This window comes from Mustela putorius, unplaced genomic scaffold, assembly GCF_011764305.1.
Source record: "Mustela putorius furo isolate JIRA1106 unplaced genomic scaffold, ASM1176430v1.1 tig00003923_pilon_pilon_pilon, whole genome shotgun sequence".
NCBI lineage: Eukaryota > Metazoa > Chordata > Mammalia > Carnivora > Mustelidae > Mustela > Mustela putorius.
The window spans coordinates 317,147-389,235 of NW_025422068.1; positions in this window are offsets into that span (position 1 = coordinate 317,147).

Sequence of the window (72,089 nt, forward strand, 5' to 3'; positions counted from 1 at the left end):
CTTCTGCCCATTTTTTGATATGATTGCCTATTTTGTGTGTGTTGAGTTGAAGAGTTCATTATAGATCCTGGATATCAATCTTTTGTCTGTACTGTCATTTGCAAATATCTTCTCCCATACCGTGGGTTGCCTCTTTGTTTTGTTGACTATTTCCTTTGCTGTGCAGAAGCTTTTGATTTTGATGAAGTCCCAAAAGTTTATTTTTGCTTTTGTTTCCTTTGCCTTTGGAGACCTATCTTGAAAGATGTTGCTGTGGCTGATATCAAAGAGATTACTGCCTATGTTCTCCTCTAGGATTCTGATGGATTCCTGTCTCACATTGAGGTCTTTTATCCATTTTAAGTTTATTTTTGTGTACGGTGTAAGAGAATCACCAAATTTCATTCTTCTACATATAGCTGTCCAGTTTTCCCAGCACCATTTATTGAAGAGACTGTCTTTCTTCCACTGTATTTTTTTTCCTGTTTTGTCGAAGATTATTTGACCATAGAGTTGAGGGGTCCATATCTGGGCTCTCTACTCTGTTCCACTGGTCTATGTGTCTGTTTTTATGCCAGTACCATGCTGTCTTGGTGATCACAGCTTTGTAATAAAGCTTGAAATCAGGTAACTTGATGCCCCCAGTTTTATTTTTGTTTTTCAACATTTCCTTAGTGATTCAGGGTCTCCTCTGATTCCATACAAATTTTTGGATTATTTGCTCCAGCTCTTTGAAGAATACCGGTGGAATTTTGACCGGAATGGCATTAAAATTATAGATTGCTCTAGGCAGTATAGACATTTTAACAATGTTTATTCTTCTGATCCAAGAGCATGGAATGGTCTTCCATCTTTTTGTGTCTTCTTCAATTTCTTTCATGAGTGTTTTGTAGTTCCTCAAGTACAGATCCTTTATCACTTTGGTTAGGTTTATTCCCAGGTATCTTATGGTTCTTGGTGCTATAGTAAGTGGAATCGATTCTCTAATTTCCCTTTCTGTATTTTCATTGTTAGTGTATAAGAAAGCCACTGATTTCTGCACATTGACTTTGTATCCTGCCATGTTGCTGAATTGCTGTATGAGTTCTAGTAGTTTGGGGGTTGAGTCTTTTGGGTTTTTCACCCTGCAATTGCATTCCTGGGTATTTACCCCAAAGATACAGATGTCATGAAAAGAAGGGCCATCTGTACCCCAATGTTTATAGCAGCAATGGCCACGGTCTCCAAACTGTGGAAAGAAACAAGATGCCCTTCAACAGATGAATGGATAAGGAAGATGTGGTCCATATACACTATGGAGTATTATGCCTCCATCAGAAAGGATGAATATCCAACTTTTGTAGCAACATGGATGGGACTCAAAGAGATTATGCTGAGTGAAATCAGTCAAGCAGAGAAAGTCAATTATCATATGGTTTCACTTATTTGTGGAGCATAACAAATAGCATGGAGGACATGGGGAGTTATAGAGGAGAAGGGAGTTGGGGTAAATTGAAAGGGGAGGTGAATCATGAGAGACTATGGACTCTGAAAAACAATCTGAGGGGTTTGAAGTGGCGGTGGGGTGGGAGGTTGGGGTACCAGGTGGTGTGTATTATAGAGGGCATAGATTGCATGGAACACTGGGTGTGGTGAAAAAATAATGAATACTGTTATGCTGAAAATAAATTAATTTTTAAAAAAAGAGAGAGAGAGCTTAGAAAGGGAGGGGCACCACATTCTCCATATTCCCCATATCCACCAAAACTGTCCCCCAGAAACAGCCACTGTCAATACTGTGGTATTTGTCTTCCTTGTCTCTTCTCTGTACAAATGTATCTATATTAACACAAAGATTCAAAGTATATAATTAGGTTTTTCTCTTTTGGCAATATATTGTTAATGTTTTTCCTTAACAACAAATACTCATTCATAACATTTTTAGTTATTATAAAGGATACATCATAGAAATGTACATTGTCTTTATGTTATATGTAACTGATGAATCACTAAATTACCTCTGAAACTAGTAATACACTATATGGTAATTAAATCAAATTTAAATAAAAATAAGTAGTAAGGGATGCTTTGTGTATTTCAACGTGGGATTTTTCAAAAAGCACGTAATTCTAAGGATTTTAATAAAAAATTGTGATGTATTTCTACCTCAATTAAAACCCTTTGGAAGATCAGTAGTGATGGATGTTAAGTTCAAGCAGAAAAAGGAGAAACATCATATTGAGATTGTAGTTAGTCATCTCAGAAGAGGACAGAGCAGGGTAGACTCTTCAACATAAAATGATACCAGCATGACTGGTGGATTGATTCTATGATGCTGGCTCCAGAAAGCAGGGAGCAGTGTTCTGAGACTATACACTACCTCAAGTATAACTCGCAGAAAGCGTGTCTAGGGTCTCCTGTTCCTAGCCTTAAAGACAAGCAGGTGCTTTTCTAGTGAGCTGTATTCTTGTACTTATAGTAAAAAGCATCAAAGCAGACTTCTTATTATGAATGGATTTTGCCTTACTAGAGGTTGTTCCTGAAGAAACAGTTGCATTCTTCAGTCTTCAAGAACAATAAACAACATAGCATTTTTTTTTTCCTATCGAGCAAGAAAGACATGAAATTATTTGGGGAATGGGTATATTGAATTAGATGGGTGATAAAACAATCTTGCTTCTCTTTCATTTAGAGTGTTATGCAAAGTGTCCTTGAAAATCCTACAAGCAGTCAAATATGAGGGAACACAGTGCTGAACATTAGGAGGTGAATTTACTAGACTATCTACTAAGTGATCTAAATTAGGAATGAAATAGAGATACTTGGGGCAGAGGGGAAGAAAGTAAATTAAAAAGATGAGCATACATTTTATTGATTTACCATTCACTTTGTTAAGACCATGTAATTCCAACTTTAACTTAAATTTCATAAATATAAAAAAATATTTTAAAAAGTAGGGAACTCAAAACTCTTGTAACTTCTGTGTTCTCAAATATGTAAATATTTTTTAAAGCATAGAAGTCTATTACCAGTTGATTTGGCTTCATTATGAGATCGACTTGTACATGCAATTCTGTGAACATTTATATACGACCCACTGTGTGCCAAGTATCAGCCTTGGTTCCAGACAGGGCAACGGCTCCATCTGATTGCACTTGAAGGCCACTTGATAGTTAGCATTTTTTAGCCATAAAGCACTTTTTCATTAAGGTATGTGCACTGTATTTCTAGACATAATGCTATTATAGTTAATTGTCGACAGCATAGGTAAACACAATTTTGTATGCACTGAGAAACTATGGTCACTTTAGCGCACATTTGCTGAAATCATAGGCACTGAGAAGCCAAAAGCTTTGGTTGGCTTTATTGTGATATTTTTTAAATTGTGGTGTCTGGAGCCAAATCCATGGTACCTCCAAGGTACGCATGTACTCTCGTTTCTCTGCATTGTGTATATAGGACCTGTAGGCTTTTTTACTTCTTTTTCCCCTACTGTAATTGAATGATTAGAAATGCTTTATTCTTTGGGCCAGTGATTCATATGTGTGTGTGTATTTTATTTTTCTCTCTTTCTTTTTTTTAAATTAATATATAATGTATTATTTGCTTCAGGGGTATAGGTCTGTAAATCATCAGTCTTACACAATTCACAGCACTTACCATAACACATACCATCCCCAATGTCCATCACCCAGCCAGGTCACTGATTCTTTCTTTTGGATGGTTAAATCTGTTTCTAAAATTCTATAGGGAATTACTAAATTCAGTTATTAAATCTATCTGGTTTCCCTTTTAGTGGTTGCTGTTTTTTTGCCCAAACTTATTTTAGTCATGCCTTGTTTTCCTAACTGTGTAGTGGTCTGTATGTTTTTCTTGTTTGCCAAACTTTCTTCAGAGGATTATCCTGAATTCTTTGTCTGACAGTTCATACATCTTCATTTCTTTAGGGACAGTAGTTGGAGTTTTATTTATTGTGTTTGGTGATGTTGTATTTACCTGATTTTCTTTTTTTTTTTATTTTAATTTTTTATTTTTGATAAACATATATTTTATCCCCAGGGGTACAGGTCTGTGAATCACCAGGTTTACACACTTCACAGCACTCACCAAATCACATACCCTCCCCAATGTCCATAATCCCACCCCCTTCTCCCAAACCCCCTCCCCCCGGCAACCCTCAGTTTGTTTTGTGAGATTACCTGATTTTCTGTTTTCCTTGTTTTCTTATTTGGTATCTAGATGCCCAGATACATCTTCCCAAGTTTGTTCAGTTGGGTGTCTGGGCACATATGCTAATAATGTCCTGGACAAGTGGGTCTGCTCTTGTGTTCTATTTTTGGGTGAGGCATCTGAGCTCTGATGTTGGGGATGGGAGGGTATGCATTTGGCTGAGAACAGTAGGACAGTATTGCTGGCTTGATTCCCTACCCAAGTGAGGCTATAGGATGGGGTCTGGGGTTGTCTGAATTCTCTGGTCAGCCTCACTAAATGGTAAGGACTGGGTACTATATTGAATAATAGAGGGAGCTATGAATCTGCTTCCCTGTCCTCACAAGGCAACAGAACCAGACCCAAAGCTTGTACAGCTCATTGTTTGAAGGTTTAAATCAGTTCAGTGGGTACTGAATTACCCAGTCTGGTGAAGCCACTGGATTCGTACTGCATCTAGGAAAAGCCAGAGATTTTGTTCTCTACTCAAATGCCACCATAAGTAGGGCTGGTGGGTGAGCTACCCAGCTTGTGTGCCCTGCTTGGGTTCTGGGGTTGCGCACACTGAAGGCTGTATTCATCAGTGGGTCAGGCTACAAATTAGTTTCTCTGTCTGGAAGCAGCAGAAGTTATCTATAGAGTCAGTAAAGCTATTGGTTTGTTGCCTTAATCCATCCTGCATCCCAAACTCTTTAGATAAATAGGGCTTTTCTCTGCAGACTATAGGATCCACCTGTCGGACATCTGTGTCAAGAAGTGCTGGTTGGGTTTTTGTAGTTTCCTGATGTCCTTTCCAGCTCTACCAGTCAGATGGAGATGGGAGACATTCTCCAGAGAGGGTAAAGCTATGTCTCTGTTCTCTTGCCTGGATGGGAGGGGGATGGGCCTCTCCAAGTATCTTTAAGTTTCTCCCAAAAGGCCTGGTCCATCAAGAGGGGCCAGAGACTCCATCAGGCTTGACTATGAATTAATCACTCTGCCTGGGCATTCCAGGGGAGTCCTCCAAGCCCTGTACTAGCTTTGCTCCAGGGGCAGTAATCTCCACTTTCCTACCTCTCAGCTCATGCACTCCTGGCTACACAGCTTCCAGGTGTTCTTTTGAGCCCCTCAGGCCAGATGGGGCCCAGAAGCCATAGCAGGTTGGGTCAGGTTTCAGTTCACTCCTCTGGGTGGAATGGAGGGGCCACTGTAGGCAACTCCCTTTTTTTCTAAGTAGACTTTCCCATGAAGAGGGGGTTTGGGAGCTGCCCTTAGTCTTAGGTATGAATTACTCTCCCTGTCTAGAGAGCAGGAGCACACTCTATGCCTGGTACTGGTTTTATTTTAAGTGCAATTAGCTCTACTGACCTGCCTCTCTGCCTGAACAGGGTTTCCAGGTGCTGCTACCAGCCCCTCTGGTCAGATGTGATTAGGAGACGCTCTGCCCAGAGGGTGGGACTGGGACCGCACCTTCCCTGGGCCTGAGCAAACCAGGTTCTAAGACCGGCAGAACCTCTCATTTGAGAATCTGAGTAAGGCAGATTTGCCAAGTTCCCTACCCAGGGTACACCTTTGGCTTGCTTCTGCAGATGAACACAGCAGGTGGTTAGGGTTCTTTCCTGGGCTCTTCAGGTAGAATTTTGTATGCCTAGATGTGAGTGTTGCATGTTATAAGCCCCTCTCTCTTCTCCATGGCAGTGGCACTGGAGAAGTGGTTGAGCCCCACAGATGGTCCTCCAATCCCCCATGAGACCAGAGTACAGTCACTCACCAAATGATGTACAATACTGAAGCAAACTAGTCCCTGTGGGCTGTTCCCCACCAATTTCCTGCCACCCCCACTGGAGGAAAGAGTGTCTCAGGAGAGACGTCTGAGGTGGTGTTGCCCTGGCCTGGGAGAGGGACAGTGCCCTCAGCATGTAGCCACTTCTCCTAACCTCCTAATTCAGTTGGCCTTGGTCTCTGTGGTGCAAAGGAGTGTTTCAGCTTCACCTCCTATGTTCTAGAATTCTCTCAGTGATGTCTTGTTCTTAAAGAGATGACAGTTGTTCTTGTGAGTGGGAATAAAGTCAGGAATGACTGCATTGTCATCTTGGTCATGTTATTTAACCTGAATCATATTAACCCACTATCTCTTTGATAAGCTCAAAATTGTTGAGAATATGGAAAACACTAGAAGATACTGGGTGTATTTAGTCATTTAAGGTCCTCCTGCAGTTACACTTAATGGTAGGAGTTACTCCGAGGGTATTGGTGGACAGGTTGTCAAGTTCCTGAGCAGCATCTCTCCACTTTGAAGAGAAGATCAAGCCCTATCCAGCTTTGGACTCTTATTTTCATCAAAGCCCAAGGCACGTAAATTTTCCTGACTACTGATGAAGGTTATCTTTATCTTGCTAAATCTGTTACTCCTTTTCACCTAGGTAGTTCTACAAGTCTTCCTAACTCTTAAGGTCCTCCTGCAGTTACTTAGGATATTTTACAGTAAAGAAACTTCAAGATGTATTTTAGAGGGAGAGAAAGCACATGCATGTGGGGGGTTGGGAGGGGCAGAGGGAGACCGAGAATCTGAGGCAGAGTCCCTGGTTAGCACAGAGCCCGGGTCCCCTTGATCTCTGGATGCTGAGATAAGGACCTAAGCCAATATCGAGAGCTGGCTGCTTAACAGAGTCACCCAGGCACCCCTTAAAAAAGAAACTTCTATCATGCCACAGATTAATGGCATCCCGATTCTCTAGGACTCCTTTTCCTTTTCTCTCTTTAAATTTGTGTCTTTCTTTTTCATTACATACTATGTCTTTTGTTACCAAGAGAAAAATCTCATTCCTTTTTTCTTTCCGTTGTAACTTCCTAAGAGTTAACCACTCCATTGTAGAAACACAAAGACAGTCAGAAATACCAGGATCCTCTGAGAGTCATACCTGTAGTCATCTACCTTTTCCCTCTCTCACTGCTGCTCTGTCACATTGATCTTACTGGCAATTGTTTGTCTCTTCCATTACAACCCCAAATCAAATATATTTTTCTTGGTTCTGGACCTACAGGGAAAAGTTAACTGACTGTCCAATTTTTTTATTGTACTACAAAAATTATTTCATTTACTTTATTTATTGAAAACATTGGTCCTGGATGAAGGAGTTACCTTCTATTCATGAAGAGTTCGCTCATAAATAAGACTGAATTATATCAAATATATTCCCCAAATCAATTAAAAGGAATACTCTGATTTTTTTCTGTGCATATTTCCTTTTAATCGCTCTCGTCTTTGTAAAATTTGAATTTCTCAGTGTACTTCCACAGTCAACTGCTGAATTCATTCTGAACATGTATTTATAAATGTCATAGTTGTTTGAATGTTCTCATTTTCACTGTCTTCCTTGTTTTACCTGGAATTCATGCTTCATCACTCCAAAAAGATTTTGCCCATACTCAAACTCTACTGCTCTTACATCTTTTCAACTCATTCAGCTTGCCAAATTCTAACATAAATAGGCTCTCCATTCACTCTCTCTTAAAGTCCCACAGAAAAAAGTTGTTTAACAGATAGATTGCTCTTACCCTAAGTAGATAATCTTCAAACCCAACTGAACTCAAGGGACCACGCTTATCCATCATACAAAAGAGTACTAGTCAACTCATATTCCCATACATGGCCATATTGGCTTGAAACTTTCTCCTCTTGTCTGTGAAAGAAAAACTGTACTGGACACTTGTTCAAATGGCAAGAGAATTTATTCAAGACTATCACAATAGGAGTAAGAGATTGAACTCAACTCTGCCGAAACACAAGAAGAGAGATTATAAGGACCAGTGAAATCTAGGGGAAAAGTACTGGAGAACAGTGGAAAAGAAATTAGTCCATATGACTAGGTATCTATGTTTCCATTTAAAATATATATATATAGGGGCACCTATATTGTTTTTTGGGTTAAGCCTCTGCCTTCAGCTCAGGTCATGACCTCAGGGTCCTGGGATTAAGCCCTGAATCTGGCTCTCTACTAGGCAGGGAGCCTGCTTCTCCCTCTCTCTCTGCCTGCCTCTCTGCCTACTTGTGATATCTCTCTGTGACAAATAAATGAATAAAATCTTAAAATATATATCTATATATAATTAGTATATAATTATAAAATAATCATATATAAGAATAAAAGTATATAATTATATGTAAATTGCATAATTATAAAATACATAATAAATAATAAATAGAAATACATTTCTACATAATTATATTTTATATAATTTATATTTATATATAATTTATGATTTTGTTTTATATTAGGTATAAATAATAGCTTTAGAATATATAATATAAATGTATATATTATATAATATGTATTACATTTTTTCCCATGTACCTACACACACCCTCCCCTCCTGTTGGTTTTGTTCCTCTGGAGAACCCAGAGTTGGTTATGCTAATGTATGTATACATACAAATGTAGAGACACAGACAAACTTACACATATCTACTATACTCGGTGCAGCCATTGACATGAGTGAGCTTTACGGCCCACAGTTGGAGTTAAAACCAGCCTGCTGACCAAGTGAACAGAACGGTCATTCAAGAAGATGCCAACTACCCTCCAGCTGTCTCTAGGGTGGAGGTCAAGGATGGAAGAGAGAAGTCAATCATGTTGGTTGAACTTGAGAGTTTCTTTCTTCTCTGTGCAGGAGACAAAAATGGGAGGGTCTCAGTTTCCCTTCCCCCATCCTCCAGGAGACCATTTACATTTGCCTGAAGAATGTGGAGCATGATGCTTTCAGATGTGCTCTTCTTGAGATTGCTTTGGACTTCCAGAATCTTAAATGATTACATACAGATTTTAGGATTTTGGGTTCTATTTCTGTGAGAAAAGACATGGGAAGTTTGATAGGGATTGTTTAGAATTTATAGACTTCTTTGGGTGGTATGGATGTTTCAATCATTTTTATTATTCTAATTTCTTTCCCTGTATTTGTGCCTTATTCAATGTGATCAGTGTCTTACAGCTTTCTTTGTGCAGATCTTTCGCATCTTTATGTTACACATATGTAATTTACTGTCTTGGTGATTCTAGCTCAAGTTTTGTTAGTTTTGTTACTTTTTGAAGAACCAGCTTAGTCTCATTGATCTTTTTGTCTTTTTAGTCATCAGGCACCAATTCTCTACTTAGTTCCACTCTGGCCTTTGTTCTTTCCTTATATCTACTAAATTCAGACTCTGTTTGTTCTTTCTATAGTTCCTTGATGTATAAAGTTAAGTTGCTGGAGGCTCTTCTTGTCATTGGTTGTAGGCATTCATCACGGTGTACTTCCCCGTTAGAACTGCAATTGCTGTATCTGTCAATTTTACTAAGTTGTATTTCCCTTTTCATTCATCTCAGGTATTTTGATTTCTCTTTGGATTTCTTCATTGAGCCACTGGTCATTGCAGCATGTTGTTTTGTGGCCTAACATCAGATCTATCTGGGAGAGTTATTGCATACAGTTGAATATGTGTATCTGTTCCTTTTGAATGGACTTTTCTCTACAGAACTGTAAAGTCCATCTGGTCTCATATGTCCTTTTAAGGCCAATGTTTTCTTATTGACATTGTGTCTGGATGACCTATCCATTGATATAATAGGGGTATTAAAGTCCCCTCCTATTATTATATCGCTGTCCATTTCTCCTCTTACGTATGTAAATATTTGCTATATAAATTTCAGAGCTCCTATGTTCAGCACATAAATACTTACAACTGTGTGTGGTGTATTTAGAAGGAACCTGGAGAGAGCCTGTCATTCATTACCATCAGGCACCAAGTATTACTTAACGAACATTTTTATCTTTGGCTGTTGTCTGTTCACCTTGGAAAAGAGACATTAACTACCTCAAACTGCCCAAGCTCAGGCTAGAACACATTACACATGCAAAAACAGACTAGGATCTCTGTCTCCAGAATAGAAGTCAAGGAACTTCATGGGATTAGGTCTCAGTGGCTCAGATCAAAGTTTTTAGGCAGGTAAAGTTATTTTTGGCCTTAAAGGAGGACTCCTAAATCAGGAGGGAGGAGATTGAGCTGGGAATTTAGACTCTAGAAAGCAGACTGTGAGTCTGGTTTTCTTCTGGCTCAGTATGTGAATGAACCTTCCAAGGTGTTGGGCTTGGACACCCTGATACAGACCATGGCTTGATGGAGAGTGGTTGAGCCTGTGAGTCTAAGATAAGGAAAGGGTGTGGATCGTATTACCTGTGCAAGAGTCTAAACCAGGAGAGCATCCCAAGAACAGTTGCCCATAGGCCTCTGAATATGTGAAAGCTACAGTATGTGACAGTGAAGCCTGCACCACAGTAATGAAAAACATATTGGCCATATTGTGAATCAACAGCTTGAAGTTTACAGCTGTCTTTTTTGACGTTGGTAGCTTTTGAAGTAAGATTCTAAAAGTGACTAAAAGTCCCGTGTTTCTGTCATTCAGTCAAAGCAGAGTTACTAAACCACATTCCAGTTAGGGACAACAGCCATTAATAATGAGGTAAGAAAAAAAAAAAACATTTTTTTATTAACATATAATGTATTATTTGCTTCAGGGGTACAGGTCTGTGATTCATCAGTCTTACACAATTCACAGCACTCCGCATAGCACATGCCCTCCTCAGTGTCCATCACCCAGCCACCCCATCCCTCCCATCCCCCTCCCCTTCAGAAACCCTCAGTTTGTTTCCTGAGATCAAGAGCCTCTTATGGTTTGTCTCCCTCCCTGGTCCCATCTTCACTTTTCCCCCCCTTCCCCCCAAGAACCCCCACACTGCCTTTCAGATTCCTCATATCAGAGAGATCATATGATAACTGTCTTTCTCTGATTGACTTATTTCACTCAGCATAATACCCTCTAGTTCCATCTACAACATTGCAAATGATGAGGTTTAATTTTTGATGGCTGCATAGTATTCATATTCATATTTATAGTATTCATATATTCATATATATAGTGTAATATATACATTACACTATATATAATATATATATATATATACACACATATATATAATGTCACATCTTCTTTATCCATCCATCTGTTGATGGAAATCTAGCTTCTCTCCATAGTTTGGCTATTGTGGACATTGCTGCTATAGACATTAAAAAAACTCTATTTTTGTTCCCAAGTTTATGAAATATATCTTTGTAAATATCTATACTGAAAATATTAGGTCTCTTCTACAGGTTTCTTACCATTTATTACTTTTCATTCCTCTGTATATCAAAATATTTTTGTTTGACTTTTGATTATACTTCAGAATCTGATACCATGTTTAAACTTCCTCACATTTTAAAATTAGTTATTTTTTTAAAATAACTTACTTAAGTGGGAGGGGAGGAGAGAGAGGGAGAAAGTCTCCTTAGCAAGGAGACTCCATGCTGAATATGGAGTCCCATATGGGTCTTGATCTCATGCCCCTTCAATCACAATCTGAGTCAAAATCAACAGTTAGATGCTTAACCAACTGTGCCACCGCTTCACCCTATCAATTGTCTTTTTTTTTTTTTTTTTACTAAATAATCTTTATTTAGTAAAGTCATGTTCTCTTAACATGACCTTTCTGTAGAATTGCATAATGTTGGGTTTCTTAAATCTTACTGGAAATAACAATTACTTTAATGTTCCTCTTGTTCCTTACTATATCTATGTCAAAGAAGGAAAAAAATGTTATTCCTCTAATTCATCTATATTAAATACATTGTGGATGTGCTGTCTGTAATTGTTTCAGATGGATTCTCAAAGATCATGGTATCCCTACCTAAGTCTTTCAGATACAAACAAATGGAGAACAGTTTAGAGTAATTTTACTTTCTTATCTCAGATGCCAATACAAGGGGGAGGAATTAAGAGGGGACAGTAGACAGGGCAAGAACCTTTCTTGCGCTGTCACGACATTTCTTCCCTGAAGCAGCTTCAGATGGTTTCAGTCAGCACCACTCTGTACCCTGCATAGTGAGCCCAGGATTGGTAGCTGTGTCCAGGCTACACCTTCTGATTCTCCAAAATCTGAAATAAACCCCAGATGCATGAAGGAGACAGTACCTCCAACATAGTAACCCAGGGCTGCTTTCATTCTCTGGCCACAAACCCTGAGTGGAGAACTCAGGGTTTCTGCTGACAGTTTTATATTTTCCACGCCTAGGAAAGAAGGCCTTTTCCCTCACAGGAGGGGAGGCACATTTCCCAAGCCTTCATTTATGCTCCTCACGTACTCCTTCTTACTTATGTTATCTTCTGAGGTAATCTTTGAAGTGTCTTAAAAGTAAATAACATTTTTCCTTCACAGAAGTGCTTCACATTTTCCCCTATGTCGATGATTCTTATGTTATTTCTCCGAGAAACTGAGTTAGTCACCATGAAAACACATATGCTTAAGAAAGTAACTTTATCAAGAGCTATTCACAGAATAGTGAATGAGAAATAAGAATGAGAAAAACTTGGTTCTGTAATCTAAGGATAATGTAAAAATTTTGAATTTATGATTTGGGGGAGGGGGATGTTAAAGGATAAATACAGCGAAGATATAAGATATAGGATAAGATGTGAAATATCAAAATATGTACAAACCCCAGATCCATGAACAATGAAAAATTAAAATGTTGTCCTCAGTTCTTCAGGAGTAGAATGGACATACCTTTTCCACTGAGGGCATCTAAACACTGTCTTGTGTCGTATGTCAGTATTTACAGCACAGTGATTATTACTTTGTATCAATTTTTTATTAAGAATTTGGTGTTTGTGTTTTAAATCAGCTCTAAATACAAGAAAAAAAAATCAGTTCAGACAGAAGCTTGAAAAGATCTTTCCTATCCTCATGTATTTCTCTCTTGGTAGTTGACAAGCATGAACATACTTGATTAGTTGCCAGGGATATTGAATTAGACTTTAACACTCCTACCTTTCTCATTCTCTAGTTACTACATTTTTTCCCCCAAATTTCCAACTCTCTGCTTACATTACCCATCTGTTAAGGCACACTGTCTCATTTTTTCCCATAGAGTCCTCAGCATATTAATAATGGTGGCTTTAAAATCACATACTGGTGCACCTGGGTGGCTCAGTCAGTAGAGCATCCGACTCTGGGTTTTGGTCTCAGGATAGTGAGATCAAGTCCTGCTTTGGATTCTGTTCTCAGTGGGGACTGCTGTCAATCTCACAGGCATCACACACTAAGCCTCCAGAAATTTGTCCATTAGAGTTCAGGTTTTCCTACCCTCTGTACTGGTTGCCACAGACATTTAGGTTTATACTTAGGTAGGGTGTGATGGTCTGTATTCCCCTTCCTGTCCCACTAATTTGGAGAGAAATTTGTTTCTTACTCCTTTGACGGAACTAAGAAGAGCTATTACTTTTTTAGTTCCTTCAAATTTTTCCTTGTTAGGACAGAGTGGAAACCAAATGTCCCTTCTTTATTACCATAACTACATCCAGTTTGTGAAAGTTGGCCCTGACACACCAGTGCTACACTGAATTGATATGTAAATGTTATGGAAAGCCTGCCTGGAAACGCTACCCTGATAGTAAGTACAAATTTATAACATGAATGAAAATAGAGAACATGAATTTGGTTCATAATTAGACATATGAATGATAGTTAAAAATAGGACATTGTACTGACTGTGAAAGCCAAACAATGTATTTATTCTTTTCATTTCATCCTAAAGGTATCTATGTAACCGAAACCAAGGAAATGACTAATGATTTTTTGGAGTGATTTTAAGAAAAAAATCACTTTGCACATTATAATTTTCTCATATGTCCTTATTTTTATAATGCAGAGATTTATGCTTTTCTAGATGCTTATGCCAATGCAAGAACCGTGTTTTAAATCTGACAGTTTAGTGTAGACAGCTTTCAAAACTGTTTTTTTATTATTTATTTATTTATTTATTTGACAGAGAGAGATTACAAGTAGACAGAGAGGCAGGCAGAGAGAGAGAGAGAGAGGGAAGCAGGCTCCCCGCCGAGCAGAGAGCCCGATGCAGGACTCGATCCCAGGACCCTGAGATCATGACCTGAGCCGAAGGCAGAGGCTTTAACCCACTGAGCCACCCAGGTGCCCCTCAAAACTGTTTTTAACTTACATCGAATTAACATGTAACATTACGCTATACACTGAAAGCTCATATGATTGAATATTTGTATATTTAGAGAAATGATGACCATAATAATTCTAGTTATGAGGTAGGTTCTAGAATCTACCTGATTCTCCATGTATTTAATTTTTTTCCTCTAATGAAAACTTTTAAAATCCACTCTCCAAGGAACTTTCAAATATTCAATATAGTGTTAACTACACTCCCCCTGAAGTATATTCCATTTCCATCATTTATTTGATAACTCCAATTCTGTGTATTTTAACCCTATTATTCCATTTCCCTCACCCCCACCTCTGGCAACTACCAGTCTGTTCTGTGTATGTTTTAAGATTTTATTTATTTACTTGAAAGAGAGCACAAGAAGGGAGAGGGTCAGAGGGAGAAGCAGGCTCCCCACTGAGCAGGGAGCCCAATGCGGGACTTGATCCCAGGACTCCAGGATCACGACCGGAGCCGAAGGCGGTCACTTAACCATCTGAGTCACCCAGGTCCCCTAGCTTGGGTATTTTGTTGGATTCTACAGATAAGTGTTATCATTCAGTATTTATCTTTTTTTGTCTGACTTACCTCATTTAGCAAGATGCCCTCAGAGTTCATCCTTGTGGTCACTAATGGCAAAATATTCAGTTTTTCTGGCTGAATAGTAGTCCATTTTATATATTATACCTATATCTTTACAATGTATATGTCTATATATAGATATATACATATATGGTATGCACACATATGTATATATCTATATGTACACACACACACACACAGATACATAGCTAAACAAATTGTGAAACATATTTATACTATTTTTCCAGTGCTGGAAATTTAGGCTGTTTCTAGATCATGGTTATTATATAAAATGCTGTGATAGGGGTGCCTGGGTGGCTCCGTGGGTTAAGCTTCTGCCTTTGGCTCAGGTCATAATCTCTGGGGCCTGGGATCAAGTCCCACATCAGGCTCTCTGCTCGGCAGGGAGCCTGCTTCCCTTCTCTCTCTGCCTGCCTCTCTGCCTACTTGTGATCTCTGCCTGTCAAATAAATAAATAAAATATTTTTTTAAAATGCTGTGATAAACATGGGGGTGCATATTGTTTTTACAGTAATAGTTTTTGGTGTGTGTGTTTTACCACCCATGTGGCATTTATTGATCAATTCCTATATATCAGGCATACAACTGTAAGATATTGACCCTGCTTACAAAAGCTCTGGGACACGTAAACCATCAAATGAATTGGGGTGTTTGCTATAGCTGCCAGGCAGAAGAACCAAGGGGTACAGTGGACAAAACAGGCAATGTCTAAGCTGACTGCAGACCTCAGAGGATGCCCAGAGGTCAGGGTGGGCAGACATCTTGGGCAGGGATGCCAAGGGGGCAGAGGCCCTACTCTGGGGCCAGCACATGCCCAGGGAATAGAGGGCATGGCCCAGGGGGCACAGCTGCAAAGCAGGGTGGCCCTGTGGCCCTCCCCACAGGTACCTCTCCTGCTCTACCAGCCTGACCTCTCTGCCCAGATGTCTGTGCTCCCACCTGAGGCTCCAAGCTGCAGCTGTGAGAGAATCCTCTGCTTTCATTTTCTAGAGGCAAGTCCACAGAAGTGGAATTCCTGGATCGTAGAGTAGGTTCCATTTTTAATTGTTGGAGGAACCTCCATTCTTTATTTCACACTGGCTGCACCAGTTTGCATTCCCACCGACAATGCACTAGTTTCCTTTTCTGCTCAGCCTTGCTATTTCTTGTCTTTTCGGTAACACCTTTCCTCAGAGGTACGAGGTGGTAACATTGCAGTTAAGATTTGCCATTCTCAGGTGCCTAGGTGGCTCAGCCTCTGAGCCTAAGCCTCTGCCTTTGGGTCAGGTCATGATCTCAGGGTCCTGGGATTGAGCCCTGCATCGGGCTCTCTGCTTGGCGGGGAGCCTGCTTCCCCCCTCTCTGTCTGTATGGCTCTATGCCTACTTGTGATCTCTACTTGTCAAATAAATAACTAAAATCTTTGAATTAAAAAAAAAAAAAGATTTGCGATTCTCCCCTGATGATTAGTGATGTAGATCACCCTTTAGGTACTTGCTGACCATCTCTGTCTGCCCGGAAAAAGGATCAGCTCAGATCCTTTGCTCATTTTTCATTCAAAGGCCCCTTGTTTGCTACAGTCTTATAGGATTTCTTTATATATTTGGGGTATTAACCCTTCATCTTATGAAACGTAGTTCACAAGACTTCTCCCCAGCTGGTAGGCTGCTTTGTTTCGTGAAGTATTTGCTTTGCCGTACAGAACTTTCTAGTTTGATGTAGTCGCACTTGTTTAAGTCTGCTACTTTTGCCTTTCCTTTTGGTGTCCTGTCCAAAATATTGTTGCTGACAACAGCTGCCAGCCTACATTGTCTTCTAGGAGTATTATTTCAGGTCTTACCTTCGAGCCTTCATCCACTTTTAATTCTGTGGCAGGTAACCGGCCAGTTTCCCCAACACCATTTGTTGAACAGACTCTCCTTTCCCCAGTGTGTCTTCTTGCCTTTGGCATAAATGAATTGACCATAAAGGTGTGGGTTTCTTTGTAAGCTCTCCATTCTGTTCCTTGGATCTGTGTGTCTCTTTCCATGCCGCTTCCGTACTATTTGATTAGCACAGCTTTCTGCTATAGTTTGAAATCAAGGCATATGAGGCCTCCAGCTTTGTTCTTTTTCTAGATTGCCAACTTGATGCCTTCTCTAATTCCTTCCAGGGCTTAGGACTGCTTATTTCTATAAGAAATGTCACTTGAATCTTTGCATTGCTTTGGGAACTATGTACATTTTAACCATATTAAGTCTTCTAATCGATGAGCACAAAACATCTTTCCATTTATTTGTGTCATCTTCAGTTCTTTCGCTGGTGTCTTAAAGCTTCGTTGTATATGTTTTCTACCTCCTTGATTAAATGTGTTCCTTGACATTTTATTCTTCTTGAGAGAGTAGAAAATGGGATTATTTTCTTAACTTTTTTCCCTCTGGTAGTGCTTTATGAGTGTACAGAAATGCAACAGATTTTTGTGCCTTGATTTTATATCCTTTGAACTATTTGTCTTGTTATTTTTAACAGTTTTGGTGGAGTATTTAAGGTTTCATATGTGGTATTACATCGTATTCAAGAAGTAATAGTTTTACTTATTCCTTTCCAATTTGGGGTATCTTTTATTTCTTCATTGCCTAAATGCTGCTGTTAAGAATTAGAAAACAGGCCTATCTCAGAGATATTGTGAGTTTAGTTTTAGACCATCACAATAACCAAGTATCACATCAAAGCAAGTCAAATGAAGTGTGGTTTCCTAGACATGTAAAAGTTAAGTTTAGAGGTCCCTGGGAGGCTCAGTCTATCAAATGGCTGTTTCTAATATCAGGGTCCTGGCACCAAGCCCTGCATTAGGCTCCGTGCTCAGTGGGTAGTCTGCCTGAGGATTCTTTCTCTCTGAGGCTCCCCCTGCTCACACACTCTGTCTCTCTCAAATAAATCTTTTTTTTTCAAAGTTAGATTGACAATATACTGATGCCTATTAAATGTGTAGTAGCATTATGCATAAAAAGTATACATGGTGATTTGAAAAAAAAGCACTTTATGCTAAATAATGCTAATAATTTTAATCTGAGTTTCCAGCAAGTTAGTCACTGATCACCATGACAAAAATAATGAAAAAGTTTGAAATATTGCGAAGATTACCAAAATGTGACACAGAAACACAAAGCGAGCACATGCTGTTGGAAAATGGCACCAATAGACTTGTTCAGTGCAGGGTTAAAAGAAAATTTTAATTTGTAAAAATTGCATTTTATCTGCAAAGCGAACATCAGGTGTGCCTGGTCACATCAAAGTGGCAAGAGTGGACATCATTTTATCTTTTCCCTATTGAGTATCATGTTAATTGTGTGTGTGCTGCACATGGCTTTTGTTATGTTGAGATACATATTATCTACATATAATATTTAAACTTCTTTCGTGAACAGATGTTCCACATTGTCAAGTACTTGGTCTGTTGAGAGATCATACACTTCTTTCATTCTTTTAATGTGATGTAGCATAGTGATGTGCAAATGCTAAGCCATCCTTGTATTTGAGATGATTGTTCCTTTTAATGTGCTTCTGAATTCTGTCAGCATTTTGTTTCTTTTTTTATTTTTTCTATTTTGCATCTATACTCATCAAGGAGACTGGCCTACAGTTTTCATTTCCAGTAGTGTGCTTCCCTGGATTTGATACCAAAGCAATGCTGGCTTTGTAAAATGAGTTCAGAGTATTGCCTTCTCCTCAGTTTTTTTTTTTTTTTTAAAGAGTTTCAGAAATGCTAGTGTTAATTCTTGAAATGTTTGGTAAAATTTCACCTGAGAGGCCATTTTTCCTTTGGGAGGGTTTTGTTTGCAGATTCATTTTCTTTACCAATAACTTGTATATTTAGATTTTCTTTTCCTTTTTATTCATTCTTGGTATTTTGTATGTTTGAAAGAATTATTTTCATTTGTTCTTGGCTGTCCAGTTTGTTGGCTGATAGTTGTTCATAGTAGTTCATTATAATCATTTGTATTTTCATGGTATCAGTTGTCTTACATATAATTTAGTTGATTTGGATATGCTAACTTTTCCTTGGAAGTCTAGCTAAAGGTATGTTCATTTTGTTTAATTCTCAGTTCCATTCATCTTTGCTGCTTTCATGTTCTCTATTTCATTTATATCTGCTTTAGTTTTCTTTCCTCCCTTACTTGTGCTTCCTTTGGGTTGGATTTGGGCCTCCTCTTCTGTATCCTTAAGGCATAAGAGTTAGGCTCTGCAGGGGTCTTCCTTCCTAATGTAGGCATTTGTTGCTGTAAACTTCCATCTTAGGAAAGCCTTTGCTGCTTGTTCTAAGTTGATGTATGTTATGTGGCTGCAGATACATCCTATCCTAGAAAACGTTTCTTATGGGTACAGATTTCATCCACTATCCAGAAGTTTGCTTCATGCCACTGCACTTTTTTGAGAGACCTGCTTTAGTACCTGTTGGCACTATTACTATCTCATAAAAGTGGTAATTCTGTTTGCACTAACCACAAGAAATCCAAACAGAATTACCACTTTTATGAAATAGTAATGAACTCTCCCGCTTTTGCCATTTCTGACTTCAGGACAGGGGGACAGTATTTGTTGGGTCTCTGTGGTCCACAGTGTTACTCACATCTCTTTCATTTACTCATTCTCCATCTGGATGGTCTCTCTGTGGCTGAGAGGGGGCTGTGAAGCAGCAATATGGTCACAGTAGGGGACTTTAGCTCTCCTTTTAGCTCTGTTAGTTTTTGCTGTATAGATTTAGGCTGTTCCCATTTGGGGAGCACAGACATTTACAATTGTTACATCTTTGTGGGCAGAAACCTTTATCATTGTATAATGATATTCTTTGTCTCTCATTCTTAGTTGGTATTCTACTTTGTGTCAGTGTAGCTACCCCTGCTCTGCTGTTTTTTCCCAACTTGCAGTAGTTCTTTAAAATTTTTTTATTTATTTATTTATTTATTTATTTATAAATAAATGAGAGGGGAGAAGGTCAGAGCTTCTGAGCAGGGAGCTGCAGGACTCTGGAATCATGATCTGAGCTGAAGGCAGTCGCCCAACCAGCTGAGCCATCCAGGCACCCCCCAATTTGCAGTAGTTTTGTTGTTCCCATTTGCTTGAAATACCTTTTTCTGTCTCTTTACTCTGTCCTTGTGTATCTTTAAGGCTACACTGAGTTTCTTTAGGCAGAGTATCATTGCATGTTGTTTTCTTATCCATTCAATCATTCTGTCTTTTGACTGAAAATTTCATCTGTGTAGTAATTATTGTTTTGTACATCCATTAAGGCAGTGGATAAAAAGGAACATCTTGTGTTTTGATGTCTTTTCACATCAGCATACTTTCAATACTTTACCATGTTCTTTCGTGAATTGCCATCAGATTTTCCCTTGTGTTTATCAGGAGGCTTACATAAAATAAAATCATACTGCTCTACTTTAAAGTGATAACTTCAATACAGTTCTTAAACTTTGACTCCTTTAGCCACATATTTTAGGTGACTGTTGTCACAATTTCCCTATTTGTTGTTGGTTGCACAACTAACAACAAATTACCATACGGCTTTTTTTTTTTTTAAACGATTTCTTTATATTAGCATGAGAGAAGCAAGTGAGGGGAGGGGTAGAGGGAGAGAATCCTCAGACTCCCCACTGAGAGCAGAGTCCAACACAATCCCAAGACCCATAACATTAGGACCTGTGCAAAAACTGAAAGTCATGTAACACATATGTTTTCTTTAAATATCTGAATTTGCTGTTCCATTCTCTCGCTGGCCTGAAAAATCCACCAATTCTTGTGGGCTGTTACCTTGTTTGTTACTTCTCTCTTTCGTTACTTTTTAAATTATTTCTTGTTCTTTGATTTTTTTGGTGATGTAATAAAATGTGTCTCACTATAGCCCTGTTGATGGCAACTTTTCAGCTACTTCAGACCCTCTGATCTGTGTTTATTTCTCCCCTTAGGTCTGCCAAGTTTTAAGCTATTATTTTTTCTATATACCGTCTATCCTTTCCCCTGCATTATGCTTCATATTTCCCTCAGGCTTCCTTCATATTATTGTTCTTCTGGATTAGATCATTTCAAATGTCCTACCTTCTAGTCGCTGCTTCTTCTGCATGGCTGTGTCTACCTGAGGTTTTTATTGAACTCTACAGTTCTATCACTGCCTATTTTGACTCTAAGATTTCTGTTTTCTTGTTGTTGCTTAGGGTTTCTCTGATCCTGTTGTGGTTGTTGTGGTCATGCAATTTTCCTAATTTCATTTTAGTTGTCTATGTGCTCTTGGAGCTAGACAAGCCCTGGGTATGTGGTCCTAACTTGGGCTAACCCACAACCCCGGTACTGTTTGCACCACAGATTATCAGTGCTGCCTGCTCAGGTCTTGGCCTGAGTGTTGCTAGGGGATACAGCTTCCAGGTGGTGTTGTTTGCCCTCTGCTCCGATGGAGCCCGAAGCCAGGCTGTGCTGCATGGGGCTGTGTTTTAATTCCCTTTTGGACAAGACAGGGAGGGGCCGCTCAAGGGAACTCCCAGGTTTTCTAAGTAGGCTTTACATTAATTAGGATGACCAGTAGCCACTCTTCTTGTTAGGCCATGGATTAATGCCCTTCCCTAAACCTAGCATAGGAACACTCCTCTACTGGTATTGGGAACGATCAGCTCTGCCCAGCTCTCAGTATGCATCCTCCTTGAGTTCTTGCCAATCCTTCTGGACAGATGGGGCCGGGAGCTACTCTCCTTATGAGTAAGGGCTTTGATTTGCCTCTTGCCTGGGCAAATAAGGTCTCAACATAGAAAAATTACTTGTTTGAAAGCCCAAATCAAGTCAACCTACACCTGCTCTTGCTCCCTTGTCAGAATATGCCACCCATTGGTTCTGTAGATAAACAAAACTGCTGGTTAAGACTGCTTCTTTGGGGGCACCTGGGTGGCTCAGTTGGTTAAGCCGCTGCCTTCGGCTTGGGTCATGATCTCAGAGTCCTGGGATCGAGCCCTGCATCAGGCTCTCTGCTCGGCAGGGAGCCTGCTTCCCCCTCTCTCTCTGCCTGCCTCTCTGCCTGCTTGTGATCTCTCTCTGTCAAATAAATAAATAAATAAAATCTTTAAACAAAAAAACAAAAACGCCAATGGCATCCTTTACAGAAAAAGAAATAAAACCCTAAAATTTATACAAAAGACCCTGAATAGCCAAAGAAATCTTGAGATGAAAGAATGAAGTTGAAGGTTTCACACTTGCCAGTTTTAAACTATATTGAAAAGCTGTAATAATCAAAGCAGACAAAGAATAATGGAACAGAATAGAGTCCAGAAATAAAACCTATGAACTTATAGTCAATTCATTTATGACAAAGGAGGTAAGAATATACAATGCTAAAATGACAGTCTCTTCCTCAAATGATGGTTAAAAAATACTTGACAGCCACATGCAAAAGAATGAAAGTGGAACACTGTCTTGGACCTTATGTAAAAATCAACTCAAAAAGGATAAGCAATAATATTCCTAAAAGACAATATATGTAGCCTGCTCTTTGACACAGTTCTTGGTGTTGGCTCTGACATGAAAAGTCAACCAACCCTATGAAAGCACAATAAATGACTACATCAAACTGAAACCCTTCTACACTGCCACAGGAATAAATGTAGATTAATATCAAAAGCAGCAGAGGGAGACATGTAATGTATCTATATAAGGTTTTCAAGAAACACATATAACTCAACCATGTGTTCTTTAGGTTAAATGCATATACGTGAAATGTGCCAGGTACAACAAGCACAGTTTCTGAAATATTAGAGTTACAGGCAAGAATACACATAAGGTTAAATAGGAGAGAGACTCAGATTTCTAATAGTATTGAGGAAGTTAGAATTTTCTCATTTTTTCATTTTTAGATGTTACACATATTTTAAAGATCTTCTACATTTAACTATAATATGTATATTTTTTAAATTTAGCTTTTGGGGGACGCCTGGGTGGCTCAGTTGGTTAAGCAGCTGCCTTCGGCTCGGGTCATGATCCCAGTGTCCTGGGATCGAGTCCCACATCAGGCTCCTTACTCTGCAGGGAGCCTGCTTCTCCCTCTGACTCTGCCTTCCACTCTGTCTGCCTGTGCTTGCTCTCGCTCTCTCTCTGACAAATAAATAAATAAAATCTTTAAAAAAAAAATTTTAGCTTTTGGTTTCATTAAATACTTCTGAAATAATATATCTGTATATTCACACAGGAAAATCAAGCACCTACATAATTGTACTCAAAACCTAACAAACCCAAACTTTTAGTATCCAGTATTTACTTTCTGTTTTCCTAATCCATGTCATTTCTATGTCCCACTACACACACATTATTTTACATCCAGGCTGAACATCTACTTGTCTCAGGAGTGCACCATAACACCTTTTGTATTTGGATTGTTAGAAATGGAATTTCCATCCTGAAAACTCTTTCCTATCTCCATGTCACCCTCAACTCTTCTGTTGCTCCCCTTCATCATGGACCTTCATACAATGCTGGTAGGTATTCTTCCAAATACACTGACACTACTTCATAATTATTTATATCATTGTACACTTGACTATTCCCTCACTGTCCGATAACCTTGAGTAGCAAAAGGAGACAAAGACACAATAAGGAAGGAAAACTGCAGGCCAACACTCCTCATGAAGACAGCTGCAGTATCAGTAACAAACTATTAGCAAAGACGTGCCACAATAATTCACCAAGATCAAGGAGGGTGTTTTCCTAGGGATGCAAGGAAATCTCATTATTTGCAAGTCAATGTGATGCATCACATTAACAAAATAAAAGCTATTAAGCAAAAACAAACTTGAGGACCCAGGCTGGGCTTACTGTGACAGATGAAACCTTGCATTCCATCCACAAGTACTATGTGGTTCATGTATATTGGTAATTAACCTATGTATATAGATTCTTAATATTTTTTCTTAGCTCTTGAATTTTTATTTTTTTTCTCTTTTTTTATTACACAGTAAGATCATTTACTTCATCTTTTTGGGGAGTTTTGAGAATCCCATTATGTTTTCAAGGAGGCATTTCTCCAGAAATACATACAGCATTATAGCTATATTGTGTTCTTCATTTTTATTACATGAAATGTATAAAATCACCCCATAATGAAATTAAACTGAAGCCCCAGCAAATGAAAGTAAAAATAGTAACTAATGTAAGCCTAACAGAGTAACAGATTTTCCACTGATGAATTTTCTAGATTTCCACATTGCTGATGAGTCAGGTACTATGGCATTCACACTGCGGCCAGATGGAATCCGTAGCTGTCTATTTCAATAGAGATTCATTGACGGGAGCAGTAGGAAAATCCTCCTGATGTTAGTTCCCTTTTAAAGATCTTCTCAATTTGTTTCTATCATTTTTCACTACATTGTTCAGCATTTTAAGCCCTTCTGTCTTTATGCCTTAGATTAGTGTGGGAAAGCTGTTATCTTGTTACTCTTTTTGTCCTTTGACAGACTGTACATAAATAAAGAACACTCTCATTTTGCCACATAAATCATTTTTCAAGGTTCTTTAATCATTTCTAAATCTTCATTCAGCTTTCTCCATTTAGCTCATGAGTTTTTGATTATACAGTGCTCAAATTAAATGCAGAATTGAAAACATCGTTTTATAAGAGTACTGGAGACTATAGTTTCTTGGCATGGGTATATATCAAACATTTTCAAAGTTTCTTTAATATATGAGGACTTAGGGAAGGCAAATTAAAGAAAAAATTAAATTGTACCTCTCACTTCTCTTTCTACTGAATGCAATTTAAAGGCATGCTTTGTCACACAAGTTGTGTCTTCAAAAAATGAAACAGACAATAAAGGAAATCTGTTGACCTATCATCAACCCACCACTCAATTACAGTAAATGAGGTTCGATATCTAGAAAGCAATGCTTAAAAATTTGAAGAAGTATTAAAAAGTAATACCAATGGAGAGCTCCAGGGTCACACACTGCAAGGAATACAGAATCTACAGGATTATTCCTAAAAGTATGCTAAACAACTAAGCAGCAATTAAATAACAGAAGAAAGAGAAAGAAAAACTAGCCATAACCAACTTGGGAATGGACAGATGTAATAACAACTTGTTACAATATCTAAAATGTCTAGTTTTACCACCCACCAAAAAATACATGCAAAATAACCATAAGTGTGCCATTCCACACATAGCCAAAGACATTTGATATAAATGTTGAAGGGAACCAGATTTTGCATTTAGTGAATAAGTATTTTTAAGCTATTTTAGACATTTTCAAGGAGCTACAGGACAGAGTTTACAGTGATGTCTCAAATAGAGCCTATCAATAATGAAATTTTAATTATAAAAAAGAAATTCTGCATATGACACATTAAGTGATTGGAATCAAAAAGTCACTAGAGAGATTCAAATAGATTTGGGCTGGCACAAGAGACAATCTGTGAATGTGAAAAGAAGTAAGTAAGATTATCCTGTCTAAAGAACAGAGGGGGAAACGGGAAAGCAAAAAACAAACAGGGACTCAAGCCTAATGGAATACCATGGGATTTACCAAGAAATGTCTAATTGAAGTCCCAAAAGAAGAGAGGAAGGGAAAAAAAACAGAAACAAAACCCCATTTTAAAAATTAATGGCATAGGGGCGCCTGGGTGGCTCAGTGGGTTAAAGCCTCTGCCTTCAGCTCAGGTCATGATCCCAGGCATAGGGCTCTCTGGTCAGCAGGGACCCTGCTTCCTCCTCTCTCTGCCTGCCTCTCTGCCTACTTGTGATCTCTGTCTGTCAAATAAATAAATAAAGTCTTTTTAAAAAATGGCATAAACCTTCCTAGTTTCATGAAAAATATCAACCTGTATGCAAAAACCTAATTTATTCTAGATAAAAAAAAAATTAAAATGATTTAAGAAAAGTTCAAGAGCAAGTAAAAAAGATTTATTAAATACAAGTGGTCCTCCATCGGATTAACAGCTGACTTCTCATCAAAAACAATAGAAGCCAGAAGACAGTGTGAAGACCTCTCTGAAGAGCAAATAAAAAAGCTGTCAATGAAGAACTCTCCCTCAGCTTAACTATCCTTTAAACACCATGTAGACATTAAGATAGCTCTGATAAAAAAAAAAATATCACTAGCAGACGTGCCTTACAAAAACACCAAAGGAAATTCTTAACGCTGAAAGAAAAGAATACCAGATAGCAACTTGAATCCACATGAAGAAATAAAGAGCACCAACAAACCTAACACATATTATGATAGAGTATAAGTAAATATGTTTGTAACACTTCACCTTTGTATTTTTTAAGAGGCATCTGCATAAAGTGGTAATTATAAAACTGAGTTGAGTGGCAACAACATATAAAGTTGTAATTCATAGGGCAATAACATTACAGAGGAGGGGTAAGACAGCAGAGGCTTTTTCTCAAGCAATGTTTTTATATAATGTTGGCATCGATTAGAATTAATTTGAATTTAGATTGTTTCAAATTAAGATGCTAATTGTAATTTCCAGGAACAGCAATAGGAAAACAAGCCGAACGTGTAGTATCATTGCCATCAACATGATGACAGTGTCAGTCATTCTTTTCCGTCCCCTTTTATTTACAACTAAGTAGCCATTTATAACCAAACAAAAGTGCCTCTGCAAAAAGTACCCTAGAGCACTGAGGAGATTTCTTCCCTTCCTGTGGATAGTACCTTGATGGCACTGCAGATTCAAGGGAGTCACTAAGCCTGTCCAGCTCCCAATTATTGCAGCTGGAGAAAAAGCCAAACTGCCAAGTGCAACACAGCGTGAGCTCACAAGTCAAAAGGAATTTGTGGATGCCCATCTGGCCTGATGTGAGACCCATAGGTTACTGGAATGCAATGACTAGAAAGATCTCAAGGAGTCTGTCCCCCTCCCAAGGTGACACTGCAGTGTGCTGGGCTTTCCCATGGGGGTGAGCATGGTAACCATGGTAACCGACGGTAACAGAGGGGGAGAAAGCTCTAGTGGAGAAGGACTGATTGGAGATTTGCACACTGATTGGAGATTGGAGCATGATTTTCTAGGGAAGGATCTCGTGACTGGTGGGGGGATGGAGAAGAAAGGAAAGACAAGACATAAGAATAACAAAGGGCGGGCATCTGGGTGGCTCAGTGGGTTAAGCCGCTGCCTTCAGCTCAGCTCGTGATCTCAGGGTCCTGGGATCATGCCCCACATCGGGCACTCTGCTCAGCAGGGAGCTTGCTTCCTCATCTCTCTCTCTCTGCCTGCTTCTCTGCCTACTTGTGATCTCTCTCTCTGTCAAATAAATAAATAAAATCTTAAAAAAAAAAAGAATAACAAAGGGCTAAGAAGGAACATGTTCCCTACTGCCTGCTTCCCACAGGAGTTCTGCCTGTGGAAATCTGGGAGTACTCCCACTTAAGGGTCCTCATTCCATGGAGGGGTATTCACAAAAGTTTAGATATTACATCCATACCTTCCCTGCTAATCACCTTTTTTTTTTATTATTGTTACGTTCACTTAGCCAACATATAGTACATCATTAGTTTGTGATGTAGTGTGTTCAGTGATTCATTAGTTGCTTACAGCAACCAGTGCTCATCACCACACAGGTCCTCCTTAATGCCCATCTCCTAGTCCCTTCTGTAAGCCTCAGTTTGGTTCCCAGAGTCTCTCATGGTTTGTCTCCCTCTCTGATTTCTTCCCATTCAGTTTTCCCTCCTTTCCCCTATGGTCCTCTGTGCAATTATGTTCTACCTATGAGTGAAACCATATGATTGTTGTCTTTCTCTGCCTGACTTGCTTCACTGAGCATAGTTCCATACATGTCGATGCAAATGGTAGGTATTCATCCTTTCTGATGTCTCAGTAATATTCCGTTGTATATATGGACCACATCCTCTTTATCCATTTAACTGTTGAAGGACACCTGGGCTCCTTCCACAGATCGGGGGTACATATGCTCCTCCTTTTCATTTATCTGTATTTTGGGGTTAAATACCTCCTAGTGCAATTTCTGGGTCATAGGGTAGCTCTATTTTTAACACCTTAGGGAACCTCCATCCTGTTTTCCAGAGTGGCTGTACCACCTTGCATTCCCATCAACAGTGTGAAAGCGTTCCCTTTCTCTATATCCTCACCAACATTTGTTGTTTTCTGTCTTGTTAATTTTTATCATTCTAACTGGTGTAAGATGTTATCTCAGTGTGGTTTTGATTTGTATTTCCCTGATGGCTAGTGATGTTGAACATTTTTTCATGTGACTGTTAGCCATTTGTATGTCTTCTTTAGAGAAGTGTCTATAAGTGTCTGTTCATGCCCTCTGCCCATTTCTTGCCTGGATTATTTGTTTTTTGGGTGTTGATTTTGGGAAGTTCTTTTTAGATCTTGGATACCAGCCCTTTATCCCTAATGTCATTTGCAACCATCTTTAACTACCTTTAAACCTCCTTTAAACACTTCAGAGCCCAGAACCAACTCGGGTAAAGAGAAACCATCAATGTGAGTTATGATGCCATCTTGTGGAAAATGGAAGAAGGGTTTTTTGTTTTTTTGTTTTTTGGGTTTTTTTTTTTTTTTTGTTTTTTTTTTTTTTTTTTTTTTCTTTTGCTAGTCAGTGGAACTATAATGAAATAACTAATAAAGGTTTCTACACTTATAAAGTAATGGCAGAAAAACATTTCATCAAATAATATAATGTCACAGTAATATGATGTCATAATTCTCCAGCAACCAAAACCAAAGGCATGGAATATTGTGATCTGATGGAGATTTCAAAATAATTGTCATATAGACATTCAGTGAGCTCCAAGAATACTCAGAAAGGAACTTTGGTGAATCCACTAATGTAATGAACAGAAGGAGTTCTCTAACAAAGAAATTAATCATTTTTTTAAAAAAATGGAACCAGAGAAAATCTGGAGCTTATGGATTTAATTAATTAGATGAAGAATGCATTAGCGAGCTTAAGAAATTAAGCAGATCAGATTAAAGAAAGAATTACCAATCTGGAAGGTAAGAATTCAGAAATGAGAACATGAACTTAGATTTCAAAGAAGTCAAGAAACTCTACAACAGTTAGCAACATTGATGAGAAAAATATGTATTTAAGAATTACTGTTATGGGGGAATTTGGGTGGCTCATTGGGTTAAAGCCTCTGCCTTTGGTTCAGGTCATGATCCCAGGGTCCTGGGATCAAGCCCCGCATTGGGCTCTCTGCTCTGCAGGGAGCCTGCTTCCTCCTCTCTCTCTGTCTGCCTCTCTGCCTACTTGTGATCTCTGTCTGTCCAATAAAAAAATAAAATCTCTTTAAAAAATTACTGTTCTGCCAGGAAAAGAGAAGAAGAATGGAGAAGAGAGTTTATTTAGAAAAATAAACACTGGGAACTTCCCAAGCCTGGGATAGTGGTAGACATACAAGTTCATGAAACTAACACAGCACCCTATTAGTTCAATGCAAAAAGACCTTCTCCAGGACATGCTATAATCAAACTGCCATCTGTGATAAAGACTTTTAAAGCAATAAAGACAGCTAACAAGAGACTAACTTACAAAAGAACCTCCATTAGACTACAAGCAGATTTCTTGGCAGAAATGCAGTAGGAGGGGAGGGAGACAAGATGGTGGAGAAGTAGCAGGCTGAGACTACTTCAGCTAGCAGGAGAGCAGCTAGATAGCTTATCTAAAGATTGCCAACACCTACAAATTCAACGGCAGATCGAAGAGAAGAAGAAAAGCAATTCTAGAAACAGAAAATCAACCACTTTCTGAAAGGTAGAACTGGCAGAAAAGTGAATCCAAAGCGACAGGAAGATAGAATGTGGGGGGAGGGGCCAGCTCCCGGCAAGCGGCGGAGCAACAGAGCACAAAATCAGGACCTTTAAAAGTCTGTTCTGCGGAGGGACATCGCTCAAGAGGCTAAACTGGGGTGAAGCCCACGCAGGGTGAATGTGGCCTCAGGTCCCTCAGGGTCACAGAAGGATCGGGAGTGTCTGAGTGTCGCAGAGCTTACAGGTATTAAAACAGGGAAGCCAGCTACAGAGACAGACCTGAGGAGTGAGCTCCCAGCTCGGGGTTACCTTGAACTGGTCGCAGGCTCGGTGACCTCAGAGCGTGGCCAGAAGCCACAGAGACAGAGTAATTGGGCGCTGTTCTCTGAGGGCACACTCAGGAGTGGGGCCCCAGGCTCTCAACTCTTCCTGGCTGGAGACGGGGAGGCTGCCATTTTCATTCCCATCCTCTGGAACTCTACGGAAAGCGCTCAGGGAACAGAACCTCCTGAAAGCAAACCCAAGCGGATCACTTAGCCCAAGACCTATTAAGAGTGGTGCAATTCCGCCTGGGGCAAAGACACTCCAGAATCACTACAACAGGCCCCTCCCCCAGAAGATCAACAAGAAACCCTGACAGGACCAAGTTCACCTACCAAGGAGTGCAGTTTCAATACCAAGGAGCGCAGCGGAATTCCAGAGGAGGAGAAAGCAAAGAAAGGAACTCATGGCTTTCTCCCCATGATTCTTTAGTCTTATAATTTAATTTTTTTTTCAATTTTTTTTCCATTCTTCTGCTAATTTTTTTTTAACTTTTGCCCTTTTCTTTTTGAATGTTTTTAACTAGTTTATCTAATATATTTTTTCTTTTTTATACTTTTTCTTTATTTGTTTTCTTTTTTAATTGCTTTTTCTCTTTCCTTTTTTTATTTTTTTCTTTCTGAACCTCTTTTTGTCCCCTTTCTTTCCCCTCACAATTTGGGATCTCTTCTAATTTGGTTAAGCATATTTTCCTGGAGCTGTTGCCACCCTTTTAGTATTTTACTTGCTCCTTCATATACTCTTATCTGGACAAAAGGACAAGGTGGAAAAATTCACCACAAAAAAGCAAGAGACAGTACCGAAGGTTAGGGACCTAATCAATACAGACGTTGGTAAAATGTCAGATCTAGAGTTCAGAATGATGATTCTCACGGTTCTAGACAGGCTCAAAAAAGGCTTGGAAGATATTAGAGAAACCCTCTCGGGAGATATAAAAGCCCCTTCTGGAAAAGTAAAAGAACTAAAATCTAACCAACTTGAAATCAAAAAAGCTATTAATGAGGTGCAATCAAAAATGGAAGCTCTTACTGCTAGGATGAATGAGGCAGAGGAAGAAATAGCGATACAGAAGACCAAATGACAGCTAATAAAGAAGCTGAGCAAAAGAGGGACAAACAGCTACTGGACCATGAGGGGAGAATTTGAGAGATAAGTGACAACATCAGATGAAACAACATTAGAATAATTGGGATTCCAGAAGAAGAAGAAAGAGAGAGGGGAGCAGAAGGTATACTGCAGAGAATTATTGGAGAGAATTTCCCAAATATGGCAAAGGGAACAAACATCAAAATCCAGGAGATGCAGAGAATGCCCCTCAAAATCAATAAGAATACGTCCACACCCTGTCAACTAATAGTAAAATTTACAAGTCTTAGTGACAAAGAGAAAATTCTGAAAGCAGCCCGGGAAAAGAAGTCTGTAATATACACTGGTAAAAATAATAGATTGGCAGCAGACTTATCCGCAGAGACCTGGCAGGCCAGAAAGAGCTGGCATGATATATTCAGAGCACTAAATGAGAAAAATATACAGCCAAGAATACTATATCCAGCTAGACTATCATTCAAAATAGAAGGAGAGATTAAAAGCTTCCAGGACAAACAAAAACTGAAAGAATTTGCAAACACCAAACCAGCCCTACAGGAAATATTGAAAGGGGTCCTCTAAACAAAGAGAGACCCTAAAAGTAGTAGATCAGAAAGAAACAGAGACAATATACAGTAACAGTCACCTTATAGGAAATACAATGGCACTAAATTCATATCTCTCAATAGTTACCCTGAATGTTAATGGGCTAAATGCCCCAATAAAAAGACACAGGTTATCAGAATGGATAAAACAAAAAACCCATCTATATGTTGCCTACAAGAAACTCATTTTAGATTTGAAGATACCTCCATTTGAAGTGAGGAAGGGGAAAACATTTTACCATGCTAATGGACATCAGAAGAAAGCAGGAGTGGCAATCCTTATATCAGATCAATTAGATTTTTAGCCAAAGATTATAATAAGAGATGAGGAAAGACACTATATCATACTCAAAAGGTCTGTCCAACAAGAAGATCTAACAATTTAAATATTTATGCCCCCAACGTGGGAGCAGCCAGCTATAAAAACCAATTAATAATAAAATCAAAGAAACACATCAACAATAATACAATAATAGTGGGGGATTTTAAAACTCCTTCTCACCGAAATGGACAGATCATCCAATCAAAAGATCAACAAGGAAATAAAGGCCTTAAATGACACACTGGACCAGATGGACATCAGATATATTCAGAACATTTCATCACAAAGCAACTGAATCACATTCTTCTCTAGTGCACATGGAACATTCTCCAGAATAGATCACATTCTGGGTCCTAAATCAGGTCTCAACCAGTATCAAAAGATTGGGATCATTCCCTGCATATTTTCATACCACAATGCTCTGAAGCTAGAAGTCAGCCACAAGAGGAAATTTGGAAAGAACCCAAATACATGGAGACTAAACAGCACCCTTCTAAAGAATGAACGGGTCAACCAGGAAATTAAAGAAGAATTGAAAAAATTCATGGAAACAAATGATAATGAAAACACAACGGTTCAAAATCTGTGGGAAACAACAAAGGCAGTCCTGAGAGGAAAATATATAGTGGTTCAAGCCATTCTCAAGAAACAAGAAAGGTCTCAGGTACATAACCTAACCCTACACCTAAAGGAGCTGGAGAAAGAACAAGAAAGAAACCCTAAACCCAGCAGAAGAATAGAAATCATAAAGAACAGAGCAGAAATCAGTGAAATAGTAACCAAAAAAACAATAGAGCAAATCAACGAAACTAGGAGCTGGTTCTTTGAAAGAATTAATAAGATTGATAAACCCCTGGCCAGACTTATCAAAAAGAAAAGAGAAAGGACCCCAATAAATAAAATCATGAATGAAAGAGGAGAGATCACAACTAACACCAAAGAAATACAAACAATTATAAGAACATACAATGAGCAACTCTATGCCAACAAATTTGACAATCTGGAAGAAATGGATGCATTCTGAGAGACATATAAACTACCACAACTGAACCACTAAGAAATAGAAGCCTGAACAGACCCATAACCAGTAAGGACATTGAAAAAGTCATCAAAAATTTCCAAGCAAACAAAAGCCCAGGGCCAGATGGCTTCCCGGGGGGAATTCTACCAAACATTTAAAGAAGAACTAATTCCTATTCTCCTGAAACTGTTCCAAAATATAGAAATGGAATTAAAACTTCCAAACTCATTTTATGAGGCCAGCATCACCTTGACCCCCAAACCAGACAAGGATCCCATCAAAAAAGAGAACTACAGACCAGTATCCTTGATGAACACAGATGGGAAAATTCTCACCAAAATACTAGCCAATAGGATTCAACAATACATTAAAAGGATCATTCACCATGACCTAGTGGGATTTATTCCAGGGCTCCAAGGTTGGTTCAACATCCACAAATCAATCATTGTGATACAACACATCAATAAAAGAAAGAACAAGAGCCATATGATACTCACAATAGATGCTGGAAAAGTATTCAACAAAGTACAGCATCCCTTCCTGATCAAAACCCTTCAAAGTGTAAGGATAGAGGGCACATACCTCAATATTCTCAAATCCATCTATGAAAAACCCTACCCGAATATCATTCTCAATGGAGAAAAACTTAAAGCTTTTCCGCTAATGTCAGGAACATGGCAGGGATGTCCATTATCAGCACTCCTTTCAACATAGTATTGGAAGTCCTAGCCTCAGCAATCAGACAACAAAAGGAAATTAAAGACATCCAAATTGGCAAAGAAGACGTCAAACTATCACTCTTTGCAGATGATATGATACTATATGTGGAAAACCCAAAAGACTCCACTCCAAAACTGCTAGAACTTGTACAGGAATTCAGTAAAGTGTCAGGATATAAAATCAATGCACAGAAATCAGTTGCATTTCTCTACACCAACAACAAGACAGAAGAAAGAGTTATTAAGGTGTCCATCCCATTTACAATCGCACCCCAATCCATAAGATACCTAGGAATAAACCTAACCAAAGAGGCAAAGAATCTATACTAGAAAACTATAAAGTACTCATGAAAGAAATTAAGGAAGACACAAAGAAATAGAAAAATGTTCCATGCTCCTGGATTGGAAGAATAAATATTGTGAAAATGTCTATGCTACCTAAAGCAATCAACACATTTAATGCAATTCCTATCAAAGTACCATCCATCTTTTTCAAAGAAATGGAACAAATAATCTTAAAATTTATATGGAACCAGAAAAGACCTCGAATAGCCAAAGGAATATTGAAAAAGAAAGCCAAAGTTGGTGGCATCACAATTCCAGACTTCAAGCTCTATTACAAAGCTGTCATCATCAAGACAGCATGGTACTGGCACAAAAACAGACCCATAGTTCAATGGAACAGAATAGAGAACCCAGAAATAGACCCTCAACTCTGTGGTCAACTAATCTTCGACAAAGCAGGAAAGAACGTCCAATGGTAAGAAGACTGCCTCTTCAATAAGTGGTTTGGGGAAAATTGGACAGCCTCATGAAGAAAATGAAATTGGACCATTTCCTTACACCACACAGGAAAATAGACTCAAAATGGATGAAGGACCTCAATGTGAGAAAGGAATCCAACAAAATCCTTGAGGAGAACACAGGCAGCAACCTCTTCGACCTCAGCTGGCGCAACATCTTCCTAGGAACATCAGAAAGGCAAGGGAAGCAAAGACAAAAATGAACTATTGGGATTTTATCAAGATCAAAAGCTTCTGCACAGCAAAGGAAACAGTTAACAAAACCAAAAGACAACTGACAGAATGAGAGAAGATATTTGCAAACGACATATCAGATAAAGGTCTAGTGCCCCAAATCTATAAAGAACTTAGTAAACTCAACACCCAAAAAAGAAATAATCCAATCAAGAAATGGGCAGAAGACATGAACAGACATTTCTGCAAAGAAGACATCCAGATGGCCAACAGACACATGAAAAAGTGCTCCATATCACTCAGCATCAGGAAAATACAAATCAAAACCACAATGAGATAGCACCCCACACCAGTCAGAATGGCTAAAATTAACAAGTCAGGAATTGACAGATGCTGGCGAGGATGTGGAGAAAGGGGAACCCTCCTACACTGTTTACCCTAAAGATATAAATGTAGTGATCCAAAGGGGCACGTGCACCCGAATGTTTATAGCATCAATGTCCACAATAGCCAAACTATGGAAAGAACCTAGATGTCCATCAACAGATGAATGGATAAAGAAGAGGTGGTATATATGCACAATGGAATACTATGCAGCCATCAAAAGAAATGAAATCTTGCTATTTGTGACAACGTGGATTGAACTAGAGCGTATCATACTTAGCGAAATAAGTCAAGCGGGGAAAGACAACTATCATATGATCTCCCTGATATGAGGAAATGGTGATGTAACATGGGGGCTTAAGGGGGTCGGAGAAGAATAAATGAAACAAGATGGGATTGGGAGGGAGACAAACCATAAGTGCCTCTTAATCTCACAAACAAACTGAGGGTTGCTGGGGTGAGAGGGAATGGGAGAAGGGGGGTGGGGTTATGGACTTTGGGGAGGGTATGTGCTTTGGTGAGTGCTGTGAAGTGTGTAAACCTGGTGATTCACAGACCTGTACTCCTGGGGATAAAAATATATTATATATTTATAAAAAATAAAAAATCAAAAATTAAAAAAAAAGAAAACATAAGTAGACCCAGAATTTCTGATTTCCTTCCAATTTAGCTAATAGATAAAATTTTTTAATCTGATTTTGTGCTAAGGTTGAACTCTTTCTCTTTAAGATTGTAGCCACACCACTTTCTAAAAATTCTGGTACCAATATGTGATTGTGGTGCCTGGGTGGCTTAATTGGTTGGGCATCTGACTTCAGCTCAGGTCATGATCCTGGGGTCCTGGGATTGAGCCCCACATTGGGTGCCCTGCTCAGTGGTGAGCCTGCTTCTCACTCTTCCTCTGCCCCTCCCCCTATTCTTACTCTCTCTCTCTGTGATAGATAAATAAATGGAATCTTTTTTTTAAAAAAAGGAAATATGTAATCAGATCTCTCTTATTATGAAGAGAAACAAGCACACTGAGTTTAATGGGTACTGAATAAATCCAAGTTGACAGTCATGTGCAAATGTAGGAGCTTCTTTGAAGGGACACTGCATACAGTAAAGGAATGCTTTCTTTTCTTTTTTTTTTTTAAGATTTTATTTATTTATTTGACAGAGAGAGATCACAAGGGCAGAAAGGCAGGCTGGGTGGGGTGTAGGCTCCCCACTGAGCAGAGAGCCCAATGTGGGCCACAATCCCAGGACCCCAGGATCATGACCTGAGCTGAAGGCAGAGGCTTTAACCCACTGAGCCACCCAGGCACTGCAAGAAATGTTTTCTTAATCACCTAACTAAAAGGACAAGGAAAAGATTACTGGGATTGATTGAAAAGCTTCATTTGTGCTTGAATTTGTGGATTTATTTTACTTCAAAAATTGGCCTAGTTTTTAAATTGTTTGGAGGATTATGAAATAAAAAATATCTATAATACAGCCACATTGGTGAATTACATTGGCAGCCTACCAAACCAAGAAATTTCAAGGAACAGGTGGTTATGACATATTAAAATGAATAGAATTTCTTGCTCTCACTAACAAAGGAAATAGGGTTTATAAAAGGAGGGTACTTAAATTTCAAATAAGATTTCATTTGTAATAGAAGATGAGTTTATTAGTGAGAGGGAGACAAACCATGAGACACTGTAGACTCTGAGAACCAAACTGAGGGTTTTGGAGGGGAAGAGGGTTGGGGGATGGATGAGCTGGGTGATGGGTATTAAGGAGGGCACATATTGCATAGAGCACTGGGTGTGGTGCATAAACAATGAATCTTGGAACACTGAAAAAAATAAAGAAATTACGAAACAAGGTCTCTGAGAGGGTCAAGTAAATCTGTATTTGACATACAATTTTAAAAATATAATCAGTCCCTTGAGAGGAAATAAAGCACAAAAACTGGCTTGTTGGAGAAAAGAATATAATACAGTAAATGACAGATATTTCTTATTTTGATACCAGGCAAAAATGTTTTTCTGTAAGTCATATTAGTGTACCTAATATGACAGAAGCAATTCCTTGGATTTCTACAACAAACCAGAAAATAATTTCACAAAGACATGGACAACCACATTTTCAGGTCCTAAAATTTATCTTTCTGGACAATCAGGTATTTGAGGATTTTTTTTAAAAAGGTTTTTTTGATAAATTAAAATAAATGACCACAATTGTTACCATCAAATTTGAAATGAGGTTAGAAATTTGAGCGTGTTACCTACCTCCCTCATCCCTGTCAGATGGAGAAAATGCATTCATTCCTTCTATACCTTATCTCAGTCGGGAGATCACAAACCACTGAATGACCAGCCCAGTCCATGGTCCCCATTTAAGATTGTCCCATAAAGCAAGCCCCCTCTGAATGTCCCACTGGCAGATTCTAGCCATTTACTTGTTTACTGTCCTGCATGTGAGAATAGAATTATGGCCATTTCATAGAAAGACTCCCTCAGTGACTGAGGAGAGAGGGAATCAACAGGGGATGGGGAATAAAAAAGCAATGGAGAAGGAAGCCAGTTCCCCCCCCTTTTTTTTTAAGATTTTATTCATTTATTTGAGAGAGAGTGAAAGAGAGAGAGCACGAGAAGGGGGAGGGTCAGAAGGAGAAGCAGACTCCCTGCTGAGCTGGAAGCCTGACACAGGACTGGATCCTGGGACTCTGGGATCATGACCTGAGTGGAAGGAACACTCTTAACCAGCTGAGCCACTGCAGGGGCAGACACTTTGCGGCACTACAGCCCCCAGTGCTTGCCTGAGAAAGACAGAATCAATCTCAACAGAACATCAACATCCCATGCCATCTATTCATAAACCCTAACCCCTTCCATCAGACTTGGACCAGAGGGCAAGGGAACATTTTGCTACATCTGACCACTTTGTCTTTTCACAGGAGGCAAGAAATAGAACCCTATTCCTCTTGGAAAATTCCCCTGACCCAGGCTAAGGAAAGGATGTGCATTTTCCCATAGGACCTGATTCAACTTCTCCATCTGAGCACACTTCTCTCCATTCAGTTTCTCTCCCCATCCCCAATCCCACCTTTCCAACCCTTCTCCCTCCCTCCTGATCTCCCTTCTCTTCTCCCTTCTTAAAGAAATGATCTGCCTTCAGCTCCATAGCAAACAGAAACAATATTTTCTTTGCTTAATAAAGAGGAAGCAGGCAATTGGCTCCCCACTCATTTACCTTAACGGGTCCTCTTGTAAAGTTCAGAGGCCCAACTTGCCCAAAAATTTGTAGGGAAAGATCCAGAGCCCGCTGGCTCCTAGGACTATAAACCCATCTCTCCTCAGAGAGGCACCATGTCTCTCACAAGATACACAGGAGATATGACAATCACAAAATGAGTCTTCTTGTATACTGAGCAGATACGTGTAAATTCTGTTCTACATTACTGCAGAAGTCTGTGAGAAATCCTGGCCAGATTCGGTCCTCTATTTTCTACTACTAGCATCCATGTAGATCTGCTAATGCCTACTTGATAATAAGATGTGCTCCTTCTTGGGGTGCCTGGGTAGCTCAGAGAGTTAAGACTCTGCCTTGGGTTCAGGTCATGATCTCGGGGTCCTGAGATTGAGCCCCACATTGGGCTCTCTGCTCAATAGGGAGCCTGCTTCTCCCTCTCTCTGCCTACTTGTGATTTCTGTCAAATAAATAAATAAATTATTTAAAAAAGAGAGAAGATGTGTTCTTTCTCTCTCCTACATTGGTGTGGACATCATTGCATTTCCCTAATCCTTCCTTCTTTTTGCCTTCTTTCTTAATATTTTTCTTTCTTTTCACAAATATTGAGAAAGGACAGAGAGCACTAGAGTAAATGCAAAAAGACATTGGGAGCATGACAGCCTGAACTAAAAGGTAAAAAGGAGACAGTCTTATTTGTTCCAGAATCTTTAACTTCTGCTTCAAGATTTTAAAATATAGGCTTTATTTTTCTTGCTTTCTTGATTAGCTTTTAATAACTTTTTTTTTTTGTGACTACATGTTTATTATTTATTCAGGATGTGTGTGAGTGTGTGTGTGTTGGCCGCCTACATTATTTCTAGTTCTGGTTGCCAAAATCCTGACAAAGTATCTGTTGATTCCGTTGTTTTTGCATGATTCATGGTGTGTGGTCCAACATTAATGATGCATGAAGCTTCTAAACACCTGAGCTTGAAAGGGGGAGGATTCAATGTTCTTTAAGAAGTTGACCCTTTAACTGCCATTAATCAACTAAGTCTATGTGCTTCCCTTGAGTGCAAGCTTCATTAGTCTTCCTCCTTTCTTCTTTTTAAATGATAAGCAAAACTAAATCTTTCTGGAGAACAAGATAATAGAAATAAATTTAAATGTTTACAGCTTTATTACAAAAATTCGAATATTCACTGCATTCAACTCCTGTTTGAAGTTAACCAACTCACTCTGGAGTTAACCAAGACTATCACCTATATGTCGACCAAGATGACCTTAATGTTCCCCTCCACTTAAACTTTGGATAAGTTCCTTCTTAATTTAAGGCCCTGATCTCTGTTTTTTAGTGGATTTACTTTAGAAAACTTACAAGTAAAGTCTTTCCTCTGTCCTTTAAGATGTAAATCTTGCTCCAGCTTTTTTTTTTTTTTTCCCCTCAGGAGTCCCTTTCTCAGGAACCTGGGAGCCATCGCTTTGAAAGGCAGTCATCAAGAAAAATAGAGCCCCTGTCTTCCACCTCTGTGAGAGAACAGGATGCTAACTTTCACAGGCGCCCTTGGCAAGTACAGACAGTCTAATCACTAACCAACCTGATAAAGTCCTTCATTACTTTTTTTCACTAGCTTAACCCAGGGCTTAAAAATTCTTCTGCCTTTGTTTCAGTATAGTTTTATATTACATTTTAAGTATAAAATGGAGTTTACATATATTTTATATATATGAGGTTTATATATCATGCATAGTTATACACACATACATATGTATACACATATACTTTATATAAAGTATATGTATACACATATACATTTATACACACATACATATGTATACACATATACTTTATGCATATATAAACATATAGTGTACATATTTATGTGCACACACACAGATCTAAATTCAATAACACCAGAGTCACATCCTATGGTGGAAGCAGATAGAGCAGATGCAAACTATTTTATTTGTGAAATAACACTATTGTTTTATTCTGCACTCTTCACTGGTCCCTTCTTATCCCAATATGTGAATACACACACACACACACACACACACACACACCCCAAATGTGAGAGCCTGTGACGTTTTGGAGCAGAGTTATCCCCGGTCTTTCCTGTCATCTGTGAGCAAGGAGAAGTTGATCTCTCCGGAGAAGGGTGGTGAGGCTCACCCATTTCCAAGCTCCAGGGAAGATTCTTGCTGGATTGCATCCAGGTCAGAACTCTCAGTCCCCTCATATGGACTGACACTGTTGTCACTGTTCTAGGAACTGAGGGCTAGCTTGTGTGGTTTCTGCACTTCAATATTTTCCGTTTCCTTCATTACAGGTTGGAATATGGAGAAACTTCATTTCTGCCTTGGCCACCTTCCAAGGATCCTTATTCCCTGATGAACCTGGAGGTAGGCATAGGACCCCACTTCTTACAACTGCATGCTGGGGGACCATGGTGAGTGGACTACTACTAATTTAGACCATAACCCAGCAGGTGACAAGAAATTGTCCTTCTTTGAATTTCTCCTGTAACTATATCTTTTCTGTCAATCTGACTGTTCAACCTTACGCTCTACACCCATACTCGCTTCATTAAAATTTACATGGACTTTCTGATATAGTTCATGGAAAAAACAATGAAAAGCTTCTCTGCCTTATGTCACTCAAGTTGCTGGTAAGATAGCTTGCTTGAGGTATAACACAAAAATATGAAGAATATAAATACATATGGATGAAAATCTGTGTATGTATTACATGCCTATTATATAGTGGCACTGCATAATCATCGTCTCATACAATAGCAGTCATCCAACTTGGGTGTTATTATTATTTTGCAGGTTGATAATCTGAGCTAGAGATTCAGAAGCAAATTGGTCAGTTAAGGAGCCATAGCCTGTAAACGTACAAGCTGAAATTCAAACACGGGCCTAGTCTGGGCACAGATTTTAAGCTCTTTCTTAAGTATCAAGAGATTCAGATATTCATTGCTAAGAATTAGTACATGGTGACAGGAGGAAAAAACTCCAATCCCCAAAGTGGCAGTTGTAATAAAAAAGGAAAACCCTAGAATCAGAATGCCTTCCAAGTTAGTTGTGTGACCTTGAGCAAGTTCTCTAGTTATTTAGATTAGCGACTTCCTTCTCCATGAATAAGGAATTACGGAAGCTGGTGATCTTACAGATCCAGAAATTAAAAATTATATGGTTCTTCCCAATGTTAATCACTCTAAGATACTTCCTGGAAACACACATTTGAAAAGAAGGCTTACAACTATTTCCTCTGGCAATTTCTAAAGATCTACAACCCAGTGTTGTATAAGAATAAAGTTAGGAAACTTGTAAAAAGAATATCTCTCCATGTGATCTTTAAAAAAAAAACAAAAAACAAACAAACAAACAAACAAACAAAAACAAAAAAACTTCAAAGTCCTTAAGCCTCACTTCATTCATCCATGTTGTGGAGATGAAAATAACAAACGCTATTCACCTCAAGTTTTGCTGCAGAAAGCCTGTCTCTTTCTTCTCCCTGCCACACACTCTGAGTGCTTAGGCATGAATTGGAGAAGTGATTTTTCTTGCTCTCCAGCCAACCTGATGTACAACAGGAGAGAGAAAAATCCATAAATCCTAATATCTAGCTCACAATTTGCCTTCTATGTGCAAGGTTGAAAAGTTTTTTCAAGGCTGAAAAGTTTTAGTGTCCACATTCCCCAGGGCTCTAAGAAGCCAATAACCCTGACAAGGACAGCTGGAAATGGAGGCAATGAATAGGGTCAGTGGAAGTTAGGCTGGCAAAGTAAAACTCCCTAAGCTTACACATATTAAGCTGCTTCCAAAGCAGATCTGCTTTGGGGAGAGGAAGATGAAAGGAAGTTGGCCAAAGCCAGTAGGCTACCATTGTTATTCAGATACACCAGCGATCACATCGAAACCATTCCTCCAGCTCCAATTAAACCGATGCTTACTGAATGTCAGCCAAATGTACAATGATTTTTGCAGTTGCCTATAGAACTTAAGTAAAAAAAAGCAAAGAGGCTCAGATTTACTTTTCATTACCCATTAATGTCACCCCCCAAAAAATCACACCATCCATTGACTCCATTACAAAATTAAGAGAAACTTTACCTTTTATCTTTACTAATCGTTGAATTTATCTCTACCTATGAACTTAAATATTAAGGTGGTTCATAATTTTTCCACACCTTTTACAAATCAGTCAAAAACATCCTAAAGGAGAGAGATGAGATCACTAAACATCTCAAACAGCTTTTCTTATATTACAAATATGTTCTCTTTCCAATATACATAATTTATTATATACACATATTATGTACATATAACATATGTAAGCAACAAGGAAAGACATAATATGAAAAAGAAAGAGAGTTGTTGTGCACAAGCCAATTACAATATAATCTGCAGTCCAGTGGTTTGAATGTCATATAAAAATATATTCTTGGGGCACCTGTGTGGCTCAGTGTGTTAAGCCTCTGCCTTCGGCTCAGGTCATGATCCCAGAGTCCTGGGATCAAGCCCCGCATCTGGCTCTCTGCTCAGCAGGGAGCCTGCTTCCCCCTCTCTGCCTGTCTCTCTGTCTACTTGTGATCTCTCTGTCAAATAAATAAATAAATAAATAAATATTTAAACACACACACACACATACATATATATTCTTATCCTGGTATGCAAGAGATGAGACAGCAGTCACAAGTTTGAAATTCTCATTAGATCAATTTACTTGGCCTTTGGCAAGGAGTAGTTAATTTGTAAGGAAAACGGTCTTTTCTGCTGCAGGACTTAAGGACAGTTTTACTGACAACAGCCTCTTTCAAACTGCAGTTATGAATTTTAGCTGAACTTCAACAAATCTAAAGGTCATTCCATTAACATAATCTATGGGCTGGCCTTGACCGCTAGGTTTTTAATTTCAGCTGAACCATACTTGAACTGTTCTGACATACTTATTACAAAATACACTTCAGTCTCTATCAAAAAAGGGAAACTCCTGCAATTCAATCTAGGCAAGTAATATTAAAAGAAATACAAAAAGCCTCTACCAATTCTCAAGTTTAAAAGTACAAACCTATAAAAAACAAATCTAGGGATACAGCACATCCTTAAGTAGCTAATGCAATAGGAGTTTATGATGACAATATTTCATAACTAGGACTTATTGTGGTGATCATTTGACAATGCATCTAAATGTCGAATCACCATGTTGTACAATTGAAACTAATATGACAGTGTATCTTGGGGTATTTCAATTAAAAAAATCAATAAAATACAATGGTAATCTTCCTACCTTGGGTTTGGCTAAGGCCCCAAAGGCTGAGAACAACAGTGCAGGTGCCAAGTACCTGTATATTGTACAGTGGGATATTAATTCACCAATGCCAGAGCTAGAGCATAAGAAATATATTTCTTGGATCCTACAAGATCAGCCTCTTCACCAAGAGAGAGGAGGAAGGAAGGAAGGGAGGGAGGAAGGAAGAAAACAAGGGAATGAGGAAGATAGGAAGGGAGAAAGAAAGAAAGAAAGAAAGAGAAAGAAAAAAGAAAAAGAAAGTGAAGACTAAACAGTCAGAGAGGATTTCCTTTGAGAACCTTGTCAGTGAGCTAGAACTTTCCCATGGAAGCAGAAAGACAAATCTTCCTCTTGCAACAATCTAAATTAAGGGCGCCCTCTCAAAGACTCTATATACATCTTCAATAATTTAATTGACACAGAGGACCAATATTTGATACACACTCAAGAAGTTTAAATCTAGGGACACCTGGGTGGCTCAGTGGTTTAAAGTCTCTGTGTTCGGCTCGGTCATGATCCCAGCGTCCTAGGATCAAGCCCCACATCCAGCTATCTGCTCAGTGGGGAGCCTGAATCCAAACCCCCGCCTACTTGTGATCTCTGTCTGTCAAGTAAATAAATAAAATCTTTAAAAAAAAAGAAGTTTAAATTTAAGAAGCTCTGCCTTTCAGGCAGAACAATAAAGTTGGAGGAGAGGAGGTTTGATGGTGGAATTTATTTCAAATGTATCAGTAAAAAATCAGTAATTGAATTAAATGTGGTTTCAGTTGGTATCCCAGTAAAAAAGAAAATCAAAGATTGTCAGAGTGTATAAAAATGCTTTTTGATACATGTAAAACATAGAGAAAAACTAAAAAAGAGTAAGATATGCCATGTAAATATTTACCAAACTTATTAATTTCAAACAAATATACTTTAAGGCAATAAAATTTGTTTGAAATAAAAAGATTCAACTCACAGTAATGATATCATAATTTAAAACTCTTCCCATTGAATAACACAGTCTCAAAACATATAAAGGAAAAACTGAAAAAAAACTACAAAAAATACGGAGATACAAATGCAATAAAAAGATACATCTCATTCAGTAATTGATAGAACAAAAAGACAAGAAGGATCTTGAGTTCTCACCCTGAGGACAATGGCTGACATTAGAACCACTCACTATTCTGAATAACAATTTTTTTTAAAGATTTTATTTATTCGATAGAGAGAGATCACAAGTAGGCAGAGAAGCAGGCAGAGAGAGAGAGAGGAGGAAGCAGGCTCCCTGCTGAGCACAGAGCCCGATGCAGGATTCGATCCCAGGACCCTGAGATCATGACTTGAGCCGAAGGCAGCGGCCCAACCCACTGAGCCACCCAGGTGCCCCTGAATAACAATTTTTTAAAGGGGTGTTTTTATGATCTTAATACCTCAAACAGACAACAGGCTAGAATCTATACCCCAGCAGCTTTCCAAAGGCTTGTGTACACCATCACATCCCAAAATAAATCTAAGACCCTACACATGCTCATTATGTCTTAAAAAGATAATTATTTAGATAAGATGAACATATATATAATCTTATTTTGCCAACCAGAGAAATAATCTTTTCCCAATATTTCCCCCATGCATGACAGAGTTAGAAGCAGTCTGGCAAGCCAAACAAATGAGCATGGGGGGAACAATTTATCAGAGGAAACACTAAAAAGAAGAGGGGTATTTGCCTTGGTTAGTTGCATTTACAAGAGGTTACAGAGTATGTGGAGAAAGGCAGTATTTTACCAACTTTTGATACCCTATCAGTATCTGTAGTGAGTGTCTAGGGAAACAGTACTCTCAACCATGGTTAGGAATACAGCCTGCTTGGAGGAGCTGTGGCTATTTCAGACCCTTTCTTGGTAGATGCATTACTATTTATCACCATCCACTTCTTTTTCCTGGAGGAAAATTATTCTTCCTTTTGCCCTTGAGGTCAGTAACAGCCATGGGCCTTGCTTTGCACCATGAAACATGAGCAGAGATGACTTGTGTCATTTCTGAGCTTTAAGAGCAAATGCAAACTCTAGTCAGTTCTCATGATTCAAATTAGTTACATTCTGTAAAGCCTACAAACAACTAAGTAGCAAATACTAACTTATGGTTCCTAAGAGAAATAAAGGGTTATGTTCCTTTGAGCCTCAGGTCACATTTTTGTCAACCTGTCAGTACAACTGTTGGTCATATCTCATGAACCCGCAAATGTAACAATACTTTCCATAACTTTGGAGACGGCTGTATGGCTTGGATATTTACACTATAGCTGTTACTGGAACCCTTTTTGGAGTAGCAACGGGTACAGATGGGCAAATTTCCCCTTCCCCTCCCCAGATGTACTCTATTATTGGCTTATGACTGAACTCACAGCCAACAGCCTCACCATTCATGCCTGAATAAAGCTTCTCTAACATAAATTATTTTCTCTATAATGCACATCACAGACTCCTTGTACTTTAGAAGAGGAGAAAGCACTTCAGCACCATGCTTGGGGAGATTTTAAGCAGAAAAATAACTAACAAAATAGGGGAAAATATGGAAAAAAGCCACTAAAGTTGCCACAACAAAATCCACTCATTTATAATTTGCGACCTGAAACGAGAAGGCAGAGGGTTACCTTGTTTGACCTCAGCTGGAAAAATGTACATTGGATAGCTGAAATGTTTCCCTGTTCTGTGCATGTCTGAGACATGTCTGAGACCACAGCAGCTCCGTGAGCACTGGCTTGGGAACTCCAGGTACACTTTAGCAAGAAGATGAATTTTAAAATAAAGAATCCAGATGTGAGAATCAACTCTATACCTTAATCTTGACTGGTGATGTTCCAATACTGGCTGTTCCACTACTCTGGGCAGTATATGGACCTCCAGTGACTATAGATGAACATGTTTCATGAGTCAGAGTTAAACTCTTATGCTTTAAGTCTTCTTTGGGACTGATGGTTACTATAACCTAGACATCCCTGACATAAACATTCCTTGACCCAGAAATTTCACTGCAGGGTGCCTGGGTGGCTCAGTGGGTTGAGCCTTTGCCTTCAGCTCAGGTCATGGTCTCAGGGTCCTGGGATCAAGCCCCGCATCGGGCTCTCTGCTTAGCAGGGAGACTGCTTTCTCCTCTCTCTCTGCCTGCCTTTCTGCCTACTTGTGATCTCTGTCAAATAAATAAAATCTTTTTTTGAAAAAAAAAAGGAAATTTCACTGCAATATTTATCTAATACCCTTAGGCAGCTGTTTTAAGGGTATAATTTATATGTAAGTATAAAGAGAATGATTATATAAGTAAGCATAAATATATGTATATATAATTTATATGGTGACAATAGGTAGTCAGTGAAAGAATATATGAAGTGATTTCTTTTTTTTTTTTACATTGTGTGGGGAAAAAAACCTTCTTTAGCAGTATTGTTAAAAAAGTTTGAGGCAATGTTTCCAATATTTACATATATAAATTGATTTGAAAAGTCAAATTGAATTTGAATGTTAAGCATGCTGCAAATCACTCTTTTTGAGCTGCTACCAACAGTTATGCCCTCTGATGCAGGGCTGTTGTGGAACACAAACCAAACTTGGTGACACTGAATGTTAACTCAATCAAGGAATGAAACAGTCTGTGTGTTTTGCTATGAGCATAAAATCACCATTAATCACTCAAATTGCCACTATGTACACAGGAAATGTCAATCTGATACTGTATTCAAACCACAAAATTTTTTATCATTTTCAGATTATTTCCACTTATTCTGTTGAATTATGAAGTTTCATTTCTAACACAGGAGGAGGATAGTAACAGATGACTAATAAATAAGAAGTCTGGCTCCAATTTCTTTAAATATATACATGTTTGAAAATTATTCCTCATAAGGAAGAAGCATAAAATTAAATCTCTATTTAATTAAATTGCCTTCCATTGAACATATTGGAAAACAAGGCATTTAGAGGCTCAAGTAACTGAAAAATTAAAGATGTAGTTGCCCCATGTTAATAAGCTGATTTCATTCCGAATCTCCACTCTTTTCCAGCATGAGAATTTTACCTAAATCCCCAAATCTTTTTGCTCTCAAATCTCAAATTGGCTTCAACCAGAGTTATATGCTTCTTTATCCTTAGTATAGGGGGGCAGGAATATGTTCTCTTCCTGCACTAAGTCTCTGGCTTCCTTTTCTTTGAACCAACCAATTCCCTTGTTAACCTTTGAATGTGCACATTAGGAGAAAGTGAACCCATCCCCTGATTTGCTTAGGTGTTGGAGTAGAGTTAATCCCATTGATATCACGTGGTTGAAAGATACGATTAGGAAAAGAGAATAGATAAGGAGTTTCCAGAAAAATGAACACACTATCTTTATCTCAACTGATACATGATGTTAACTATGGTAGAAGTAAAATGGTGAAATCTGCTAAGATTCAAGTCACTGTCGTAAAGAACAGCCACGGGATTTGCCACGTCTACCCAATGGTAGACTCTTTAACGGGATTATAGAAAGTAAGGATATCTCAAAAATTTTAGACTCAGCAACAGGGCGTATATAAGAACCATTTAGAGAACTACAGACAAGAGGTAGAGGAACAGGGTTGTAAGGGAACATGGAGAGTTCTGTTTTAAATATTACTTTGATCCCTCTTTTAGACACTCAAAAGGAGATACAGAGCTTACACTCTTAAATATATCAGTGTGAAGTTCAGGGCAGAGGATCAAAGCCAGAGGCAAAAACGTGCTACCTTCAAAAAAAGATGATATTGAGGGGCACCTGGCTGGCTCAGTTGGTCAAGTGTCTGCTTTCCACTCAGGTCATGATCCCAGGGTCTTGGGATTGGCTCCTGGTTGCACCAGCCTTCCTGCTGAGGGAGGAGCCTGCTTCTCCCTCTCCCTCTACCCTTCCGCATTGCTCGTGCTCACTCTCTCACACGCTCTCTGTGTGTGTCTCTCTTTCAAATAAATAAATAAAATCTTTTTAAAAATATAGATGGTAGTGAAAGCCACTTTCTCCCTTGATTTAGGTAGATCTGTTACCATAGAACACAACTTGGAGTACATGAAGACAATGTAATCACTGCAGAAATAAAACAGTTTTACCCCTTCCATGGGCTTACATAACTTTTTCTTCTAAAAAAGTAAAATGTGTATTTATTAAGAAGATGAGTATAATGAGATACAAACATTGTATAATGAACTTATTATTAATCAGTTAACCCAGTATTTGAAGCTTCAATTTTCATCTCATTTTTTTTTTTTTTTTTTTTTTTGAGAGAGAGAGCATGTACACACCATACACAGCGGTTGGGAGAGAGGTAAAAAGAGAGGTAGAGACAGAATTTTAAGCAGGCTCCATTCCCAGCACAGAGCCTGATGGGGGTGTGATCTCACAACCCTGAGATCACGACATGAGTCAAAATCAAAAGTTGGTCACTTAACCAACGAGGCCACCCAGGTGCCCCTGAAGTTTCAGTCTTCATAAACTGGACACAAAAGTGTTGTTTCAAATTTCTTTACTTTTGTTACAAGTCATTTCAGTCAGCCTGGAAACTTCTTTTTGAAAAGAATATTGTATGGCAGAGAGGAATCACTATTTGATATTATAAATGGCTTAATAAAGAAGGTAACTGAATTACCATCTCTGTGAATTAGGCCCTAAGGGACCTCTTCCAGGAGATGGAATGACTCTTAATCACTCGCTCTCCTCCTCATGAGAGAAGAGCAGTTAGAGCCTGGGTTGTGTCAGATAACAGATAACTCTGAAAGTATATCCCAAAACATGGTTTGCCTGCCGAAGTCATTTATTCTGGCAATGTGTATTTATTTAGAAATGGTGTGTGAATGGTAATCCTTTACAGCTGAACATCTGTTTTCTATCTACCCTATTTTCTAAAATGCCAGTTGTGGGGGAGGTGATCCAACATGGTGGAGTAGGAAGACCCCGAACTCCCTTCCTCCCATGGACATACTGAATCTACACCTACATATAAACAAGTTCCAAGAAGAACTAAGGGCCAGTGCTTCTCACAGTAAATTATACAAGGACCACAAAGAGAAGGGTAGAGACATGAATACACGGTGAGGACAGGAATCCCATGCCTCATGTTACAACCCACCATAGAAAGGAATACCACTGAAGGACCCACACACAGACTTGTGTGTGCACAAGTCCATGTGCACAGCAAAAAACCAGTTGTTTGAAGGGAAACTACACTCTAAAGAAATACAGTTTCTAATGCAAATAACTCCCCAAATAGATGAAGGAACTACTAGAACTATCTCTGGAGTCAGAGATGCTGGCAAATGTCATTTTTTAAATCCCACTTCCACCTTAATAACATATACAGAAGCAGGGTCCAGGGGCTCTAGCCAGACTTCTAAGGCTGCCTCAACATACTCCAGGCCCCTGGTCAGGCCAGCTGCAGCTGTCTCCTCAAGGCTGATGCCCGCCATGTTTTTTGCTCCAGCTCCAGCTGCCCCTCAAGGTGGCACAGTGCAGTGCACACTGGGACATTTTAGTCCATGCTTGATCCAGCTGTCTCTGCTGCCGTGGCCCCCACCAGCTCCAGCTCTGGGCATTCTGCCAAACCAGCCCCAGAATGGTGCACTCCAGGACTCCCTCGCCAGTACCCCTCCTCCAGTACCAGCCAGCCAGCATTGGTGAGGATATGGAGAAAAGGTGACTGTCACATACTGTTGGTGTGAATGTAAATTTGTGCAGTCACTGTGGAAAACAGCATGGTGTTTTCTCAAAAAAATTAAAAATAGAACTACCATATGATCCAGCCATTCCACTTTTTGGTATTTATCTGAAGAAAACACAAACACCAATTCAAAGAGAAAGATGTACTCTTATGTTCATCGCAACGTTATTTTCCATAGCGAAGATATGGAAGCAACTTATGTGTCTACTGCTAGCAAAATGGATAAAAAAGATATGGCATATAGTATAGAAATAAAATGCCCATTGTGTCATCAGCCTATTTATTCATAGCTAATGAAGTTGTCCTATCCACTGTATACCTTTGAATCTCCAATTCTTATCAATCATGCATAATAATTGTAGCATCTTAGATCATTATAACTACAGTAAGTACTTAAATAAATCTTTTATGGAGCCAAAACAGTAGGCACATGATGGGTACATAAGTCAGTGACTACTGACAATTGAGTTAAGCGACCTTCTTTCTAACTGGAATTTATTTTAAAAGATTTTATTTTTATTTATTTATTTGATAAAAAGAGAGCACACAAGCAAGGGGGGAGGGAAGGGCAGAGGAAGAAGGGCAAGCAGACTCCCCACTGAGCAGGGAGCCTGACACCGGTCTCCATCCCAGGACACTAAGATCCTGACCTGAGCCGATGGCAGATGCTTAACCTACTGAGTCACCCACGGGTGCCCCTAATCACTGAAATTTTAATTCCAGTTCTAAAATAGAGAAACTAGTTTCATGAGTATTTCTTTTAAGTCTTCCTCCATAATCTGAGTGGCTATGTTGATATATTTATTCTCTATTCAATTCAGTATAGATTAGTCACTGGCTGCTTTTAAGCTAAAACTCAAAATTTATAAAACTGAATTTGTTATCATTCTCCAGATCAGCTAACCTCAAAAGCAAATCTATTTGCCAGTATTATTTTCCATCACCCAGACTTGAAAATCTGGAATTACTTGACTTACCTCTCTCATATGCTCCCAACACACCCAGTCAATAATCAAGATTTTACATTTGAGAAGTTAAGCATTTATTGTACTCTGTGTGTGTAGAGGACAAAGATGACTATGATCATACTTGTACTTCATGAACTCAAAACGCTTGCATTTACTCCTTTTTCCATATCTTTACTGTTCCTAAACCAAGCTCAACCAGCTTTCTTGACTCCATTCTCTCTCCTATCCAATTGATCCTAAAAATTGCTGCCAGATTAATCTCAGCAAAAACACTTTGCATATGTTATGCTCCTTCTCAAAAATTTTTAATCATGCCACTTTTTCTGCACGAATATATCCTTTCGGGTATTCAAGGCATGCAGCAATATGTTCCCCATCCTACTTTGAAGCTCTCCGTCCACTCCCCCAAACCTTCTGCTCCATCCACGCTAGTCTACACAATACTCCCACACAAAGCATATATATCTCTACTACCAAGCCTCAGCTCTCATCATTTCCCTTGCCTGCAATGTATACTTCCCTGAACTAAATGTATCTAAATAGATTAATACATGTTTGAGAATATACAATATTTACACCATTTTAGATATGTTTTTTAAAGAACATTAGCCATTTATTGAATAAAACTATCTATATATAGCTTTTAAGTATACATTCCATTTTCCACTTAGGTTATACATACTTTGAGCTTCCTAATTTTGAGACATACACAACATACATAACTAAGGAAATAGAATACAGACTTAAAAATTAAGTAGATATATGCTTGAACAACCTCCCTCCCCTGTGCACATGTGGAAGTTGAATTTAAATACTCAGTAGAGAATGTCTTTATATATTTTTAAAGACTTTATTTATTTATTTGACAGACAGAGATCACCAGTAGGCAGAGAGGCAGGCAGAGAGAGAAAGGAGGAAGCAGAATTCCCAGCGAGCAGAGAGCCCGATGCAGGGCTCGATCCCAGGACCCGGGGATCATCACCTGAGCCGAAGGTAGAGGCTTTAACCCACTGAGCCATCCTGGTGCACCTAAAAATTTATATACTATAGATTTTTATCATAAATAAAATTCCCTATATTATAAATCTTATTTTTCTTTGTATAATTGAAGGCTTTATGCTTTTTTATTGAGTTTGGCTTGGAGGTAATTATACAATGTTAATTTATTACTGTGAGTTAGAGTCCATATAATAAGGCCCCTTTATTTGTTTATTTATTTAGAGATGGAAAGGAGAGGAGGGACAAAGAGACAGGAGAGAACCTCAATCAGGTTCCATACCCAATGCAGAGCCCAACGTGGGGCTCAATCTCACAACCCTGACATCACAACCCGAGCTGAAATCAATAGTCAGACACTTAAAAGACTGAGCCACCCAGGTGTCCCAATAACTCCATTATTTTACTCAGAATTATAGAATTAGGGACCAGAGGGACATGATAAGTACTCAAATAGATTTTTAAAAAAAACCACTTAGAGCCAGTGTGTTTCTGAAAGACATAGGAAATAAAATTAAGCAATATTAATTTCTAGCTTCTCTCATAACCCAAGACATGTAACAATATACCACCAATTCAAATAATGTAAGAATAAGGCATATTTATCCAAAATTACTATTGGTTATTAGATTTTTAGTGTTGGATTATTTGGACGATGAGAAGCAGCCTCTGGTCTGTTACAACCTCATCTCACTTTTTTGCCCTGCTATTTTAGAACAAACAACTAAGAACTGAATCCTAAAGTAAGCCTTGAATAGATGAAAACTAGTTTCTAAAAGTTCAAAAATATCCTTTATATGGAATAACAATAATATTAACAATAATGATTATATTAATTGGCAGGATGCTTCCTATGAGACAACTTTTTCTAAGGCTTTTGCATTGATGAATTCATTAATATCAGACAAAATCCCTGTAAGGTGCATTCTATTATCAAATCCATTTTACAAACAAGTAATGTGAAGCTCAAAGGCTAATATACTTGCTTAAGGGCACACAGTATTTTCTAACCATAAATGTCTGACTCAAAGTCTTGTTTTTATTGAGCATGCCTTTCTATCCATTACTTTCTCAGAAATGGAGTCTTATTTCTATGGGGACATCTGGCTCATATCTCTAAAAGTGGAAAACAGAGAAAAACAGTTTATCATTATTTAGTCATCAAATATTCACTGAAAAGTTGCAAATCTTGGAGCTAAGTGGTCTAAAAAACCCTTTTCAACAATAAGAGATGAAGGCAGATTTGTAATATTCACACAACCTCCATTTTGAAGGATTTATGATTTTAGTAACATAAAATATGCTAGTACTTTTTCTGGAATGTTTGAACAAATGGGGTCTTCTCATTTGACTCCTTCATCAGGTGTCCTTATTAATTCCTGAGGTTTCATTCTTTTGCTATGCTGTGATTCATCAAGGTTGAAGATGACATTCAATCTACCGCATGCTCTTCTCTTTGTAGTATTTAATCTGATAAACAGAAGTCATGCCAACACAACACAACAACAAAATCTCCAATCAGGAAATTGTTTCTGTGTCTCGCATCAAAAGCTTTGATAGAAGTGATAGAGTGTACAATTCATGGCATAATTGACTATCCACCAGCTTTTAATTAAAAGAGAAAAAATGAATACATAGAATTGATAACTCTAAGTCAGTGTAGAGTCACATTTTGATGGTCTCTAAGGTAGCCTTAAATGTTTACACTTGTTCATGATTAACGTTTTGAGAAAGTGGGAATTTCATTAAAAATAACTGAGTTCCATGGGGCTTCTGAATATACGAAAGTGTAATGATAGTTACAAGCTTTCATTATGGTGTGCATTAGTATGTAAGACAGAGGATTCCCCGAAGATGACCACAGATTATATTTGTCCATCAACTGCCTACTGTCAGTACACTGCATACTGTCCAACTCGCTTTATAACCCTGTCCACCTATGGAAGTACCCAGAAGGAGCTCAGAGAAGATGTGACGGTGAGCAGAGATAGTCTTTTTCTTCAATAGCACTAACCAGCATTTTTAGTAATTATCACATGCAAGGAACTGGCTCACCACTTCCCATTTAATCTTCACTCAACCTCATAGCAGCCCTCTAAGTTAAGTGCTATTTTAATTTCATTTTCATAGGGAAATAAACAAAAAGAAGCTAAGAAAGGGGGCCCCTGGGTGGCTCAGTGGGTTAAAGCCTCTGCCTTTGGCTCAGGTCATGATCCCAGGATCCTGGGATGGAGCCTCTGCTCAGCAGGGAGCCTGCTTCCTTCTCTCTCTTCCTCTCTGCCTGCCTCTCTGCCTACTTGTGATCTCTGTCTGTCAAATAAATAAATAAAATCTTAAAAAAAAAGTTAAGAAAGTTACCTTCCTAACTAGAAAGTACTGGAGCACATGTTCAAACCAAATCATTGTGTGATTCTAGAATCCATGCTTTCTCAACCAAGCGATAGCGCCTATCTACCCTCTGGCCTTTAGCCAGAGACAAGTGAACAAAACCAATATGTGGTCAATCTTGAATTGGGTCACCATATTGTACACATCTGTGTCCTCAATGCCGAGAAGTGAAAATAAAGGTATTGGAGTGGGAAGCCAGAGGCCCAAGTGGACTTGGAGATGTAAGAATTCTGTGATGGGGGAGAAATAGAGACAAGACTGGCAGCCAGGGAGTCTCTACTGAAATTCCAGAGAGATGGTTCTAGAATTTCTGACTTTTGCTTTGGCCTCATCAGGCTGAGAAGTAAATTAAGAAGTCTGATAAGTTGTCCCCTCAGCCTTCATCTGATTCTTGGAGTCAGAGAGTATTTAACTCTTCATTGTTGCCCAAAAGTTTTAAGGAGGAAAACATCTTTGTGAATGTGCTTCCATGACCTCAGAGAGGTATGGTCAATAAAGAAAGAATTTCTCCCACTTGTAAAGGATAAAAATTTATCTTCTCAGCAACTCTATCCCAAATTAAAATGCAGCACCCTGAGGGGAAGACTCTTCCCAAAGAATACTCCAGCTTGACTGCATTCTCCTTAACACAATGAGTCACTTGCATTCAATTACTTTATCCCTCTAGAGATAACCAGAATAGGTAATTGACATCATTCTTAGAGTAATTACCTAGGAACTGGTTAAGACAACAAAATATTAACACACCCAAATTGATTCTACTAAAGCTGTATCTGAAAAGAGTATATTTAAATAAACTTAAAATTGTACAAACACACAAATTACTGTTGTAGTTATTTTCTGTGGTTGTGAAGTACATTTCTGAGAAGCTACGAAACCAGTGGCTTATTTTCTATTTCAGAAAACCATATATTATGTATAAATGAACTCAGAGGGCTGACACTTGACAATGGTGCCAAGATGAAAAGCAAATACAAGAGAGCTCAGTTAAGCATTTTGAAGCAAAAGATTGTATTTGATTTCACCCTTATGTGGGGCACAGCCATAGCTTTTATTATGTACAACCACTAGATCAATTTTAGAATGCAGAACTGCCTGACACAACTCACAAACTAAATTCACTATTTCTAGATCAAATACAAATTTTATTTTCAGATACAATTAAATTTATACAAATACTAATCAGTTGTCTGAAATGGGCTGGTGTCTAACAACCTCCGCACCCCTCTGCACACAGCTCAGGGCCACTGATGCCCTATTAAAGACACCATCGGCCTCTGGTCCCACAAGCTCAAGAGATTTTCCAGCCCTGTCTGCTACCCTTGTTTACCTTTGGTCCAGTGTAGCTCCCATAGTTCCCAACAGCTACAACCTCTGCAGAATCTGTCACTCCTTTTACTAACAGCACAGTTGGGCTGTCTGCTGGGCTTTGGTTTCAGCCTCCCCTAGCAGAACGCCCAGACTGCCTTGCTTCACACATTGCCTCTCGCAGGCAATCCCTGCCAGCCCACCAACTTCTCTGGTGGTCGTCCCCAGGCTGGGTCCCTGCTCCCGAGGATGGAAAGGAAACTGACAGTGAAAAGCCAATGTTAGTGCAATACAAGTTACAGTTTCCCAACTTCCTTCAGAGATTTTAGAGTAAATAACGTAAATAAGTACAAATTCGGTTGAAGATTCAGAAGAATGATTTTTATATCAAAAGAATTAAAGAAACATTAACTCTCTGACCAAGATACAAACAGTAGACTATAGCCATTCACAAGATTAGGTCATATGACTGATGACTGACATGTTTCAAAAACCCTTAAAGGTGCCTGGCTGGCTCTGTTGGTAGAGCACGTGTCTCTTGATCTCAGGGTCATGAGTTTGAGCTCCCTGGTATAATTACTTAAAAAAAAAAATACTATATATATAGATAGATATAGATATATCTATCTATATATATACATATCTACATAGATAGATATAGATATATCTATATATTTAAATAAATATCCTTAGAGAAGAAAAAAAAATTCTACCATGTGCATTAACCTATAGTATAGACTAATTACGGTACACAATGACATAAACATATGCACTAACTTTGTCAGTGGTGCATGGGCTGAAGCCCCTTTATCTCAGATTTGTTCAGGACCCCATGCACACAAAACAAATAAAATTAACCCATTTAGAGCAAAGATCTCTGATAAAAATATAAGGTGAGACACATATGTAATTTCAAATTTTCTAGTATCTACACTTAAAAAATAAAAATGTAGAGGTGGGATTAAATTAAAGATTTTATTTTTTTATTGTTTACTTTAATTTTTTATTATTTATCCCGAGAGAAAGAAAGAGCATGAGCAGGGGGAAGAGAGGGAGGGAGGGGGAGAAGCAGGCTCCCCGCTGAGCTGGAAGCCCTACATGAGGCTCTCTCTATCCCAGGACCCCGGGATCATGACTTGAGCTGAAGACAGATGCTTAACCCACTGAGCTAAGGTGCCCCAAGGTGAAATTAATTTTAATAAGAGATTTCTTTTGATCCAAGATATCCAAAACACTATGTCATAAACATATCAGTTATATGTAAAATATAATTAAATATAAAATATATTAAGATATGTTAAGAATTATAATAATTTACATTTTTTAACAAAGTCTTTGAAATTGTATGCTTAGAGTGCATCTCTGTTTGGACTAGCCCCTTTTCAAGCACTCAGTAGCCTCATGACATTACCAAATGACATACTGATAGGAATGGATATTTATTATCAATTTCCTACAGAAAGAATTATTTCTATAATGTGAAGGTACCCCTAAAGAAAATGAGACAAAATTTCATGCTTATTAAAATATTCTGAAATAAATTAAAAGGATTTTAATCTCCTCAAAAACAAGTCCTCAGTAGTCCAGTAATCACGAGCTATAGCTCCGAATTCTTATGGCTGCCCAGTGAAAATTTGAGTTCTCTCTTTCTAGGCATCCATCTGGCTGGGTGTGTCACATAAAGCTGTCTCGGGTTTCTCCATGGAAATATGGCTCTGGAACAAGGGATGACAGGTTAATGGAAAAGTACATGCAGCCAAAAGAATATATAACAACGAGGCATAAGAATTAGTGTATTTTCAATTCTTTCTGCAATTTCAGAGATGACACAACATTTCCACGAATTCTTATTTCCTTAATTAATTTTTTATGCTCCTCTGTCTCCTTATCTCTAAACAACTCTACAAATTTAATGAGATTTGACTTCATCATAAGGATTTTCTAAGTAGAAAAGTAGGGACTTTTTTTAAAAAGTTCATTTTAGAAAAGTCTTACACTTGAGAGGAACATGATACAAGCATTTTTACTTGAAGAAGCCAAAAACCAATACAACAATCTCTTCCTAGAATTCATTAGGCAACGCCACAGTTTTGTCGTCATTCGTCCGTTCAACCAGCATCTTTCAAATAGACATGGCGCACCATATGTCGTGCACGGAGCATAAACACAACAAAGAACATCCCAGCCTCTACCCCAGAAGTGTATATTCTATCGGAAGCAGCAGACTGTGCACTGTCTGTATTCATATTAGAAGGTTCTCCGAAAAAAAGATGCACAGGCCATGTGGAGAGGCAGCAAGAAGGCTCCTAACCTCACTTAAGAGACCCAAATAGTCCTTTAAGTTATAACAGCTAAGCTGAGCCCCAAAGAATCAAAAGACATTTTAAAGCCAAATAAGGGAAGAGAGGGGAAAAACAAACAAACAAACATGAAAGGCGGTTCAAATGATACATTTTGTTTTTCATGGAGCTTTAAGAAGGTTTGGCTGGTCTCTTACTAGGAGGAAAATGTGGCAAGAAATAAGGCTGGGGAATAAAGTATGCAGAAGCCAAATTTTTTGAAGGTCCCAGTAATGCCGATCCAAGGATGAGGAGCTACTGGAATGATTTATTGAAAAGGGGTTTTGTGGGAGGCTGCAGTACGGCTTGAGAAGAGGACCAAACCAGGCCCTGACTTGTGCCTCCTTTAAAGTCCGAGTAACCTACCTAAAGGTTTAGGACGGGAAAAATTGAGTAGCACTGAGAAAGGGTCTGTGTTATGTGTTGTGCGCTCACCTACATGACTTCCCACAGGCTTGCTAAACAAATGAGAACAATTCGGTTGGGGTCAAAGTTCGTTGCTGGTCCTTGCTACCCTAGTACAGCCCATAAATTACTTCCCGGCTTGCTGTATCAATATAGAACAATTGTACTGGCATCAGCCATTTGGCATCACAAGGTCTGCTTATAGTTACATGTGAAACTTATTATGGGAACTCGTGGTTGTCTAACTAGACAGAGATGTATTTCTTCTCCTATTATTACTATATATCTGGCCTTAATGCTTTGAATAAACTTAGCACTGTTGGACATCCTCCTCAATGTTCCTCCTGCCCCCATCTCTCTGCTTCTCGAGTTCTTTTCTTCATCCTCTTACCCTCACGTTCCTGGTTGATTTGTCGCGCCGGCCGTGACAGGGTTTCTAATATTACGTATTATAAAAGTCAGGCAGGCTAGTCTGTGGAGATCACACGGACAACAAGCAATATGGGAATGAGGAAAGCTCACTGAGCAAATGCTCCACTAATAATTGGCAATTATGTGGACACCTAGAGATGAGACATAAAAGGAGGATATGATCATGATTTCCAGAGCACTATGGGCAGTGACGCCTTTCCGGAAGCAAGGGATCTCACAATAAAGGCTAAATCAAGCACTTTGTGCCAAGTATGATACTAGTTTTACATATCGAAGAATTTCATCTTCACAACAACCATATGAAGCAAGTACTAGAATTATCCCAACTTTACTCTTGTGGCAACGAAGACGTGGCAAGTGACATAACTTGCCCGAGAACACACAATTTAGGGTGCACTGTAAGTATCTGTCTCCAGAGACAGCAGTCTCAGCCAGTATGTTGAAAGTTTCTCGGTAATACAGAAATCATGTAAAGGGGAATTTCTGATATTTTGTTTTTGTTCAAGATGGTTTCAAAGAATGTCATATTGTTGCCAAAGTTTCTGAACTGTTCCTGAGAAGCAAATGCATGTCCTAAGGTATTTATTTAAAAACAACAACAACAACAAAACTATTCAGGGGTGCCTCCATGGCCCAGTAGGTTTAGGGTCTGACTCTTGGTTTCCACTCCATTGTGATCTGGGGGTGCTGAGATGAGCCTCGGGCTGGGCTCCATGGCTCAGCAGGGAGTCAGCTTCAGACTCTCTCTCTCCCTCTCTCTGCCTCTCCCACTTGTGCTTTCCCTCTCTGTTTCTCTAAAATAAATAAATAAATCTTACAAAGATTAAAAAGCTTTAATCAACTAGAAACTGCCTAGCAAAACCTCAATCACTGCTCAACTAGCCCATATGATTCTTGCAGGACATACAATATAAAATTGATGTGACCATCCATGAAAGATTTTAATATTAAAAAAAAAACAAAAAACCTTGAGGTTCTGGAAGTCATTTCTATTTGAGGTTGTGAATCAGAAGAGTAGGTTACTATTAGGGGGACTGTAGTCCCAACTGACACAATCCAACACTGGTTTATGCTTATCATCAGCAGATAGTTACCAATAGTTTCTTATGTAATTCTCAGACATACTCTAGCATAGAAGATAAGTTAATTGGTAATCCTATGGGTTGGGCACAGAAAGAAAACATTTCTATGCCTTAATACTGTGTGTATAAGTGAGTAGAAGTGTGAGTGTGCACACACATGCACTCACTAGGAATTTATCTCTAATTTCTGACCCAGGAATTCCTTGTTTTAACCAGAGTCCCTATTCTCCCAAACCCTTCCCTCGGTGACTTTGCCATTCCTCCCTCCTCAGCCTATACAGCTACAAAAGACTCTAAAAACAAAAATGAAGGCTACAAACACTCAACTACAAAACTCAAAAATTTAAGTTTAAGTGTGGGAACTAGAAAATTCAGAATGGCACACAGCAAATGTTCTCTCCTCCTAATTTTGGAGCCAAGAATTTAAAAAGATGCCAATTACTGGGGAAATTAAGGAAAGAGAAATCACACAGATAAAACAGCAAGAGACAGAAACCACAATAGCACCAACCATATCGAGGGCAGGAATCCAAACAGGATTCATGCTGTGTTATTATATACGTAAACTTCTGGTATGACCGGTTGCCTAGAGTCATGCCTAGTTCATCAGTTGATGACTTAGTTAGATAGGACTCTGCTTCGTCCCTCCATAGGCTCCCTCAGACCCACCCTCAGTGTCTAGAATGTGTTACCCAGAGGCCAAGATTTTGAACAACTTGGACTCTTGAAAGGGGGGAGGTGATTACGTGGAGAGAAAAAAACACTTCTCCCCTGACTAAAGTGAGATAAAAATGTTATAAAACTTTTAACTTCATTATGTTTCACTGAGAAGGGTTTTTCATTTCCTTTCCAGTTACTTCTCAAGAAAAAATAAAATTACATAAGACTTTTTTTCCTCCCTGTTTATTCCTATCTTTGAGTGGAGCCCACAGACTATATCAGTAGTAAAGAGAATAAGCAATGTCAAGAATGAATAGCCTGGGTGACCATGAAACTAAATCAGTCTACTTAGGGGACCAGGGATGAGCCTCTGTGTTTTTCCAGACCATGATCTTTCCAGGCAGAGTGACTCATTCCTTTCCATCTAATGGCAGCTGAGCACAATGAATGAATGAATGATTTATTTATTTATTCTGCAAATATTGATTGAATCCTTCCTTTGTACATAGCATTGAAATAGACATTCAGGATACATTAGTGAACTGGCTGCTTGTATTTTCCAAAAATTGCTGCATCTATAAATCCAACACATGTTTTCTTGTGAGGTAAGGAGGAACCCCTCTATCAAAAGGCTAGGGCCTCTGATTTCAGCAGAAAGGATGCTTTATGACTTTGGGGGTTGGGTTATAAATGGCGATAGAGCTTCTGACTGATTTTATGACTCTTAAAATAGACACCTAAGGAATCCTGAGTCAATATCTGAAAAGTCTAGCTTCCCTGAGGCTGTCACACCAGACAAATCATGTGGAGTGGCTACATTGAAATAGAAATGCCTAAGTGATGTCAGCTGTTGGAGCCTCAAGTCCCACCGCATGCCTCCCTATCTAAACAAGCCAGTTCCTGCCCCTTATATTTCCATGAGTGCCCACTAGTGATGGCATTGACAAAGAACACAGATGAGCTCAGACTGGCAAGCAGTGGCAGGAACACCAGCCTGAGAACCTGGAGAATCTCCATGGAGCCATAGACAGGATTTTCCTCCTCCACTTTGAATCCTCATAAATGTTTCTATGCACACATACACAGGTGCATGCATACAAACACACACATACGCGTGTCTTCCCATTTAAGGCCACAAACATGTGAATGATAAAACTGTAGATGAGTCTGGGTCCTAGACCTCATTTTGCCCAGCCGACACTGAATGGGACCCATGGACAACAACCCTGGTGGGCACTAACCCCTGTAACATGGCATATCTCTAACCAGAATAAATGCTGCTTAGTCATTAAGTTTTGGGACGGTGGAGTATGCAGTATGAAATAAGCATACTGAGATAGCAAAGAGATAGCAAAGCATAAAGAGATAGCAAAGCTTGATTGGTAGTATTTGCTGATTTCTGTTGTGTGAATACTCCCACCATGGTTGACTTCCATCTACTAAAGGTTAAACAACCGATTCTCAAAATTCCATATTACAGTTCTCACAATCCAGTATGAAGCAGCTCAAGTACAACACTGTCTGTCCTTTTGGAGCTTATAATCTAGTGGGAGGGAGGTTTGTTCAATATATAGAAGCTTATCAGTGTAATTCACCATATCAACAGACCAAAGGGAAAAAATCATTGTAACAGGTAACTGAAGAGTGATATAGTTCAACATGCACTCATGTTAAAATCTTTCATCAAACTGAGAAGGGAACTTTCTCCAAAATCCTATAGCTAACATTATAATTAATAGCGACAGACAAAATGCTTTCTCCCCCATATCAGGAACATGACAAGGATGTTCATTTTCATCATTCCTGTTCAACATCATTACAGAGGTTCTAATCAGAGCAATGAAGTAAGAAGGAAAAAAAGCATATGGATTGGGAAAGAAGAAAAAATTGTCTCTACTTAGAGACAACATGCTTGTCCGCATGGAAAAACTCAAAGGATCTAGCAAAGGAACTACTAAAACTAATAATTGAGTTTAGCAAGTTTGCAGAATACAAAGTCAGTATTCAAGACTCCGCTGTGGCTCTGTATGCTAGCAATGAACAACCGTAAATTAGAATTGGAAGGTACAGAAAACATTACATGTTTGGTTAAAATCTAAAAACAAAAGTGCAAGATTTGCATAGTAAACACTACAGAACTGACAAAAGAAATTTTAAAAGTCTACAGAAACAAAGTATAAGCAAATATATTAAGATAATGCATTATATAACTTTGTATTAATCAAAATGTCAATTCTCTGGAAACTAGATACAGTAATTCCAGTTAAAATCTCAACCGCATTTCTTATGGAAGTTGACAAGCTCTTTCCAAAATTACATGGTGTAGCACGAGAAGTAAAATAGCCAAAACACTTTTGAAGAAGAGCAACAAAGATGAGGCAGATTTATATCACCACATTTCAAAACTTGAGCATTGAGCCACAGTAACCAATACACTATGGTGCTGGAAGAAAAAATGGACATACAGATTAATGGAGTAGAATTTAGACTCCATAAATAGATCCTTGCACACACTGTCCATTGATTTTCCACAACTGTGCAGTGCAAAGGATAATCCTTACAACAAATGGCAATGGACAACCATTATCTTACACAAACAAAATGGACTTTTGGCCCTTACTTTGTACCATCTTCAAAAATTAGCTCAGAATGGACATGGGCCACAGATTTAAATGCAAAACCTAAAGCTATAAACATCTAGATGAAAAATTGGGAGAAGAGAACATCTTTGTAGGCTCCAGTTAGGGAAAACGAATTTAGGTAAGCCTTAAAAAGCAAAGTCCATAAAATTAAAAAGGGACAGAGCTGTAGGGGATGATTGTTATGGATCTTCATTTACAATATATATACTCATAACTGAATGTCATACAAAGAAATTCATGTTGCACTTGTAGACAGGGAAAGTAAAATGTCAGATGTTAGATCTTTATGATGAATTATTCTTTTACTTTAGCTGAACAACCATGTACCATTCTCTGTTCAATAGCCAATGGGATTCTTTTTTTCACAAAGACTTACCCTTGTATTTTTAGGCTAAAAACATTAAAAGCCCTCCAAAAAAAATCTAGATTTAAAATATATATATATATATATATATATATATATATATATATATATCATTCAAGCCTTTTCCCTTCTTTTCCAGTATCATAACCCATTATTCTCCATATCTTGAACTGTACATCGCACGCCCTTAGCAGGTCAGTAGTACAAGAGTGTTACTGGAAAAGTAGAAAAAGCTAAAGCGGTGTTCCTATGGGAAATATCAAAACTGACCAGAAAGGCTCCCTTCCAGGACAGGAATTGATTCTGAGAAGAAAATGCTGGGGGTAAAATCAAAACTTCAAACAGGTGGCTATACTAGCCAAGTGGCTTTTAATTTTTTTTTTTTTTTAAGATTTTATTTATCAGGGCACCTGGGTGGCTCAGTGAGTTAAAGCCTCTGCCTTGGGCTCAGATCATGATCCCAGGGTCCTGGGATTGAGCCCCACATTGAGGCTCTCTGCTCAGCAGGGAGCCTGCTTCCCACCCCGACCCTCCCACTCCCCCCCACCCCCCACCCCTCGCCTCTCTGCCTGCTTGTGATCTCCCTCTCTGTCAAATAAATAAATAAAAATCTTTAAAAAATAAAAAAAGATTTTAATTTACTTTTCAGAGAGAGCAAAAGCAGGGGGAGCAGTAGGCAGAGAGACAAGCAGGCTCCCTGCTGAGCAGGGAGCCCGATGTGGGGCTTGATCCCAGGACCCTGAGATTATGACTTGAGCCCAAGGCAGATGTTTAGCCAATAGAGCCACCCAGACATCCCAAGGTGGCTTTTAATTTTATTTTGATCTGAAGTGACAGCTCCAGAGACCACAACACGACCAAGGATGAGTAAGCCAAGGGAATTTACAGCTCCGTGTGCCCAGAAAGGAATTTGTGTTAAGCTATGAGGAGCAGTTTAATAGTCCTGACGAACACACCGATGAACATGCCCACGGAAGTTCACAGACTAAAGGACAAAGCTCTGTCGTGTTCTTTGACTTGTCTCTCTCCTCAACATGAATCGTGAGAACTATCAATAGTGTAAGCCACTGATCTGTGCGTCATAGTTCTGAGGATTCTCCCTTAATTGCTACATCAAAGAATTTCCATCACTAGCTCTCAGATTTGCCTCGACCTACAGGAAAAGAAAATGCCCATATTCCAAGCCGCCAGGTCAGTACAATGAGAAAGGACACCCGTTTTAAATTAAAATAGTAATTCTCGAAAAACCTCTTGGAAGAGAATAGCTTACTTCTATACCCATCTGCACTATATTTGCATATACATTTCCTAATGTTTGGGATTTAAGTGATGCTCCAAAAATAATTAAATGTTCATGAACTGCTAAATAATATTGGTCTGTAAGTTCTCTTGAAAAAAATTTGCTTAAGTTATATACATAATAATACCACATGTATTAGAAATTAATACCCATGACTATTTAAGGCCCTTGACAATAACATAAATATACACAGAGAATACCATTTTCTGTAATTATGCTCACATTCTCTTGGAGAACAAAGTACTCAGTCTTAGAACTAAGACTAAAAGTAAAAATCTGAATTAAACTGGATATACTTTTCCCCAAAAAATGTTTTCTTAAAACAATAATGAAATATTAGTTTAAAAAAAAAAAAGAGAGAGAGAGAAGGAAAGAAGGAAATAGAAACTGAGAGGAAAGTGTTATGTCCTTCAACTCCAGAATACAAATGAAAGAATGACATCTCAGATGAATTGAAATAAAACCCAAAGTTTATCTCAACCAAGTTATAGGATGCAACTATAAATAATCTGTTATCTGGGATAAACTATTATTTGCTGAGACTAGTAAAAATTCCAAAATTTCGAGGGATTGTGCTGGCTTTCAGTTATACTGAGTAAATAGGAATAAAATATTTTTTATGACTCTATAAATCCTGATTTCTTCATGAATATTCTCCAATTTCTGGCCCTTTAGTACCCCAGGTTTGTGCTCAGTCATTTTATGCGTTTACTTCTATGGAAAACTATGTGTAATCAATCGCATCAGTCATTATCTATTCCCATCTTCCATCTAGCCACACTGCATTTAGTTTGAGTTAAGATGTAAATGTCTGAACATACCAGAAAACCTGTGTCAGAAAGTGGGCATCAGAAGCTGAACTTAGGTCAATCAGGGGTTCAAAACCACAAAGGCCTACTGTGCAAACAACATGCCATTTTCTATCAGAGGGGCACTCTCTTTCTAGGACAATAGACTGAGTTCCTTAAGAGCAGGGGTAATGAAGCCTGATTTTTGTTCTTCCAACGTTAAGTGCAGCGCCTTACACATAGTAGGTACTAAATAAAGTGTACTCAATATATAAAAACTTCAGTGTGAAAACACATACACATTTTCCAAAACCAGCAAAGGAGATTACAGACCTCAAAAATCTTGAAAGATCTTACCATTTAAAAGCCTGATCTCATGAATCATGGAAATAACTTGGTACAGAAGAATTACATTAGGGAAAGAAAAATGGATCTAGGGTTTTTTTCCTCATTTCTTTGGTATCCTTCTTTCTTTCTCCTGCAACTTAGTGGTCCACATAATCCACAATCTTCCTGTTTTATTTTATTTTTAATGTAGCAAAAAATACAAGAAAATATATTTATTAAAATTCTAGAAAGAATAAAGAGAATTTATGGGTTGTCTGGGGGGCTCAGATGGTGAAATATCTGTCTTTGGCTCAGGTCATGATCCTGGGGTCCTGGGATAGAGCCCCATGTCGAGGAACCTGTTTCTCCTACTCCTTCTGCCTGTCCCTCCCCCCCCGATTGGGCTCTCTTGCTCTCTCTCAAATAAATAAATAAAGGGGGCGCCTGGGTGGCTCAGTGGGTTAAGCCGCTGCCTTTGGCTCAGGTCATGATCTCAGGGTCCTGGGATCGAGTCCCGCATCGGGCTCTCTGCTCAGCAGGGAGCCTGCTTCCTTCTCTCTCTCTCTCTGCCTGCCTCTCAGTGTACTTGTAATTTCTCTCTGTCAAATAAATAAATAAAATCTAAAAAAAAAAAAATCAAATAAATAAATAAAATCTTTAAAAAATGCGGGGGGGGTGGATTTTACAGTTGAGTCCCTACATATGTCAGGCACCTTACAAACATTATTTAACTTAATCTTCAGAAGTACAAATGCAGTGATTATTATGATTATCTTATAGATGACAAACTATATAGAAAAAAGAAAGAAAGAAACCAGAAGGCAAATGATTTGATCAATCTATCTTGGTAAATAATAGAACAGCATTTAAACTCAAAGGATTTCCACCTCAGATCTCACACTTTCCCTATCTCTGTGCTTTTTACAAAATAACTTATTTAAAGCAATATTGATTATATTATAAAAGATTATTTTCAGTACATTTATCAAAGACTTTCTTAAAAGGGAAACTCTCTAAGTGAACTTAAAGTACTAAATTTATGCAAAAATTATTTAATAAATTAATCTTGCAAACACAGGTTGTTTAAAGTCTACTATTTTCAGAAATCTAATGCCAGTGACATTAAAAAATATACACACATAAGAAAGTGAAATGGAAGCAAGGAATTTAGGACCTATTCTAACATTTGCCGTTGATCTTTATGTCACTTAATCACATTCTAGTAGTAAATCAATCTGTTTCTGATCTTACAGTATAAAAAAAAATGGTAGCCACATAACTAGGATGTTTGACAGTAGCTATTTTCTCATCTAACTTACAAGTTCTTCAAAATATATGTATACAAATCTAAAACAATTAGAACTGATCTGAAAGTAAAGAATGTTCAGAACAGAGAAAGACAAGCAGCTTCAAATCTTCCTCTAATAGGCACAGAAAGAAATTCATGTTTATTTTTTATTATGAATGACCCTTTTAATTGATTTTCAGTTATATCTTGTGCTAAGAACTACACTAAAAAAACTCTGAGACTGGTAATTTACTGGAGTAGAAATTAAACCAGGAATTCAATTATTTATTTATTTATTTATTTATTTTGCTAAAAGCAAACATCAAAGAATTTTTAAATTCTGGGAAAACAAAATGGGTGACAATGTGGATGGGACTTTGTTTTTATTCATGGTAGTTTTAACAATGAAAAATGGCATAGATATTATTACATCAAGGTTTAGTCTAACATAATAACACCAAATATATATATTTTTAAGACTTTATTTATTTATTTATTTGACACACAGAGAGAGAGAGAGAGAGAGAGAGGCATCACAAGTAGACAGAGAGGCAGGCAGAGAGAGGAAGGGGAGCAGGCTCCCTGCTGAGCAGAGACCCCGATGTGGGGCTTGATCCCAGGACCCTGGGATCATGACCTGAGCTGAAGGCAGAGGCTTATCCCACTGAGCCACCCAGGTGCCCCACCAAATGTATTTTTGAAGTCTATTTCATTCATTCATAACTCAACACTATTACCAATCTCCTAGGAGCTAACACTAGGCTAGATGGGGTAAAAAGGATACAGTTCCTGCCTTTGCCCTCGTGGAGCTTACATTATAATGGGAAGTAGAAAAAAATTAATTAATAATAAATACGCTAAAAAAGCTATACCACAATAAATTCTGAGATCAAAATATGTAAGGGATTTCTTTTAAATCAGTGTACGTATGGGGGACATTTAATCAACAATCCATGTCAGGAACAAAAAACAATAGTCCTATTACTAATTTGTGAGTTGCATATACCCCATAGGATTTTTCTAAATTAAAAGGAAAAATAGGGGCACCTCGGGGGCTCAGTGGGTTGCGCCTCTGCCTGTGGCTCAGGTCATGGTCTCAGGGTCCTGGGATCAAGTCCCGCGTCAGGCTTTCTGCTCAGCAGGGAACCTGCTTCCCCCTCTCTTTCTGCCTGCCTCTCTGTATACTTGTGATCTCCCTCACTCTCTGTCAAATAAATAAATAAAATACTATAAAAAGAAGTAAAAATAATTATTAGGTTTATCCAACAAAACCATTTTCCTACCTTCTTGTCTATGTGAACTAAAGTATAACCATATAAAGACAATGTTTTTTGATAGTCATCACTATTTTCACTTTATTTAAAATTTTTTTCTTTTTCTAGTTACTTTTTGGAACCCTCCCCCCATTTCTCTCACCCACCACCCCTTACCTCTAGCAATCATCAACCTATGAGTTTTGTTTTGTTTTTCTTCTTTTAGATACCATATGTAGGAGGTATCACTAGGTATTTGCCTTTTCTGCCTGACTTATTTATATATATATATATATCAAGGTATATATATGTCCTTATTATCACAAATGGCAAGATTCACTCTTCTATAGGCTGAGTAATAGTCCATTGTATATACACTCCACACTTCCTTTGTCTACTCATCCCTCAATGGACACGTTGTTTCCTTATCTTGATAGTGTAAACAATACTGCCAAGAACACCAGGGTGCAGATATCTTTTCAAATCAGTGTGTAGTGTTTTCTTTAGGCAAATACCCAGAAGTGCTGGGCCACACTGTTTCATTTTTATTCTGAGGGAACTCCATACTGTTTTCCACAGTGGTTGCACCAGTTTACACTCCTATCAAGAGTACACAAATGTTCCTTTTCTCCCCCGACACTTGATATTTCTTGTCTTTTTAATACTAGCCATTCTCGCAGATGTGACATGATATCTCATTGGGGTTTTGATTTGCAATTCCTTGATGATTAATGATGATGCGCATTTTTTACATATCTGTTGACCATTTGTAGGTTTTCCTTGGAAAAAATTTCGATTGGAATTATCTACCCAGTTTTTAATCAGATTGGGGTTTTTTTGTTGTTAATGAGTTGTACGAGTTCTATATACCTTATGCCTATCAATCCCTTATTAAATATAGGATTTGCAGATATTTCCTCCTATTTCATAGGTTGCCTTTTCACAAATTTTATTGGTGGTTTCCTTTTAGTTTGATGGGGTCACTTGTTTATTTTTGCTTTTGTTTCTTTTGGTTTTGATGTGAGATTAAAAAAATAATTGCCAAGGCCTATGTTTTCCTCTAGGAATTTTGTGGTTTCAGGTCTTACATTCAAGTCTTTAATACATTTTGAGTTAATTTTTGCTTATGTCATAGAATAGTAGTTCAGTTTCATTCTTTTCAATGTGACTGTCTAGTTGTCCCAACAACTATTTATTAAAGAGACTATCCTATTCTCACTGGAAATTGTTGGCTCTTTTAGAAGTGTCTACTGAGCACAAACAGGGGGAGCAGCAGGCAGAGGGAGATGAAGACAGAGAAGTAGACTCCCTGCTGAGCAAGGACCCATATGCTGGGCTTGATTCCAGGAGACTGGAATCATGACCTGAGCCAAAGGCAGATGCTCAGCTGACTGAGCCACCCAGGCATCCCCTATTTAGGATTTTCTGTATACACTATCATCACATTATCTACAAATAGTGACAATTCTGCTTTCTCCTTTCCTGTTTGGATGCTCTACTTTCTCTTTCTTGCATAATTGCTCTAACTGAAACTTCCAATACTATGTCAAATAGAAGTGGTGAGAATGGGAAACTTGGCCTTTATTATTTTGAAATATGTTCCCTCTATTCCTATTTTTCTGATTTTGAAAAAAAAAAATCGGTGTTGAATTTTGTCAAGGGCTTTTTCTGTATCTATTACAATGACATGACTTTTATCCTTCATTTTGTTAATATGGTATATTACACTGACTGATTTGCAGATATTGAAATGTCCTTGTATGCCTGGAAAAAATCCCACATAATCATAGTGTATGATTCCTTTAACATATTGTTGAATTTTTTTGCTAATATTCTGCTGAGGATTTTGGTTTCTATGTTCATCAGAGATAATAGCCTATGATTTTCCTTTCTTTTGACATCCTTGTCTGGCTTTGTATTGGGATAATGTTGGCCTCATACATTGAGTTTTGAAGAGTTCTCTCCTTTTTTGCAAGAGTTTGAGAAGGATTGGTATTAATTCTTCTTTGAACATTTGGTTGAATTCAGCAGTGAAGCTGTCTGGTCTAGAATTTCAGTTTCCTGGGAAGGGTTTGATCAGTGATTCAATCTCTTAATAGTAATTGGTCTGTTCAGATGTTCTATTCCATAATGATTCAGTCTAGGAAGGTCACATGTTTCCAGGAATGTATCCTTTTCTTGGTTATTTTGTTGGTGTATAATTGTTCATAGTGCTTTTATGATCCTTTGTACTTCTGTGGCATTGGTTGTAATAGCTCTTTCCATTCTCATTTTATTTATATAAGTTCTTTCTTTGTTTTTCCTGGTATGTCTACCTAAAGGATTGTCAATTTTGTCTATTTTTTCAAAAAAACACCGTTTAGTTTCATTCATCTTTTCTATTGCCTTTTCAGTCTCCATTTCATTTATTTTCTACTTTAATCTTTATCATTTTCTTCCTTCTACTAACCTGGGGCTTTGTTCTTCTTTTTCTGTTCTTTTAAGATGTAAAGTTAAGTTCTTCATTGGAGACTTATCTTATTTGTTGAAATAGGCATTAACAGCTATGAGCTTCCCTCTCAAAACTGCTTTTTCTATATTCCACCGTTTTGGGTACATTTCTATTTTTGTTTATTTCAAGGTATTTTTAAATTTCTCCTTTGACCCATTACTTTTTCAGTAGCATTTGGTCATCCTCTCCATATTTGTGAATTTTGCAGCTTTATAGAATAGAAACTTTTTGGTTTCATACCCCTGTGGTTAAAAAAGATGTTTCATATGATTTCATTCCTCCTAAATTTATTAAGACTTGCTTCATGGCCTAACATATAATCTATCCTGGAAAATTGCTACGTAAACTGAGAAGAATGGCTATTTTGCTGTTTGGGGGTAGAATGCTCTGTATATAACTATTTAGTCCATCCGATCTAACATGTTGTTTAAGATCAGTATTGCCTTATACATTTTCTGGCTGGATGATTCACCAATCGATGTAAGTAAGATATTAAAGTCTCCTACTATTTAATTAAAGTCTTCTACTCTATGAATTAAAATATAACCACATTAAGACACAATGTTTTATGACAGTAATCATTATTTTTAAACAGTGAAAGAACTTTTAGTTTTTGCTACCGTGGATATGGTCATTATGTCATTTGTAATAAACTATTGTAGGCTGTCTTTTCAGTATCAATTTATCTGTTCTTCTACCAAAAGAATTTTGAATTACATCAGAAAATACACTTTTATCAGATTTTATTTAGGAGCATTGATTCAACACCCTGCTCCAGTAGAAAATTCTCTTTATTTTAGGTTAATCTTATCTTTCCATTTTTATGGCCACAGTGATTGGCACAAGAATGGAGATGGGTCATTCAGAATCAATTAGATTTGGAGAA